Below are 72,089 nucleotides of genomic sequence, written 5' to 3'. Positions count from 1 at the left end.
GCAAAATGCGCATAGAAATAGGTGGATGGAAACATAGCTATTGTAAGATCTCAGCTGTCGTAATGTCAGACTGACAGTAAAAAAAAAAAGACAAATGTTACCTCTTACCTACGGAAAACCAGCAACAATCGCATGATTATATGCTGTCATGGCTTTGCAATCAAAGTCAATGGGACAAAAACAGCCCCAAACATAACCAAAGGCGAGTCAATTTGCCCAAACTGTAATGTTGAGTTTTTTCTTAAGATATGTGTCAAAATAAGATGACCAAAAATCATTTTAAGGCCAAATTATGACTCAAAATCACCCCAGAGTGGATGAAAACACCCCTAACAACACACAAGGATTAAATTCATCAAAAATCAATGTTTACATGGTAGACTCTTACTCAGAGTATTGTCTGAGTCGTATTAAAATAGGTGTCCATGTAAACGTACTCAGTGTGAGCCAGACTTTAGTTCTATAGGATTGTTGTAGTTCCAGTGACTGCAGAGAATCCGATAGTCAAATATAGCAGAGTAATGTGAAGCCTGTTTCGCAGCAGCTGTGAGTCCTGAGCCGTCTTTCACTACTGTAAACTAAGAGCTCTTATAGGAGAATGACTTCACTCCTCTATTATCTGCTCATCCTCCGTCTCTCTGTAAAATCAGCACTGATGGATATTTACAGAGGCTCAGACTTACATGTTTCGCCACGTCTCCACCAATCGCAGCGCTGGACTGCACATATTCAGACACAGAGCCGCTCAGCAGATGGTCAAACGCCTCCATGCTCTGGGATTCACCTTCAGGACAAACACAGGGAATAATGGGACACCAATTAACCGAATATTCAGTTCATTAAACACAGTATAGAGTTTGAAAGGCAAATAAAATAAATAAGATAAAATAATTAAATATAAAATACAAGTAAATAAAATAAAAATAAAATAAGATGAAATATAACAAAATAAAATAAAATCTAGAATAAAATTCTAATAAAATAAAATAAAAAGTAAAAATAAATAAATAAAAAATAAAATAAAAATAAAAATAAAATAAAATAAATTAAATAGAACTAAATAAAATAAAATATAGAATAAAATAAAAAATAAAATAAAAAAAATTATAAAAATAAAATAAAATAAAATAAAAAATAAAAATAAATAAATAAAATATAAAATGAAATGAAATAGAACTAAATAAAATAAAATAAAATATAGAATAAAATAAAAAATAAAATAAAATGAAAAAATTATAAAATCAAATCAAATCAAATAAAAAATAAATAAATAAAATATAAAATAAAACAAAATATATAATACAAGTAAATAAAAATCTAATATAAAAGAAATAAAAACAAAACAATAACAAAACCACCAAAAAAAAACAAGATTATTATTACATTACTATACATACATTACTTAAATTATAATCATAATATTACAATAAAATAAAAACTATTAACATCAAATGCATTTTATTATTATTCCAGTATGTAAATACATAATAAAATATTAGCAATAAAATGAAATATTGCTAATAATAAAAAGAATGGCTATCAATATCTAATCCATTAAAGATGTATTTTCCAATTCATTATTTTAATTAGTTCCTACAGAACCAATGAAAATGTTTGCAAAAGAAAATAAAAAAAACTATTGGTAATCTAAATGGTCGAAATCCTTATGAAGACAATGAAAATTGCAATTACAAATTAAAATACTCACTGAAATAAAATAAAATAAATTAAATAAAAGGTGATGTTAATATTGTCGTTCTTTCCTAGTAACTAATAATTGAAAATGACAATTTCTTTATTTATTTCCCAACCATTTAATCAGTTATACACAACCAATAACTGATGTAGAAGATTTTGGAAATAAAAATAATAATAATAATAACTTAAAAACATTAGTCAAACTAAATGTAGTCATTCACTAAAAAAAGACATCCTGAAGGAAAAACAGCACAAACAAACAAACTCAAGACTAGGGGAAGCAGAGGGTTGTAATTTAACAGCTGAAGAAAGATCCAGAAATCCCATTAACATCCATAATAACCATGATATATTTCCAGTGTTTGTATGCCAAAAATAATGCCACTCTGCTCCAATGAGAATCCTTTTCCCACAAAGAAAAACCCCCAAAAAGCCAGAGGTCTCCTCCTTAGATAATCCACACAGACGATACCCTGTGGACTAATCCAAACCCACCAGAACAGCACCACATGCTTTATAAGTAAAATATTATTATAGTGAAACAGATAGTTCCGGTTCTTGATTCTGATTGGTTGAGTCACACTCTAAGCTGTTGTATAATACTCTACAATCATACAGCTGTACTCACTCTCAGTTCTGAGCGAAACTAAACTGATATTTATGCTTCTTTCGCTTTATCAAACTTCAGAATAAATATGAAATAACTATTTTATAAAAGCAATAAGCCCCAGATGCCATGCTCTACACTGGTTTTAGAACAGAACAAAGGGCGGTAGGCACAGAATAAAGTAATTACAGTTAGTTTAAAGGTGCTGTATGTCAGTTTTTGACTCTTCAAAAGCATAAAAACACCATAATATGTTTGCAGAAATTTCAGAAACATGCTCAGGGAACATTTTGTTTATTTGAAAGACAATGCTGAAGTCAGATATTCTGCTTTGAACATGTGTTATGGGCCGGAACGCTCTGTTTTGGTCCCTTAAACCCGCCCAATGCCAGTTTAGCCAATTATATTTCAGCACCCCGGGTGGCCTTGCTGGAGAACAGCATATTTCATTCATTCAGAAAGGCTCTCAAAGCATGCGTCCGTGACCAAAACGCAACCTCCGGTGGACAGTAGCAGACTCCGAAATGAGACGCAGATTCAGTTCCACATGAGGTTATTAATTAGCAAATAATATAAATATTACGAGTGTAAACATTAGGTGAGCAAGTTACATTGTAACCCCTTGTCCTATTAACACGCTTCGTGACGATATACGCAGTGATGAGCAATTTGGCTGTTTGCACCAGACGAAACACGACAGAAATGTAAATACAGCCATTCAGAAGCACAGAATATGCACTCACTCATGAAATGGTAAGGTTTATAATCTATTAAATACATATTAAACCTCTTTAACGTGTTAAAATGTACATGCTGAATTACTGATATGTGTTGAGTCACAGAACTAAAGTTCAATTTGAAACGGTTTATTTTATTTTCCAGATCTGAGGTGAACTATCTGCTGCTGCTTTCAGTATATGGCAATAAATGTCATGTAAAATGCCATTCAAACTCACATTGTTAGCATTTACCACTGAAAAAAGCACATGAGGTTTACCTGAGATGACCACAGTTCATCTTGTTGTTCAGCTGTGAGAAATTGAAGCCGTTTCTAATATATCAATTCGAGATGTTGATTAGGACAAAATCTCCTTTTAATATGGAGAATATTCCCTCTATCGGGTGCCGTTGCTTTATTTAGAACACGACTTAAGTCAGACTCGCTCCTCAATCTGGCAACCTGCACTTGTGTTTGTTTTGATCCAGGAATGTAATATCTAGTTCAACCACTGGGTGTCAAACTTACATACTGCACCTTTAAAGCTTATGTAGCTGTTGGGGATGTTTTCATCCACTCCGGGGTGATTTTGAGTCTTAATTTTAGACAACTTTTTCTGCGTTTCAGCTAGCAGAATGATTTTTAGTCACAAATCCTATTTTGACACATATTTTGAGAAAATGCTTAGAATTAAAAAAAACAACAACAACTCAACAACACACAAATTTACCACCCTTTTGTTATGTTAAACTGCTGTAAAAATACATCAGATAATTTTTTTACATTTTTTTTTTTGCTCATTCCTGATCAAAACTACTAAATTGCTTAGGAAATTATAGGATTTTAACTCTTTAATTGCCAAATTTATAAATTATGCCACTGATTTGGAGAAAAACATAGAAAATCACATATTTTTAATATAAAAAATAATTGTGGACTGGATTCTTTTTTTTACTTCATGTCAAAGTCTTGGACATGTGAAACAACATAGCCTCTGGTGCATTGTTTTTGATTAATTTTCATTTTTTTCTCCCTAATTTACTGTTGATGGCTGTTTTTGCCCCATTGCCTTCCATTATAACCACATTGTTTTGATTACAAAGCCATGACAGCATATAATCATGCATTTTTGATTGTTGGTGGTTTTCCCCTGTCAGGAAGAGGTAAAATTTGGTCTTTTTACTGTTGATCATTAGTTGGCACCATTAACCCTTTAGATAGGCCTGTGGAAAGGAGCTAAGTTTCTGCATTTTATATGGAGTATAACAGCATGTGTATACGTGTCTGAGCGTGTGAGGTTGACCTTTACGCACTTACCTTGATATGTCTGAGAAAATAAAAAATGCATCTCAGCTCTCAGAACTACATAGAGTAAGGTTGGGTGATGTCGACCAATCTGGGATCGTACGATGTCTAATGTGAAACATCGTGATGGACGATGGCATCGTCGTCATAGGTGGCGGTGAATTATTTAAGAATAATTTATTCATTTATAAGGAACTTATTATTTGTAGCCTACCGTTTCAACTACCTGACCCGCATGGTCTTTGTTTTACCCATAACCAAATCATAAATAAATAAAGAAAAGTTACACACAAATTACCACCTGTCAATTCTTTTTGTTCATGAATAGGCAATTTTTTTTCTGGCATGAATAGGCAGAGTGATCTGTGTCGTTATAATGGCGTCGACAAACTTGATAAAAAAAGGTGCACAACCAACAGTATCTGAGGTTTAGCTAAAATTACCAAGTACAACCATAAAAGCGAAAGATTGAAGCAGTGTAGTGACGCTGTGACACGTTATCTGATAGATTCAAAAGACAGAAGAGTCGTTAGATGGAGACAAGATTAATTAAATATCATGGTTAACAACTATAGTGAGACGCCATCTAGCGGTACATCCTTGATGAACTGTCTAACAATGCTCTCTGGGTTTTGTGCTCAAAGCACCCGCTGACTGCCTGGAGCTCAGATGTGCGCATATGCAGGACCACACACGCATCATGTGACCACACACACTCTGTCATGCGCGGTCACATGATGTGCGTTTTTAGCGGTATAAGACGAAGACCTTTTCAGAAATGCTGGGTGAAACGCCAGTGTGGACGTGGATCGTTTTCATTCTACAAGGCCATTTTAAAACTAAGATGTATTAGTGTAAACAGGGCCTGAGTGTGTATTTTCTCAGCATTGTGATGTCTATCGGCAATGGACGATAGCATCGTCTATCGACCCAACCCTAACATGGAGTAAACAAAAACAAAGACTGTGTATTTATGCACCATCAATTGTGGTTATAATGGAAGTGAATGGGGCAAAAACAGCCACCAACAGTAAATTATGGAGGAAAAAATGAAAATCTAACAATTAAATCAAAGCCAATGCTGTTACCAATCGTTCACATGTCCAAAACTGTCATAAAAGGTAAAAAAAATGCAGTCCACAATAGGGGTTGGGTATCGTTTGATATTGTTCGATACCGGTGCTAAATCGATACTTTTAAAACGGTACCTGTGCCAAAATAGTGCCTGAACCGATACTTTTGAGCCACAAAATGATGGTGGATGACTCTAGAAAAATCTTTTACTTGACAAAATCTTTAAAAAAATCATTTTAATAGAACAATATAATTAAAGTTTAAAGTAAACATCAAGTCATATTTGATATATTTGAATTCCGTTAATATATTTCCTTTGATCATTTGTTGGTTAGCATGAATTTAAGGTTTGCATTACACCTTACAACTAGGGCGCAGGCAGGGGCCACTTGTACTTTTGGGAGCACATTTTAACATATATATATCACAAAATACTTAAAAAAATGATTCAAAGTCATTTTTTTCCTGCATCATTCTGCAGTCTTCATAAACAAGATAATTAAATAACTTCAACTCAAAATAATCTTCCTTGTTCATTATTTGGCAAGTAACTTTGTACTGGTGTAGGATAACACATTTCTATCATTCAGGTACATCAAGGCACATTGTTGCACCTGTAAACTTTAACAGACAGGCCTACAGTTGAAGTCAATTTATTTAGCCCTCCCATTCATTTAAAATAATGTTTCTGAACATTTTCACAGTGTTTCCTCAAAAATAAGTCCTATTTCTTATTGTTTATTTCGTGAATAAAAGCAGTTTTTAATTTAAATTAAGGTCAGTATTATTAGCCTCCTTTATATTTACTGTATATTTTTGATAAACACAACAAATCAGTTACAAAATATTTTGACTAATTATTTCAACTTTCGTAGTTAACTGATTAAGTCTTTAAATGACACTTTAATCTGAATAAAAGACTATAAAACACTTAAAGGGACTGTCTGAATACAGCTGTCTTGCAAAATCACTAGTAAAATGATCTGTCACCATGGGGAAGATAAAAAAGTAGAGATTAGAAATGAGTTAGTTAAACTATTATGTTTAAAATGTGCTGTAAATAAATCATGTGTTGAAGACGGAAATCAAAAATGAATGAAGGCAAAACTAAAGGAGTTGAATATGACTTACATGAGCGTGACTGATAACTACATTTGATCAATGTGTTACATCTGTTCTTTGGTACTTGCCGACTGTTTGTAAATTCAATACTGCATTTCCTAACGTAAAACTATGTACACTAGATTTCTGATTAATAATGGTCTCTGCATAGCCGAGCACTTCCTATATTAAAAGTGTTAAAATCGCTATTACCTGTGTCAATTTGGGCGTCAATCTCTGACGAATGGCGGGGAACTAAGCTAATGCGCGCAGCAGAGTGATGACAGAGAGAGCGAGAGCGCACGGGAGCGAGTGCCCGAGAGACACCTAGAGCGCCCAGAGAGAGGGCTCTGTCATATCTCCGCTGTCTGCCACCGATGGCTGATCTCGCTTCTCCGCGGCGTTTTGACACAAAAATACGCGTCCAAATTTAGGGGGGCCAAGCTTGTTGACACGGGGACTGGTGGAAGAGTGCTCTTTTAATGGAATTTGATACCGCACGTTAAATGGAAAGAAAAAAACCCTCCGCATTTCGCGACGCAAATGTGTCATTAAGCTTGACGTGTTTCCCCTTTTTTGTTTCAGGAGTTCACACTTAGCTGATAATCAATGAAGCGTATTTGGCATGCTGTCCCGGGAGAGAGCCCTGAGCTCGTAATATCCTCGAGCCCGGGGCTCCCTCCCATTAGAAGGGCGAGAGCGGAGTTCGAGCTCAGGTAGGTCTCGAGGACTTCCCTGCTTGTTGCCGTGTGAGAAGTGTAAACTAAAGTTGTTTGAGGTGATAATTTGGTTTAGTTGATTGGCTATAGTTTATGTTTTTGGATGGTGGGAGGAAACCAGGGGACCCGGGGGAAACCCACGCAAACACAGGGAGAACATGTAAACTCCGCACAGAAACACCAACCAGCCCAATAAGAGGTTAGACCAGCGGTGTTCTTGCTGTGAGGCAACAGTGCTAGCCACTGGGCCACCGTGTCACCCTATCAGAAAAGGGGGAGGAAGTAGGGGTGGAGGGGGGGGAAGCTTCAAGACGAAGAAAACTGGAGTGGTTATTTATAATGCTTCCGTAATCATCTAATGGGTCAGATTACAGAGCTAATGAGGAGCCAGCCGTGTTGATCATAAGCACGTGATCCTCTCGAAATTACTTTATAAATAAACCGCACAAAGTGTCTGCTTCACATTGTAGTGTCAGAATTATTGCTTGTAAGATACTCTTTAGAACTCTTAGTTTAAGCTAATTTGATGAACAAGCGTGTTGATCATGCGTGTTGATCTGAAGAGAGTCACTCTCGCTCACCGAATGCGCTGTACTGCGTGCGTTCCTTCCCTAAGCAACAAGAACAAACGCCTGACATCGCCTGTCTGTATTCCTCAAAGTTGTTTAGGATTAAATGTTTAGAGATGGTGTGACATCGCGTACCTATGTGTGTGTTTGATGCACCCCTTGATGCTTCTTACGTCCTTGTTGCAGCACCAGCGGCACCAAAATTAGGCACCGAAATTCATATGCTGATTTGATCCGGTACATACCGGTTACAAAGGTACCAGTGCTATAATGGCACCGGGTTTTGGTACCCAACCCTACACAATTACTTTTTATATTTAAAATACGCCATTTTTAGTGGGTTTTTTCACCAAATCAGTGACATCATTTATGAATTTGGCAATTAAAGAGTTAAAATCCTGTAATTTTGGTAACAATTTAGTAGTTTTGATCAGGACTGAGGTTGATTAGCAGATTTACACAAAAAAATATTGATCTGCTGCATTTTTACAGCAGTTTATGGATGTTTTAGTCCTGAACATTACAGGGTAACAAGGGTGGTAAAGTTGAACAGTGCACAAGGGCTAACTGTATAACACAACTCAGAGCAGCTTGAGCGCAGTGTTGCTGTACCTCCGTTGATGATGGCGCTGATGTCTCCGTTGATCAATCCTCCAGGACAGCTCTGCAGTTTGACAGCCACAGCCTCCAGACGCACCACTGCCCGCTCCAGACGACCAACCAGAGCCTCCATAACAAACACTCCTGCACAAACAAACGCTTAACGCTCAACAACCATCACGGCTTATGAAAGAGGTTGGATTTATGGTGACTTGATGACCCCAGTACCAGTCGGTTCAATAACACACATTCAGCTCCCTCTAACAGCAGGTATTCTAGATAAACATGACAACTTCCTGTTAACGAGAATATCTAATCAGCCAATCACATGGCAGTAACAATGATCTTTATTGATTGGTATTTACTGATTGATTAGTTGGTTGATTGAGGCTGACATTGATAGGTTGAAACTGACATTGATTAGTTGATGGAGAATGACATTAATTGACTGATTGATTGGTTAATTAACTGATTGATTTTGACTGAAAATGATTGATTGATTGATTGATTGATTGAGACTGACATTGATTGACTGGTTGGTTTATTGACAGATTGATTGTTTAATTAACTGATTGATTATGACTTAAAATGATTGATTGATTGAGTCTGACATTTATTGACTGATTGATTGGTTGATTGAGGCTGACATTGATTGATTGATTGATTGATTGAGACTGACATTAATTGGTTGGTTGATTGATTGGTTTATTGAGTAACTGATTGGTTAACTGACTAATTTATTGAGACTGACACTGATTGATTGGTTAATTGACTGATTATTTTATTGACTAATTGATTGGTTAACTAACTGATTGATTGAGACGGACAATGATTGATTGATTGATTAATTGACTGATTGATTGTGACTGAGATAGATAGATAGATAGATAGATAGATAGATAGATAGATAGATAGATAGATAGATAGATAGATAGATAGATTAATTGACTGATTGATTGATTGATTGATTGATTGATTGATTGATTGATTGATTGATTGATTGATTGATTGATTGATTGGTTATTGACTGATTGATTGTGACTGACATTGATTGGTTGATTGGTTAATTGACTGACTGACTTTTTGACTGATTGATTGGTTAACTAACTGATTGATTGAGACTGAAAATTATTGACAATGATTAATTGGTTGATTGGTAGGCTGATTGTTTGATTGACTGACTGACTGACTGACAGATTGATTGATTGATTGGTTGAGACCAATATTGACTGATTGATTGACGACTGATTGATTTGTTTACTGACTTTGTTTATTGACTGACTGATTGGTTGGTTAATTGACTGACTGGTTGAGACTGACATTGAATGATTGGTTGTTTGATTGAGACTGACATTGATTGATTGATTGATTGATTGATTGATTGATTGATTGATTGATTGATTGATTGGTTGATTGATTGATTGATTGATTGATTTGAGACTGGCATTGATTGATTGGTTTATTGACTAATCGAGACTGACAATTGAGACTGACATTGTTTGATTGACTGAGACTGATTAATTGAGAAGGACATTAACTGGTTAGTTAACTGACCGATTCATTGAGACATTGATTAATTGATTGATTCATTCATTGATTGATTGATTGATTGACTAAATGTTTGATTCATTGCCTGATACAGCTCCTGATAAACCTGCCAGGCTTTATTGTGCAATAACAACCGGCTGGATGTACATTATCTCAACAAATCTAAAAGTGGCTCAGTATAATTACAATATTAAATTGAGATTAAATTATCAGCTTCTATTGGCTTTCTGCAAATCTAAGACACACACACACACACACACTATGGCTGTCCTCTGGCAGTCCTCCACATGACCACTCCTCAAGACTCATCTGCTAACAGGAATGTAACAGTCAATTCAGTTACGACAGCGTCAAGAGGAGGCCACAAACCGTCTGTGCTGTCAACACTGTTACCAAACTATTTAATTCCATGACATGTTCATTCCCACAATAATAATAAGATTTACACCTGAATGCAGCACAATCTATCCAATACTGCTGAGATCTGAGTAGGTGGTGTGTAAAATACAGATTCTGCTCTATCTTGGTCTGTTTACAGTAATAAGTGGAATAATAAATATATGTAAACTGGATTAAAATGTTTTATCATTCATTTTTAAAGATGTGTGGTTTAGTTAGTGACTGTCAAAAAATATTTAGAAAATATCTAAACGTTCATTTAAGCTTAAAGAATTTGATTGCCACAGTAGAAACAATATATTTTATATTTAAATACATTAAATAATGCATTAAAACCTTGTCATTTTAATATTACGCAGCCAAATTGTTATCAAAATGTATATTATTTATACTATTTAGATTTTTTCTTATTTTATTCATTATTTTAGGCATTTAAAAGTGTGACGCTAACACAGAAAGACAATTTAGCAGCTTAGAATTCAGACTTCCCTAAAATTATTTGAATCATTAGAGAATTTACTTGCGCATATACAGAGAGAGTGAAGTCAAACTTAATAACCCTCCTCTGATTTTTTTTCAACTCCTTTTTTAAACAATACTGTTGATTACTAATTTATAATCACTAATTTCTTTTGTCTTTGCCATGATGACAGTACATAATATTTTACCAGTCATTTTGCAATCTATTAAAGTTCAGCTAAAAGTGAAACTTAAGCCCTAACTAGGTTAACTAGGCAAGTTAAGCAAGTCAGTGGTTTGTTCAATAAAAAATCTTAAGGGGCTAATAATAATAATAATAATAATATTTACCTTAAAATTGTTGTTAAAACATAAAAACAGCTTTTATTCTAGCCAAAATAAAAGAAAAAGAATAGGAAATACTATAAAAATGTCCTTGCTACTTTAAACAGCACTTATTTATATTAGAAAGAAATACGCAATAGCTAATATTTTGCCTGTAATATTTTGCCTTGTATGGGCTGTCCACTTTAACACAGTCCATACAACAGCACTGAAGAGCAAAGCACACTGGTTCATTCAGAAAGAGCACGGGCCACAAAAGAGCTGTATTTGCTGCATTTAACATGTACCCACTAAGAGAGCAGCTCTCTCTCTGCCACACGTCAGCAGTAATTAATAGTGACCCAGTGTGGAAACGCTCACGTCATCTTGTTATCTCTGTAGAGAATTCTCCAGGCCTTGCCAAATGCCTGACCGGGGCCTCAGAGAGCCTTCAGAGAGCCAGAAACAACGCCTCTAAAACTGAGGCTCTAAAACACTGACCAACAAAACTGCAGCATAATAGGAGATGATCTAATTTAACCAGTGACTAACTGACCTGAGAACAGTGCTGAGCACATCCACATTGGTGGATGGCATTGAAGTATTGATCTGGTCAAACGAGTCTACAGTTAATGATTCACTGATTCAAATTATCCAGTCAAATCTAATGTCCAGTTAAGGATTCAATGATTCGAATGATCTGATTAAAGCTAGCGTCCAGTTAATGATTCACTGATTCAAATTATCCAGTCAAAGCTAATGTCCAGTTAAGGATTCAATGATTCGAATGATCTGATTAAAGCTAGGGTCCAGTTAATGATTCACTGATTCAAATTATCCAGTCAAAGCTAATGTCCAGTTAAGGATTCAATGATTCGAATGATCTGATTAAAGCTAGGGTCCAGTTAATGATTCACTGATTCAAATTATCCAGTCAGAGCTAATGTCCAGTTGAAGATTCACTGATTCAAATGATCCAGTCAGAACAAGCGACCAGATAATGATTCACTGATTCAAATGATCCTGTCAGAGCTAGTCTCCAGTTAAAGATTCACATGATTCAGTAAGACTATATTAAGTCTATAGTTATCAATTTACTCATTAAAATTATCTAGTCAGAATGAGTATCCAGTTAATGATTCACAAATTCAAATGATCCAGTCAGAGCTGGTGTCCAGTTTAAGATTCACTGATTCGAATGATCTGATTAGAGCTAGTGTCCAGTTAATGATTCACTTATTCAAATTATTCAGTCAGAGTTAATGTCCAGTTAAAGATTCACTGATTCGAATTATCTGATTAGAGCTAGGGTCCAGTTAATGATTCACTGATCAAATTATCCAGTGAGAGCTAATGTCCAGTTGAAGATTCACTGATTCGAATGATCTGATTAGAGCTAGTATCCAGTTAATGATTTACTGATTCAAATGATCCAATCAGAGCTAGTGTCCAGTTTAAGATTCACTGATTCAAATGATCTGATTAGAGGTAGTGTCCAGTTAATGATTCACTGATTCAAATGATCCAGTCAGGGGTAGTGTCCAGTTAAAGATTCACTGATTCGAATGATCTGATTAGAGCTAGCGTCCAGTTAATGATTCACTGATTCAAATGATCCAGTCAGGGGTAGTGTCCAGTAAAAGATTCACTGATTCAAATGATCTGTTCAGAGCTGGTGTCTAGTAAATGATTCACTGATTCACATGATTCAGTCAGACCAAGTATCTAGATAACAAGTTATTGATTCAAATTATCTGGTCACAGTGAGTCTGCAGTTAATGATTCACCAATTCAAATAATCTGGCCAGACATAGTGTCCAGTTAATGATCCACTGATTCACATGATTCAGTCAGAGCAAGTGCCCAGTTAATGATTCCAATGATTTGATCAGAACAAATGTCCAATTAAAGATTCACAGATTCAAATGATTCGGTAAGAACAAGTGTTCAGTTAAAGATTCAAATGATTTAGTCAGAACAACTATTCAACTATTCACTGACTAAGTTGATTCAGTCAGAAAAAGTCTGCATGATTCACTGATTCAAATGATCTATTCAGAGTGAATCTGCAGTAAATGATTCACTGATTCAAATTATCTATTCAGAGTGAGTCTGCAGTTAATGATTCACCAATTCAAATGATCTACTCAGAGTGAATCTGCAGTTAATGATTCACTGATCCAAGTGATCTACTCAGAGTGAGTCTGCAGTTAACGATTCACTGATTCAAATGATCTGCTCAGATTGAGTCTGCAGTTAACGATTCACTGATGCAAATGATCTGCTCAGATTGAGTCTGCAGTTAATGATTCACTGATGCAAATGATCTGCTCAGAGTGAGTCTGCAGTTAATGATTCACCGATTCAAATGATCTGCTCAGAGTGAGGCTGTAGTTAATGATTCACTGATTTAAATGATCTGCTCAGAGTGAGTCTGCAGTTAATGATTCACTGATTCAAATGATCTGCTCAGAGTGAGGCTGCAGTTAACGATTCACTGATTCAAATGATCTGCTCAGAGTGAGTCTGCAGTTAATGATTCACTGATTCAAATGATCTGCTCAGAGTGAGTCTGCAGTTAACGATTCACTGATTTAAATGTTCTGCTCAGGGTGAGTCTGCAGTTAACGATTCACTGATTCAACTGATCTGCTCAGAGTGAGTCTGCAGTTAACGATTCACTGATTCAACTGATCTGCTCAGAGTGAGTCTGCAGTTAACGATTCACTGATTCAAATGATCTGCTCAGAGTGAGTCTGCAGTTAATGATTCACTGATTTAAATGATCTGCTCAGAGTGAGTCTGCAGTTAATGATTCACTGATTTAAATGATCTGCTCAGAGTGAGTCTGCAGTTAATGATTCACTGATTTAAATGATCTGCTCAGAGTGAGTCTGCAGTTAATGATTCACTGATTCAAATGATCTGCTCAGAGTGAGTCTGCAGTTAACGATTCACTGATTTAAATGATCCACTTAGAGTATCTGTTTGTATTGATATTTGTAAAGACAAATTGATTTTAATTATTTTTTTTCTATAATACCTGTTATTTTGTTTACAAATTTGAATAATTATTAATCAGTAGCAGGTATCAGTGTGACAAGATTTTGGTAATAATTGACAAATTCTTGCCAAACAGATTCATCAGTTAGTACTTGCTCAACCTTAAATACAACATTCAGCACAACATGATGCAAATACTAAAGGATTATTTGACTGATGCAGTTACTAGGCACTCTCATCTATTTCTGAAAGTCTATTCTCAGAGTCTAAATGCAGAGCAATGCTTCAGCCGGACACAGAGACAGACGGTGAGTCCATGTGCTAATAAAGAACACTTCACATGATATGCCTTCAATGTCAGTGTGACATGCTTTCATTAAGTCACTGGCTGAATTTCATGCAATATGGTCACGCCACTTCTCAAGGCTCGAATAATCTGGAGGATATTCTGAAATATGATTTGCTTTGTTCATCTACTACATCATTTGTTATTATTTTAACAAATGGTCACCAATAGGACAGTGAACATTATTTGTGAACACATTACGAGAACAATGGCTGTCGGACATAAATGTATTTTTACTATATAATCCAGAATGACCTATCATATTTAATTTTCCCAAATTTGTTTGAAATTACATTCATTCATTCATTTATTCATTCTTCTTCGGCTTAGTGCCTTAATTTATCAGGGCTCGCCACAGCAGAATGAACCACCAACTATTCCATCATATGTTTTACAAAGCGGATACTCTTCCAGCCGCAACCCAGTACTGGGAAAAATCCATACACACTCATTGACACACACACTCATACACTACGGCCAATTTAGTTCATCAATTCCCCTATAGCGCATGTGTTTGGACTGTGGGGGAAACCGGAGCACCCGGAGGAAACCCACGCCAACACGGAGAACATGCAAACTCCACATAGAAATGCTAACTGACCCAGCCAGGACTCAAACCAGTGACCTTCATGCTGTGAGGCGACAGTGCTAACCACTGAGCCACCATGTCACCCTATGCATATACATATAGTAGCCCCTCCCCTTTTTAAAAATACCCAATCGCATTTTGTTTTGAAAAGCTAATGAGAAACTTCTTGAAGTGGGCGGGGCATGTCAGACACTAGAGAGTATTTGATTGGTCCGATTTAAGATATCCTTAAGACTAAAAGCTAATTTATACTTCTGCGTCAAGCGCATGCATATGGCTTGGGGAAGCCTTAACGCGGACGCATAGCCCTCGCCATGGCTGACGCCAACGCTAACGCACACCTCTCTAATGGCCCGTTTCCACTGAGTGGTATGGTACAGTACGGTTCTGTGTGCTTTTATGGCCGTTTCCACTGTCAAAAGGTACCTAAAAGCGAACCGTACCGTACCACTTTTTGGGCACCCTTTGCAAAGGGTACCTAGCATGGCAAGGCGGAGCTAGACGTGCAGCTGAACGCTATTGGTTTACAGAGAAATGTCACTAGCACTTACACAAGCGAAGAATGAAAACAAAGAAACCGCCATTTTTAAATACACAGCCTTGACATTACATCATATACTATATATACATAATAACAAGCCATGGTCGAACAAGCTCAAACAAACCTTGTCGTTGTCTTGATGAACAGCCACAAAGCCAAGAAGAACAAAATCTGCCATATCCTGTTGTTGTTTTACGAGGCCGTCTAAAAGTGCGAACGGTTTCACTTTCTCCAGATAGCTCGCGATTGCTCTCGTGAATGTCTATAATTGAAATAAAGAACTTCTTGAGGTGATGATAACAACATGTGCGTAATTACTGAAGTGTTTCTGACATCTGATCCTTTCAGAAACGGACAAACACGCCGGACAAAAGCCCGAAGAAACGAAGGAGCAAATGATTCTTTCAGCAACCTGAATCATGAACAAACTGCCATGTTGAACTATTATCTTCACCTTTTGGACTGTTATGAACTCGCAATGACGTAATTACTCTCTAACAGAGACTACACGTGCTGCAGATTAAAGATGCAGATGAGAGGTTTACACTGACTGTGGGCTATATGTTGCGTGTTGTTTTTAAACCTAAAAAAGGACTAAATGTCTGCTGTGTGTAGTTTTTCTGTAATTAGTAACATATTAGAGACTGTAAGGGGCTGTATGTGTTTATATATGTTCATTTATTTAGTTATTTAATATAATTACAGACGTTACAGTAGGCTATTTCGCACAGTCATTGATCTGCAGTTATAATCAACTCATGTTCATAGCAAGGTTAGTAATGAACATTTATACACAAGTGTTTATGTGTATAAAGCATCCAGTGTTTCCTCTAGGACTTTTTCCAGCTGTAGCGCCAGACTCTGTTGGGCCTTTTACACAGATTTACCAACTACCTGTGGCGTTATTTCAATGACAAATGTCGTGAGCGCAGTATTACAAGATGAGATCGCATTTATGTAATACGAGCATACGAATCTCTGTGCTCGAGCGCCGATTTCCTCTGTTTGTGCGCAAAACTTCTTTCGCGCCCTCAAATATACGCTGCTCAAGGGCAGATTTTCTTGTGCGCTCTCAAAAAAACACTGCTGATTTAGTGCGATTATATAGTGAGAATGTGTCCAACGTTTATAAGATTTGCTTGGATTATTTGTGAATGTCTCCAATAGACCTACAGAGCGCCATTATTGCGTCGTTAAGTAAAGTGAAATGGTTATAAACTCCAGCAAGATAAAGTCATTGTATGCAGAACCATAGACCTTTATATATAAATAAAATCTAATTATGGAAACTGTGTTCATCTTAACTGAAAGCTACATCGTGTTTGCTAGCCTCACGCACCTGTCAGTCAATCAGCACGTCACCTTAAAGAGTTAAACAAATAACGCACAGCACTACTACGTCTACAGAAAAGTTTGCGCTGTTATAATTCACTTAGCTTTTAATACATTTTGGTGTAATTATAACCCGCTATTTAAAAAACGGCTGAATGTTTTGAATGAGAAGCTGTAATGTAGCCGTGGCGGGATGAATTTTGGTGTGGCGCCCCGTCATGGAAGAATGAATGTAGCGGAAACCATGGCATCTGTTTTATGAGAAGTGCTTCTCATATGATATGTGAGCGACCCATACAGCTTTATTTTGAGCGAGATTTCCTTGAGCGAGAATGACGTCGACTGAAACTTTGTTGTACAACCACGCCCACCAAAGGGGTATCCTTGGTACCCTTTAGGCCAGGGGTGTCCAAACTCGGTCCTGGAGGGCCGGTGTCCTGCAGATTTTAGCTCCAACTTGCCTCAACACACCTGCACGGATGTTTCTAGAAAGCCTAGTAAGTGCTTGATTAGCTAGCCCAGGTGTGTCTGATTGGGGTTGGAACTAAACTTTGCAGGACACCGGCCCTCCAGGACCGAGCTTGGACATGCCTGCTTCAGGCATTGGAAACGCAAGCCTGATAAAGGTAACCCGCACTGTACCAGTCAGTGGAAACGAGCCAAAAACTTTTACTACACGTCGCAACGACATGAAGCGCAAGCTCTGTGATTGGTCTGCTTGGTAGTGGTGATGAGTGTGGGCGGGGTCGAGAGCCGAGAGCCCGATGGAGCGAGTGGAGGAGCCCCAGATGCAAACTTTTGTTTTGTGTTTACCTTATGATTAAAGTTGTTGCAAATCCGCCAGTTCCTGTCTTTAAATAAGTGAGTTTCTATCTAAAAGTTTCTATCTTATACCGTTTTGCATCAGGTAGCAGTTTTGTTGTACTGCACCTTTAAGGCTAGTCCTCCCTGCCCACCATTTCTGCCCACAATCTCCTCCCTCAACTGCGTCAGACATCAGACAGATTTAAAGGAAGAAGATCTAATGTAGCGTTCGTGAGAAGTACTACAGTAAGAACTTTACCAATGAGTATTTGATGTAGAGTTGCTATAATGAGTCACACACAATATCGTTACAAAGTTCACGCACACACACAGATATACACACACGCACACACAGACAGCGCGCGTTTAGCTTTGCACTCTTTTTGCATGCAAATGTGACAGGATACAGGTTAATCTCCACTGCTGTATGGATATCTGTTATGTTAATGTACAAAATAAACCTGATTTAACGTCCACAAACCGGGATTGAAGCGTCTTCCTTTATAATTGTTCTGACATGCCGCTGTGCTGATGAAGTAAATCGCTGTAATTCATTACACACATGCTCTGTTTTAAAACATGTTAAACATGTGAAACTCACTCTTGATCACGTTTGATGATGATTGATGATCCCAGCAAACTGAACAGATCTTTTATTCCCGGCTGCTTTGCGCACGGTTGCTTTGGTCTTGTTGATATGATTATACACATGACTACCAGGACATGTTAATGCGCACCTGTCAATCAATTCGGTGGGCGGGGGGACCACACTCCTACATCAAGTTGCGTTCGGTCTGAAAACCGCTCCAATTGTTCCACCGTTTCTATGTTGTTAAATTGAAAAAAAAAGTACTGGGTGTGTTTATATCACCCCAATATGACAGTCTATACACTATACCTACACACGTCTGTCCAAACAGCTTGATAAGCAGATTTTTCACCATAGGTGCCCTTTAAATTGGCGTTCAAAAAAATCATAAAAACCTACTGCCAGCTAGCGTTTCAGAAGGGATATTGCAGAGTAACACAATCAGCATGCAGACGTATAAATGCACGACTACGTGCAAGGCAGGCGCCTTGGGTCACCGCGATCACTCGACGCAGAAGTATAAATCAGCCTTAACATACTGATATTAACATCTAAAAAATTTAAGACTTTAAATTGAAGATTACCAAAAAATTTCATCCAAGAATTTGATGTTCACCTAAAGAATAACAACGTGCGCTAGCAAATTAAACATTGTAAATCTGAAATTCGTACAGACTTTACAATAAAACATAAATATAGCATAAATTAACATAAGTAACAGCCGTGGTGTAAATTATAGCTAATACACAAGCATGCCTACTGATTTATTGAGGTAAAGTTGGTTTTATATTCGCACATTCATTTGGTGACAACTTGTGAGACGCTCACTGTACTGTTTACTATAGTACTTTGAATATTTGGTCTGATGAACTACTTGACTGTGAACAATGTGGTACTTTAACAATCATTTTCTGCTAATATAAATATAATATAATTTAGAATTTGCAAGGAATATTTATGTGACATTATAATATTAACGCGAATGTGTGAAAATAAAGGCAACTGTACCTCAATTACTGACTTTATTACTCTATGAAGTGATCTTCTAGTATGCTAGTCAGCATCAGTTGTGTGTGTGTAACAGAGCGAAAGTAAGTCTGTGTGTGTGTTCATCTCTGTCCCAGAGTCAGAAGGCGTCTGCACGAGCTGATATGACAACTGACAGATCATGTAATTAGCGAAAAGATAAGACACCCTCTGCCCTCTCACAGAAACACACCAACAAAACCCCCTAAAAGAGCTAGCCGCTAGTTGAAGCTCAATTAACTAGCGCCCGCGTCCCAGTCCAAAAAACACACGCACGCGCGCTTCAATGAGCGCCTCGCGACCCGCAAACGACCTGGAACAAAAGCATGACAGAGACAGAGTTGATCTTACCGAAATATTACCTCAGATGGTGCGGTCCGGGCTTTATTCTCACGTTTTCTTTATAAAAAGCGAGATGTGGATCGGATATTATGGAGGTCTGGCGCTGCGGCTCCTGCTGTCACTCAACTGAGTCCCGGCGGCCGCTTCCGGGAACTCCATATTTGGGAAGAAGGATGAATCAGAGAAGGTTACATCAAGATGCCTAGATAGAGAAGACAGACAGCTGGACTGATAGAGCAGACTTTATCCAATATTAATTTATTAATTTTATTCCAAAAACAGTTAACAATATAAAACTGCAACCACTTTGAAACTTTTAACATTAGAAAAAAATATTGAAAGGGTGTTACATTACATTCAAAGAAAAAAATGTAGTGAAAATAATTAATTAATTCAAATTAATCATTCATTTATTTATAATAATTAATTCTGATTATTAAGATGATGCCAACATACTGTTACAAATATACTTGGTTCAATTCAAGTTAATCTTAGTCTATGGTCTCCCACAAAAAACCTGACATATGGCAGAATATATATGCAAATTACATATATGACATACAAGATCATATTTGGATTTCGCATATTTAAATTACATGTCATATATGTAATTTGCATATATAATCTGCCATATATCAGCTTCTATGTGGGTGACTATAGACTTAGATTAACTTGAATTGAACCCACTATATTTGTATCAGTACGTTGGCATCATCTTATATCAGAATTCATTATTATAAATAAATTAATTAATAATTAATTAATCAATTCTGATGATGCCAAAGATGATGCCAGCATACTAATACAAGCATACTGAGTTCAATTCAAGTTAATCTTAGTCTATAGTATCCCATATGGAAGCTGTCAATGGCAGACTATATATGCAAATTATATAATAACATATATGACATACAACTTTATATTTGGATTTCACATATTTAAATTAAATGTCATATGTGCAATATTTCATATATATATATATATATATATATATATATATATATATATATATATATATATATATATATATATATATATATATGTATATATATATATATATATATATATATATATATATATATATATATATATATATATATATATATATATATATATATATATATATATATATATATATATATATTTTTTATCATTGGAATTACAAATATGTATACTTATATTCAAATATAATTATAATTTGATTTATGCATTCATATATGAACATATATGATTATATATTTACATATTTTTCACATATTAGTAATTAATAAATTAAAAAATATATCAAATAATACTAGGCCATTAGAATAAAGCTAAAAAAAAAGCTTATAATAAATTGATATAGTATTTGTAACTTATATAATAAAATTATACATTTTTAAAATAAAAAAAATGTAATACTTAAAACTTAAAAAATAAATAAATAAACAAATAATTAATTAATTAATAAAAGCATAGGAGGGGGTGACACGGTGGCTCAGTGGTTAGCACTGTTGCCTCACAGCAAGAAAGGTCGCTGGTTCAAGTCCCAGCTGGGTCAGTTGGCGTTTCTGTGTGGAGTGTGCATGTTCCCCCAGTTTTAGTGTGGGTTTCCTCCAGGTGCTTCAGTTTCCCCCACAGTCCAAACACATGTGCTATAGGGGAATTGATGAACTAAATTGGCTGTAGTGTATGAGTGTGTGTGTGTGAATGAGTGTGTATGGATGTTTCCCAGTACTGGGTTGCATCTGGAAGGGCATCCGCTGCGTAAAACATATGCTGGATAAGTTGGCGGTTCATTCTGCTGTGGCGAACCCTGATGAATAAAGGGACTAAGCTGAAGGAAAATGAATGAATGAATGAATGAATAAAAGCATGTCTTGATTTAATAAATTTATTACTTTTTTTAATAAAGCCAAAATAAATACACAAAAAAAAATTGCTGGGTTGTTTTAACCCAATGTTGGGTCAAATGGCTAAACCCAAATATTGCATTAAAAGTGCTATTTAAATTTAATTGGAAATAATCAACCCAATATTGGGTTTGTCCATATCTGACTCAAACTTAAGTTAAAACTCCTCTGCATTTTTGAATGTACACAGATCAAAATAATTGATGAACTTGTGCATAATTTAAGCGAGATTAAATAGAGAAAAGGCTGGGTTGTTTTAACCCAGCTCTGGCTGAAATATGGACAAACACAAACATTGGATTCATTCATTTATTCATTTCCTTCAGCTTAGTCCCTTATTTATCAAGGGTCACCACAGCGGAATGAACCACCAACTTATCCAGCATATGTTTTACACAGCGGATGCCCTTCCAGCCACAATCTAGCACTGGGAAACACCCATACACTCACACACATACACTAGCCTACCCAATTCCCCTATACCACATGTGTTTGGACTGTGGGGAAAATCGGAGCACCCGGAGGAAACCCACACCAACACGGGGAGAACATACAAACTCCACACAGAAATGCCAACTGACCCAGCCGGGACTCGAACCAGCGACCTTCTTACAGTAAGGCCACAGTGCTAACCACTGAGCCACCCTAACTTTATTTGAATAAAATTTGTAGGGTTCATCCATATTCGACTCAACATTGTGTTAAAACAACCCAGCACTTTTAGAGTGAACACTTTCTTCATTTAATCTTCCTTAAAATATGCACACATACAGCACGTAAATTGTTTTGATCTTTGCAGACTCTTAAAATGCAGAACTGTTTTAACTTCATTTTGGGTCAGATGTGGACAAATGTTGGGTTAATTTTTCCATTTACATTGCACTTCTCCTCACAATGGCTTTGTTTATCCATTTAAAGTTGCACTTTTATTTCATTCCCAACTAATTATCTCTACTCCACACTGATTACCGTCGATGCACTTGTGACCCTGATTAGATTATCCGCCTGTCAGCTGCTATCAGGACTCTTATTCTGCATGCTGTTTTCTTCATGAGCCTCCGCTATCAAGCATCGCTGGTGACGGTGTGATGGAAAGTTTCCACCGCTGCTGTGTCACTGAAACTCGGGTTACACGCCAGGCAGAAATAGACCATCCTCGTGCACAGATGTGGCCCTTTGGCATTTCTTATTGATAAGAAAAGCCCTGAATAATTCACTGAGGCCTTGAGGAGCTCCAGTACACAAGGTTTGGTATTAAAGAGCAAGTCATGTAGTATTTTAAAGTGTCCTAATAATGTATATGTGTCTCCCACAACAGGTTTAAATCATCTAAAGTCAGAAAGCAATGTAATGTTCTTAAGATATGCGGTTATTATTAGAAGTTTAATTTTAGAGTTTAAAGCAGTGGTGGGAAGAGGAATGAAAAATCATACTCAAGTAAAAGAACCATTACTTGCCTAAATATGAAGTGCAAGTAGAGTAAAAGTATCTGTTGTAAATATTACTCAACACTGTATAAAATGGCCGTGATTTCAATGGTAAAAAACTGTAAATATGCTACAGTACAAATCCATAACCTGTTTAACGGTATATTTCCTTAATATATACGGCGAATAACCCAGAAACCCAGAAATTTCCCAGAATCCCTGTATGGCACATTATTTTTGTGCTTGTTGTTGACATTACTGTGGATCTTTTTAGTTGTTTCCCCATCAGTGATGTACGTTAAAGATTTATGTTACATCTAATGTTGATAAACAGTGTTTACTTCATGACTTTAATTTTATGTGTGTTACCATACTGGTGTTTAGTAGCTGTGTGAATGACACTGAACACCTTTTACATATTAATGCACTTTTCTGCTTGTGGGTAAAGTTGATTGTGATGTGGATTGGTTAATTATGTAACTTCCTCATCACCACCTGCATATGGCTGTGCTAACGTGAGTAACAAAAGATGATGGTAATTCAAAATACAGTCAAATTACCTCTATAAATTTATAAAATACGGTAGTTTACCGTAAAAATGAGAAATGACATTTACAGTTTGTACCGTACTTAAATACTGGCAACCACAGCTTCAGTTTTTGTACGGTAAATTTTACGGATTTATTTTTTACAGTGAAAGTATGAGTAAAAAGAGTAGTGAGTATTACACTGTAAAAAGCTGAGGATTTACATCTATTTTGTGGATGTGTGTAAACGTAACATTCTGTAGTTCATTTAGTGATTGTCCAGCAGGCACACGTCATAAGACGTTAATATTAGGTTAGATTTACGTTGTGATGTCAGATGATTAAAATGTAAGTCTAGCCAGCGTCTAAGGACATACATATATTGATGTTCAATAACGACGTCAAATGACGTTGATATTAATACGTTGATGCATCAATATAACCAACGTCATATTGACTTCAAATACTGACTTCGTCAGGTATGGCAACCAAAATACAACGTCTGATTGACGTCATGGGGTAACGTCCACACAACGACAAGCTATATTCATATTTGGTTGATTTTAAATTGGACATTGACGTAGACCTGACATTGAGTTCTCGATTTTCATTTCCGCCACCACGACGGTGGGGTACAACGTCAATCTGACATCATGTTGATGTCTTGTGCCTGCTGGGTGTTTAAGGCCATTTCAGTCATCATACACTAAACATCCGTCATTTTCTTATAAAATAGCGACTGCAGGTTGAAAGAAGTAGTGGAGTAAAAGTACCGATACTGCACTAAAATGTACTGAAGAGAAAGTAAAAGTCCACATTTTTAAAACTACTCAGTAAATTATAATTCCTGAGAAAAACTACTCAATCACAGTAATTTGAGTATTTGTAATTAGTTACTTTACACCACTGATTTAACCTACTATAGGGCTTTAGTGGCCACATACGGGGACGGCACCTCAAGTGGGTATTTAAAACACTTTGAAAGTTTTATATGTTGTACCAGACACACAATGTCATCCTGCAACTGTTCTGCAGCATATGAAATGTCCCAAACACTATTTTTAACTGTCCAAAATGGGCAAGAAATGTTGTTTTTGCTCTCTGATCATCCAAACATGTTTAAAAATAGGTATGTGTTATTAATGCAATAAAAAACAGTCAGAAAAAAGTGCTTTATGGAAATTCGGACCACAAGTCCACATATATGGACATCATTTTCTCTAAAAGTACATCATATTAAAAGGTCAAACTTAGGTTTTTATTCTAATTAGATTCCAATAAGCCCAAATAGCAAAGAGAAATTAAAATGCATTTTAAAAAAACAGCTTGGGCCTTAAGAGTCTGTGTGAAATGAAAATTTACAATGGTTTATTTTTGCTAGCACACATTGTTACACTTTAGGTCAAATATTAATCTGTCAGAGCAAATCCAGCGAAACAAAACTATTCATCTAAGGTCAGAAAACATTGTAATTTTCTCAGAATATGTGTTTAATATTAGAATAATTTCAGAGTGATTGCGATATGTTTTGTTTGAAACAATTGTGTGTTTAAATTTAGTTTTTTACAATTATATTTTTAATTATAACTTTATTTGATAGGACAGTCGAGTTGAGACAGGAATACATGGGAGCAGATTGAAGGGGGAAGGTTCAGCAAAGGACCTCAAGCCAGTAATTAAACTCAGGTCACCATGAGCACCTCAGTGCTACATGTAGGCGCATTTTACCACTAGGCTATTGGCGTCGAAGAGTTTAACGTTTTTAAAGTTTAAATAAAATCAAAACTTACAACTATTATTATTATTTTTTGCTAGCACACGTTATTCTTTAGGTTAAATATTAACCTTTGCAAGTAAATCCACTTAAAAAAATGGATGTTTAGATAATCTTCAATCAAATCTGTGTTTGGATTGGAGCTGCTTCTTTGTTGATGTTAGTTTTGACCAGCCTGATCTCACGAGAAAACGTAAGTATTTTACGTTCTGTCAGTTTAGTGGCTAAATCGTACGAGTTCAGTCCTACGAAATTGTACAATTTTAAAAAGGAGGTGTGGCACCTAACCCCACCCCTAAACCCAACCATCACTGGGGGATGAGCAAATCGTACTAAATTGTACGAATTAGATTGGACGAATTCGTACGAATTAGCCACTAAATCAAAAAGTTATGAATTGCCGTAAGTTTGTGTTGGTTTTGACCAGAGATGCCCAAAGTAGGGCCCAAGGGCCAAACTTGGCCCACTGTAACCCTTGATTTGGCCCACCATCCTATCAGAGAAGAGAGTGAAAATGATGGAAAGGGTTGGGGCAAATGCCTTTATCAGAGATCGTCATTTCTAACTTTACGTGACCTTTTTTTATTTGTTTGTTTTATTGCTGAGCTACAAAACAGCAAACTAAAATTAAATGTTTAAACTATTCAATTAAATTCAGCTTTATTTGTGTAGCGCTTTTACAATGTAGATCGTGTCAAAGCAGCTTCACATAAAAGATTATAGTGAATTGAAACAGTGTAGTTCAGTTTTCAGTGTTGAAGTTCAGTTTAATTCAGTTCAGGTCAGTGTGGTTTAATATTCACTGCTGAGAGTTTAAACACTGAAGAGCAAATCCATCGATGCGCAGCTCTACAGATCCCGAACCATGCAAGCCAGTGGCGACAGTGGCGAAGAACAAACTTCACCAATTGGAGAATTAAAAAACCTCAAGAGAAACTGTATTATCATCAATAACGTTACTTGTTTAGCACAAAAGTTTGTAACAAACTAAATCTTACCTATGAATTGTTCTGCCTTCATGCTTTGTTTTCTTTGTTTGCTCGTTGCTTGACCCGTAAACATAGCTAAAGTCCAGCATCTTCACATTGGCTTTAGCCTTGACTCGTGTGATTGAATGACTTTTGTCCTGGGAGCACTTTACTATTATAAGGCCCGTATGCGCTATCTAGTGTATATATCTATAGTGTTAACGTAGATCGGTAAAGATTCGAAAATATAAGGACTCCTTATGGCGATCCAGAGTCGACTCTTTATTTTGAGAGACAATATCTTTATTTATCAAGCATTTTGCAGTGTTTACATCGAAGGACGGGTAAGTAACAAACAGAGCTTATTCAAAGTGAAGTTTCATAAACTAATTTCGAGAGGAGCACGTAATACGATTGAGCAATGACTGGTCGCTCATCTGCAATCATTAAGAATCCAATCAGAGTGATCCTAGTTTCCTATAAATGGATCATTTTCTCCCTACTGCTCTATCATCGTTTTGGAAGAATCCCCCCTTCCACCCCATCTCCTCCTTTTCGTCCCTTTTCTAAAGGGGAGCTCTCGAGACCTACCTGATCTCGGATCTCCTGATATGCTTATTGACCGGGCGGGAGCCCTGGGGTCAAATATCTCAGAGCTCAGGGTTCTCTTCCGGGACAGCATGCCAAACCTGCTTTAAACGCCAAACATATCTAAGTGGAAACTCCTAAATGTAGGATTGAGTCACAGGGAATTTCAGGATCAGAATTTAACCCTCTTTACTGTTGTTGCTGAAAGAGATACAGCTGATCGCTAATTAACGAAAATTATTTATAAATAATAATATTTTACTCGGGTGTCACGGTGGCGCAGTGGGTAGCACGGTCGCTTCACAGCAAGAAGGTTGCTAGTTCGAGTCCCGGCTGGGTCAGCTGGCATTTCTGTGTGGAGTTTGCATGTTCTCCTCGTGTTGGTGTGGGTTTCCTCCGGGTGCTCTGGTTTCCCCCACAGTCCAAACACATGCGCTATAGGGGAATTGATCAACTCAATTGGCCGTAGTGTGTAAGTGTGAATGCAAGAGTGTATGGGTGTTTCCCAGTGTTGGGTTGTGGTAGGAAGGGCATCCACTGCGTAAAACATATACTGGATGAGATTACGGTTGATTTCACTGTGGTGACCCTTGAGTAATAAAGGGACTAAGCCGAAAAGAAAATAAATGAATGAATGAATAAACAAATCACTCCTCATTCATTTTCCTTCAGCTTAGTCCCTTATTTTAAAATAAAATATAACAATATTATTATATTAATGTCTGTAAGTATTGCTTTACAGGGTCACAAAAATGTCCTATATTGATGTTAGTAACCACAGCTGTATCCATTCTAGACTTTACTTCGCTTTTACCTAAAGTGCTCTTATCTTGAACATTAGACGATTGGATACAACTAGGTCAAGATGGCGGCTCTCAGATCTGTGACACGGCGATTGACTAAAACATTGCTCAATCTACCTCCTGTGACATTTATAAGCAACACACTTACATAAAACCGCTTCCATCAGCTGACCAGTCATATTGAGTTATATTTAGTGATTCTGGCGACATGTTCACACAAACACATTCATGATTCAGGGGCTCTCTGAGATCATCCTGTTCTCTGCTAAACCACCTGTGGGATTTGTTTGAACTGATTGCTATGGGTCAAAACAGCATCATACACAAACAGTGAGAAGAGATGTAGAATTATGGTCAACCTACAGCACTTTTGTCATTGGCTTTCTTCATAAAAAGAGCCAAATTTAAGTTCATAATGTTAAAATGTTAGGTTTTTAAGGATCAGTAACATAATAATGTAATAGAGCTTTAAATTTACTACGGAAAAACATAGAAAGAGATTGACTATCATACAATTTCACCATGATTTAGCTACACAAGGACTAAATTCAGTCAAACAAATGATTATACAAGTATAAATACTTTTGTTTTTTTAAATATTTATTTATTTACTTAATTATAAAATTAAATATGTTATAAAATTTCACAGTTTAGCCCCAAAATGCTCATTGAGTGTCATCTGAAATCTTTGTTTTGTATTTATGATTGAAATCACTAGATTTTACCCATTTGTCAGCCAAAATGTTAAGAAAATACCATTAATCTATACACATATATACAATATATATATATATATATATATATATATATATATATATATATATATATATATATATATATATATATATATATATAGGGCAAATAAGTCCTACAATAATATAGGACAAATATAAGTCACTTTAAGTTGCTTCCTATGCAAATAAAATCACATTTGCAAATTTAACTTCATGCAGACACCAAATATATGGCATTTTACAGAATAAAGCAGATTTTAAATCCTCAAAATGGGTCTCAGAAATGTCCTATATTTACTTTTAACCTATGACAGGTGAGTTGAACTCATTATTTCTCAAACTAATCACCCTTACGCCACAAATATGTCTAAATCTCGTCAATATTTCTTCCAACCAATCAACATTACGCCATAAATACGTCTAGATCTCGACATTAACTTGTACTGAACCCAGAATACTCCTCTACCGGCTCCACTATTAAGCAGTGTTTGGACAGACAGTTAAATTTGTCACCTCACACACCAGCACAAACAAGGTCATAAATAAGCATCTCTGTGTGTGGTGTGGTGAAGTGACGGCCGGTGTGTGTTTACACTGAGAATATCTGCCTCTTTTTCACGACACCTTCATCCACGTGAAACGCACGACAGCTTGTTCTCCAGCCGCCTGTCTAAACAAAGAGCGTAAGAAACAAAACATGAGCACTTCAAGCTATTTAAACATTTTGCAATTCGCCTAATAACACGCACGAACTCAAATGACTCACCGAGAATGCGTGCAACTTTTGAAATACGTTATACAACGTACAAAAACATTCAATGACAGAAAATCAGGCAATGTGTGCAATGAGGAAAGCGATTGAGGTTTAAATATAGAACCTTTTATTTCCATTTAGAGTAAATAAGAGTGTTGAAAATCTGAAAATAAGGCTTGAATACCTACAGAACGTCTCGTTTTTAAATAATCGAGAACACTTTACATGCCCAAATCCAGTGACAATGAAAAATGTCCTTGTTTGCTTCTTAGTTTTGTGTTATTCGGTTTTTTTTCTTCTCATATTTTCCCTTGTAAGAAAGAGTTCAAGTATAAAAATTCTCAACAGTGTAAAATAGCCCATCTGATGCATATTTAAAGCAATAGAAGCACAGCATCCATCCTTGACATTGACAATACATTCTAGTGTATGAAGCAGCATGTCCCTTAGGTTTCGCCATGTCTTTTTTGTCTTTTTTTTCTCATTTAAACAGTTCTGGATATGACAAATGGAGATAACATGCCCGAAAATAAACAACAATAGGCCTGCAATAAAATTAAAGTCATACAATAGGCATTAAACTAGCTGATATTTAATGTCATGTTCTAAAAATTCCAATGTATAGAGAAAAAAATAATAATAATTGTACAGTGCACATACAGAATTGCATCTTAAATAAGTCCTACACCAACATTTGCTTTTTTTTTTTTGGTTGAGTATGTTAATACTACAACTAAGCCTACTCAATAACTTATAATAATAATTATAATAATAATATGCCATGAGATGAATACATTATATCCATACAGTACCGCTTCCAAGTCCGTCATGACCTCAGAGCGCAAAATAAATATCTTAAATAGCAGATCTCTTTAAATAGCATTACAAATGTAAGGCACACAAAGAAAGAACCCTGGGATCCTCTCGCTAAAGTAGTGCTGCTCTGTAAAGAGTTGCTCAATGAAATACATAGACCTTATTAAGTGTGCTGGTGCTCAGACATATTTGTTTTGGGGGTTTTTAGTGAACATATAAAGACCCATTTGTTGATATAGGGTGAAAAAGCTTGCTCTTATCACGTCTTGTTCCAGATAAAGATCCGTCGCTGATGTTGGGAAGATGCACAGGTTTGTTCGGACCCTCTTTCAGGAAGATAAAAACAGGGTTGTTGATAGACCCGCAGCAGGACCGCTTCCAAAATGGGATGACACTGCGACAGCTCAGCAAACGAGCACCAGAGCAATCCAATGTGTGTGTGTGCGTGCGTGTGTGTGTGTATAAATCAGTGCTTGTTCTTTCCAACACAGAAGTTGCTTCCTGATTCTAGTACTAGTTAATTGAGCAATGCCCCATGCTTATTTTCCCTATACTTAGTCATCTTTATGTGTGTGTGTGTGTGTGTGTGTATGCATCGCCCACAGACATTAACAATAACACTTAAATGTGTGTGTAACAGCGTACATGTTAGTTAGTCCGTGTGTGTTTTTGCAAGCATATAATACAATACATCTCAGTCTTTTTTTGTCTTTTCGAGAGTGCCTTTAAATTGTTCGATGCCCATTGTGGTGGGAGAGGGGGAGCGAAAGGGGAAAAAAGGGAAAGAAAGAAAGAACATCTCCTGTTCCTGCACTTTGTTTTGTCCCCGACGGCCTGTTTTCTTTGCATAGGGTCAGGAGGTCAACACAGGAGTCAGAGAAATAAGGGGACATTCAGCATCAGATTGATAAAAAGGTAGTTCACATAACACATAAAACATGCTAACACTGGATCTTCCTCCATTTCGCCACAGTTAGGTCTACTATCCCTGATTGGCAGAGTCTGTCGTTTATTATCATAATAATAATAATAGTAAGAATTCGCTGAAAATGCTCCATTTCCCTGATGATCAAAAGAAAAATGAGAAAAAGACAGAACAAAAAGGAGCCCTCAAAAAATTGAGAATAAATATAAAGGTACGGGGGCTCTAGAATCAAAACAAAGACACTTCCGAGTGTCCTTCGGGAAATAAACAGTCGCCTACATTTTAATGACAGCATCGGGACTTTTCTTAAAGGTTTCGTCTGTACCACAGTGATTAGTCGCTGCATACCTCCTCTTTTCGCAATAAATATCCTACTCTAATATTAATTATAGTAATAAAGATAACATAATAATAGTAAAAAGCTAGATTCCGTCCTTTTCTGCGATCTTTTTTCTCGTTTTTTTTTTTTTACTTTCGTTTTAAATCACAGCAAGTTGGAAAGCAATGGAGTTCCCATCTCACTAATAATCTCTACTATTTCTTCCTCCTCTTGCAATCAACCCACAACCAGCAACTATTTTCATCCTCTTCTTCTTCATCGTTTAGTAGCAGTCGCTGGGCTTCGGATGCCTGCGCGTCTCCCGTCCGCCTCTTTGGTTGCTATTGCATGCGTTCGGCTTGCAGTTGTTGCGGTTGGTATTGACCGAATGCTGCTGCAGCTGCGGCTGCTGATCCTGGAGCGGCGGTAGCTAGCGGTTGCTGCATTGCATATCCATAACCAGCGGTAGCTACGTATCCGGTCGCAGCAGGAGAAGCAGCATATGGATACTGCTCATAGGCTGCTGCGGCGGCGGCTGTAGCTGCGCTAGCGTACTGCGCGTAAGCCGCGCCGGTGTAGTCGATGTACGGCGAAGATGCGGTGGCGGAGGTTGCCGTTGGCTGGATGTGAGGAATGACCACACTTGGTTGCATGAAGGCCTGTGGGTATACGTAGTGAGTGGGGATCCTGTGAGGAACAAAAAAAAAATACAAATGATATGTTAGCATAGCTTACTGGCACACGGTCAAATACACTGTAAAAGATAACTGTTAATTAACAGTTTGCAAATGTTTGTGTTTTCCGTTCATTTGCGGTTGTGTATTGCATTATGGACACTTAATCTGTTGACTTTTGAGGTTAAACTCAACTCTACAGTTTAAAAAAGGGACTTTTAGAGACATTTTAGTGGTTTGGAATAGGATAATGCAGAAGAAATAAGAGAAAATGTACTGCCGGTTTATTACATGGTTTTGTAGCGTAATATTCAACATTGATCTAGAAGATATATGACTTTAAACTAATAAAAATGTTCATATAAGTCACTTTTTTGAAACTTTTCATGGCTAAAAGTTGTTAGAAGAAAGATTAAGTTCCCATAATACAACACAAAAGCATAAATAAAGGGGGAAAAATAAAATCATAAAATACGGAAGACATTTTTCCCCACAGTATACAAAAACCACAACCAAAGCATGGCCAAGCACCCCATTTCCACAATTCAATAACACAAAGAAAATGCCTGCTAGTGATTATTAGAGACATAAAGTTGCCAGAATAGACATCTCAATTGTAATTACAAGGGACAGTTCACACAAAGTTTTCTACTCATTTGTGTGCACATGATTTTTAATGCATATATTTAAAATGTATGCACATCTTAGTGTTTACATTAGGCACTTTTTTTACGCAATATTCCAAAATCCATATTAAAAAAATAGGTGGATGGAAATACAGCTAATAAAACAATGGTGCTTTTGTACCTCGGCTAATTTAGGCCTGTTATGTTTAAATAAATATGATATTAAAGGGATAGTTCATTCAAATTTTTTTACTCTGATGTGCTTTGTTTCTTTCTTCTGTTGAACACTAAAGATGATATTTTGTAGACAGCTAAAAATTTGACTTCCATAGTAAACAATGCAAGTCAAAGGTTACCAATTTTCTTCATAACTTCTTGTGTTCAACATAAGAAAGAAACACAAGCAGGTTTGGAATAAGGGTAATTATATAGACAGAATTTTCAGATTTGGGTGAACTACCCCTTTAAGAGTGGAGTTAGCCTATGAGTACGATCAATTACTGTTTTCAAACAGGTTTTGCAAACATTCCCCAATGTGTCATTGGGTGAACAAACAGAAGCTCCGCCCACAAACTCACACCATTGGTTGAGTCACTGCTGTCATGTCGGGTTGGTCGAGATTTTATTTCGTTTATACATGCGTTTAACAAAATAAAAACAAACAAATCACCTTTAATAATTCAAAAGCCAAAAGTTTGCAAAAGTTTGATTTCAAAAATAAAAACGTTATTTTATTGGGAAAATGATTTAACAATAACCTCAAGATAAACCTGTAGTAAAATGTGTTTAAGTGACTATATATGTCTGTTTAAAGTGGAATTCATTTAGGAAAAACTACATTACCCATGATGCTCTACAGAAAAATTCCACCAATCAGAACGTCAAAGAGATCAAATCTCATCCACACATATCTATAGCTCCGTCCACTTACAAGTTATAATGTAATCAAATTGAATTAGGATATATTGCTTTATCCCAGCAATAATTTGTGTTTAAAAGAAGATAAAAGACCTTTAAACATTGGCAGATTGTCAAAAACATGGCGAAATTTGAGCTAATGGAACAGCTCAAAACTAGACTAGTCATCAAATACACAGAAATTAATGTGAAGTATGATATTTATTCAATGACAAAAGTTAAATATCGGGCTATTGTTAGATTATAGTTTCACTTACAGCCCAAAGTTAAAATCGATTTAGCCAAGATGTTTAAACAGTCATTTTGAGTTTAATATAATGTGTGTGATTCATCTATCCGGTTTCTATATAACAAACCAACAACTTTATATATATTCCAATGACCACACTGTGATAAAAAATTAATCTTAATGAATGAGCCAAGTGAATCCAGCCGAACATTGTTCTAGTCAGCTATTGGTCAAACAATCGTATGCCCCTCTCCCGAATCGGTCGCATTGGCTGAGCCACTATTGCTATGTCAGGCTGGTCGGAATACTCAAACACAGTGAGCCATGTTTTGATAAGGCCACTGTCTGTGTCTAATTTCTAGCACAAATTTAGAATAATTTAGCCAAAAGGTCTCAAAATGACTTGGTGGGATCCATCAATACAGTTTCTTTATGAACAACCAACAACTTTATTCATTTCTGGGCTGTCTCAATAAATGAGGCAAGTTAAATCCAGCTGAACATTCTCCTAGTCAGCCATTGGTCAAACAATCACATGCCCCTCCCCCAAATGTGTCCCACTGGCTGAGCCACTGTTGCTATGTCAGGCTGGTCGGAATTCTCAAACTATGCTATGTTTTGATAAGGCCACTGACTGGGTTTATACATTTTAGGCAAATTAATCTACAAATATAGATTTAATGTCAAGCCTAACTTGGGGATATTGTTAGATTAGATTTTCACTTACAGCCCAAATTTAAATTCACTTTAGTCAAGATGTCTAAACATATTAAACCCAAAATTACTATGAGTGATTTATCTATACGGTGTCTATATAACCAACCAACAACTTTTTATATATTTCTGTGATTGTGCTGTAAGAGAAATTTACTTTAATCTCAATAAATGAGGCAAGTTAAATCCAGCTGAACATTCTCCTTGTCAGCCATTGGTCAAACAATCAGATGCCCCTCCCTCAAACATGGTCCATTGGCTAAGCCATTGTTGCCATGTCAGGCTGGCCGGAATTCTCAAACTATGCTATGTTTTGATAAGGCCACTGACTGAGTTTATACATTTTAGGTGAATCAATATACTAATCTTGATTTAATGTCAAGTCTAATTTGGGGATATAGTTAGATTAGATTTTCATTTACAGCCCAAATTTAAATTCATTGTAGTCAAGACGTCTAAACATAGTATATGAAATACAAAATTACTTGGTGGGATCCATACAGTTTCTATAGAAACACCCAACAATTTTTATACATTACTGTGAGTGGGCTAGCTCAATAAATGAGTCAAGTTAAATCCAGCCGAACATGCTCCTAGTCAGCCATTGGTCAAACAATCAGATGCCCCTCCCCCGAATGTGTCCCATTGGCTAAGCCACCGTTGCTATGTCAGGCTGGTCGAATTCTCAAACTATGCTGCTTTGTTAAGGCCACAGACTGTGTTTATACATTGAGTGAATCAATCTACAATTATCAGTTTAATGTCAAGTCTAATTTTGACTTTAGGATATATGGTAGGATATTTTGACATTAAGATATATTACTATATAAACAACCAACAATGTTTTATATATATATATATATATATATATATATATATATATATATATATATATATATATATATATATATATATATATATATATATATATATATATATATATATATATATATATATATATATATATATATATATATATATATATAAGTGATTGTGCTGTGAGCGAAAGTTACTTTAATCCCAATAAAGGTGCCAAGTTAAATTCAGCTGAACATTCTCCTAGTCAGCTATTGGTCAAACCATCAGATGCCCATCCCCCAAACATGTCCCATTGGCTAAGCCACTGTTGCTATGTCAGGCTGGTCGGAATTCTCAAACTATGCTATGTTTTGATAAGCCCACTGACTGGGTTTATACATTTTGGGCAAATTAATCTACAAATATTGGTTTAAATGTCTAATTTTGACATTAGAATATTCGGTTTCTATATTAAACAACCAACAACGTTTTATATATTTCTGTGATTGGGCTGTCTCAATAAACGAAGCAAGTTATATCCAGCTGAACATTCTCCTTGTCAGCTATTGGTCAAACAATCACATGCCCCTCCCCCGAATGTGTCCCATTGGCTGAGCCACTGTTGCTATGTCAGACTGGTTGGAATTCTCAAACTATGCTATGTTTTGATAAGGCCACTGACTGCGTTTACACATTTTAGGTGAGTCAATTTTCAAATATAGGTTTAATGTCAAGTCTAATTTCTCCAACATTTAACATTGAAATATATATAAATATATTAATTGCATCTATTAATACTTAATATAATAACGTATTCTCAGAATCATCAAGTGGTGTTGAAAGTCACATGCATGGGGTCCTGTGAACTGGGGGACAGCAGGACCCAGGAGATGAGCAGCGCATTGTGAAAATGTCAGGGCTACTTTGACAGCTGGACAGTTTTCAAAAAGCGACATTGCTGGCTGTTTCCCCCTCCGCATTTAGACAATGAGCCTCGGGCCGGACAGCACACACACAGGGCAGTTTTGATTAAATAAGCAATCAGGAACAATGAGAGCATTCTGCCTTTCATTACGTACCCCGTTGCACTTTCAGAGCGCTTTTCACTTTTACTGTCTGCCCTGGACAGACGGGTGAGAAAATGAGTTCAGGGATGGCAGAATACACTGTATGGCATTTAAAGGGACAGTTCACCCAAAATATTTATATTCGGTCATTTACTCATGCTGAACCTCCAAACTACCTGAGTTCTGGTGTTGATTAAAAGGAAAAAAATGTTTTATAGCAACCCTATTAGTAGCACACCATAATATCAATAAAACCTCCAAAATTATGTCATTTATTAATCTTTAACTTCCAAACTTCCTGAGTTCTGGTGTTGATTAAAAGGAAGAAATACTGAAGAATGTTGGTGAAAAAGCAGAGGAAAAAATAGTTTTATGGCAACCCTATTTGTAGCACACCATAATATCAATAAAACCTCCAAAATTATGTCATTTATTAATCTTTAACTTCCAAACTTCCTGAGTTTGTTTCTGCTGTTTGTTAAAGGAAGATATACTGACGAATGTTGCCAAAACAACAAAAAATTTTGTTCAATTCTAACCTGGCAACCCTATTTGTAGCGCACCATTCTATCAATAAAACCTGCAAAATAAGTCACTAACTTATCCTTAACTTCCAAACTTTATACTGTTGAAAAAAGGAAGATATACTGAAGAATGTTGCCTAAAACTGCTAAAAAAGTCTGCTAAATTACTAAATGTAAATGTAAAAACGTTTTGTTCTAACCTGGCAACCCTATTTCACACCATTATAAATCAATAAAACCTCCAAAAAAAATTGTCATTTGCTCATTCTTAACTTCCAAACTTGAGTTTCTTTTTGCTGTTGAACAAAAAAAAAAAAAAGATTAACTAATGTTGCCAAAAACAAAAAACAAACAAAAACTTAAATATGAATTGCTCCAACCTGGCAACCCTATTTGCAGCACACCATTAAATTAATAAAACTTCCAAAATTCAGTCATTTACTCGTCCTTAACATCCTAACTTGAGTTAGTTTCTTTTGTTTAACAAAAAGGAAGATATACTGAAGAATGTTGCCAAAACAACAACAACAAAAAAAAGAATTGTTTTAAATTTTAACCTGTTAACCCTATATGTAGCGCACCACTATAAATCAATAAAACCTCCAAAAGTCAGTCATTTACTCATCTTTAACTTCCAAACTTGAGTTTCTTTTTGCTGTTGAACAAAGGAAGATATACTGAAGAATGTTGCCGAAAAAAGATTTGTTCCAACCTGGCAACCCTATTTGTAGCGCACCATTATAAATCAATAAAACCTCAGAAATTCTGTCATTTACTTATCCTTAACTTCCAATCTTGAGTTTCTAGTTGCTGTTGAACAAAAAGGATGATATACTAAAGAGTGTTGACATAAAAATTGTTTTAACCTGGCAACCCTATTAGTAGCACACCATAATATCAATAAAACCTCCAAAATTACGTCATTTATTAACCTTTAATTTCCAAACTTCCTGAGATTGTTTCTGCCTGTGGTTAAAGGAGGATATATTGACAAATGTTGCCAAAACAACAACAAAAATATTTTTCTAATTCCAACCTGGCAACCTAAAAAGGAAAATACAGACCATTTCAATGAGGTGATGTCACTGGCCCATGAACATTTCCTGCTTGTTGTCAAACCATTTCATATTTGTAGCAAAAGTCAATTCAATCATAACTTAACATTTAAACCGCTGTCATTTTGGGATTCTAGGAAGCTGTAATGATTAAAATTGTGAAACAGGATATACGTTAGGACCATTGTTATTGTTTACATCCATCAAAATGGTGTATACTGAAGAATGTTGGCTAAAGAAAAAAAAAAAACTGTTCTAACCTGGCAACCCCATATGTAGCGCACAATTATTTCAATAAAACCTCCAAAATTCTGTCATTTACTCATGCTTAACTTCCAAACTTGAGTTTCTTTCTGCTGTTGAACATAGAGGAAGATATACTGAAGAGATTGTTACAAAAAAACAAAACTATTCATGGTTTATAGTATTTTTTGTTCCTAAATATCTGCTTTTTTTCCAACATTATTCAGAAAATCTTTAGTGTTCAACAGACGAACGAAATTTATACAAGTTTAGAATCACTTAAAAATAATCAACTATTTCCATATTTTGTGATTCAAGGGTGTTTTCTGTTTATTTATGGTTTTGAATTGCATTATGGGATGTTCATTTCTGCTCTGTGGACTTTTGATGATAAAAATTAAACTGTGCAGACTTTTATTGACATTTAAAGTCATTTGAAACAATAGACTGCATAAGAAATAATATATTATACATAGAATTAAGTCCATAGGAAAACAGAAAAAGCACTTTTAGTTAATTACCAGGTTTTTATACCACAATTTATACCAAAAAAAAGCACAAACCCAGACAATATATTACTTTAAAAGTATTAAAAATATCAATAATATTCACTTTTTTAAAATGTTTAACATCAAAAGTCATTGCAGGAAAGATCAAGGTGCAACAATGCAAATTCAAAAGCACAATAAATGGGGAAATCATCTAAAACCTACATTTATGGATAATTTAGGTTTATAAATGACACAGAAATAAATTTTTGGGTGAACTGTCCCTTTAAATCACCTAATAGGACTATATTTGACAAGACTTAGTATGATCACTAATGAATATATTGATGCATTTGAGACAATATGTGTTTATGACTTGTAAAAAAATGAGAGAATTGTTCTAACCTGGCAACCCTTTTTATAGCACACTATCATATCAAGCAAACCTCCAAAACCTCTGCCCCAAATTAAAGAAAATAAGCATAACACAGGCGGCAGTACAGTAGAGATGACCAACATCACTTCACAACAACCACTCACATAATGCAATTAAACATGAAGGATGAAACAAAACCTTCCTTTTTCTCACTCAGGTCAAAGGGCAAAGGTGCTCCTATGAAATCTTTCAGAGATGCCTTGCCATCCTGAGGTGACAGCAGGGATTGTGTTATTATTGGCGCTACCATACAACATAGCACAGTAAAAACACACTAGGCTTCAAACAGGGACAAAAAATAAATAAATAAATCACATTCATCCTGCAGAGGCACCACAAAACATCACCAAACACAGGTGATTATTGACCGGTTTGATTAATAAAGCACTTTTCTAAAGGTGCATTTAAGCACTAGTAAAACAACAATGTGCACCTTCTGTAAAGCTGCTTTGAAACAGCAATTAACGTAAAAAGAGCGCTGAATTGAACTGAACTATGGCCTTCTTTACATAAAAAAAGAAATATAATCTTCCAGTCCACATAGTCCGACATGAAGCTGGACTGTTATTATCAGCACATTAGGATTCATACCACTGAATACGCTTTCCAAGCAGTAGCGAGTGACAGAAACCTTGTGCAACCCCTTCTGCGTTAAATAAAGTGCAGCTGACTCCAGATCAGCCTGCTTGAATGTGACTGACGGCCGGGCCTGGACGCTATTTCCAGCTTCCTCCGTCATTCCACACTGGAGTGCTGTTTTATAAACGCACGACGCTTCACCTTTTACAGATTTATCTGTCTGGTGAGGACTTGAGGGAAATACCGAGCATCTAATCGTTGTGTTTAAAGACATAAGCCTAGAAGCCATGGTGAACTGAGAAATAAAAAAATTTAACCATTGAAAACGGTCATGTTCTGGTGATCGTTATTATTACAGGGTTAAAAAAATATGTATGAATATCTCAACTCTATCTGTAGCACATCATTATATGAATAAAACCTCTAAAATTCAGTCATTTTCTCATCTTTAACTTCCAAACTTGAGTTTCTTTTTGCTGTTGAACAAAAAGGAAGATATACTGAAGAATGTTGCCAAAATAATGCGCTAACCTGGCAACCCTATTTGTAGCACACCATTATATCAATAAAACCTCTAAAGTTCCAGTGTTGCCAGATGTTGGTGACTGTTTCCAGCCCAAAAGCTGACCAAAAAACGCTGAAAACCCAAAAAGCGCCCCCCCCCAACAATCAATAGACTATAACAGGGGTCGGGAACCTTTTTCAGCGATGAGCCATTTCTGATTTTATTTAGCAAATGTATTTTTGTAAAGAGCCATTTGGATGTGTATATACATCTCAAAATGCCTTTTTAAAATGCATTTGCTACTGTTTTACTATAAATTGCAAAAAATTATTAAAGTATTACTACTAATACTATATTATTATTATTTGTATAATAATACATCACTATAAATAATACAGGTTTAAACAAAACCTTAATTTATGTCCAGGCACAATAAAAAAAATAAAAAAATATGAAGCATCACATGTTGAGCAAGTCCATTAATGAAGAAATTTCATTCAATTTATAGTATTTTTATTTTAACCATCACCACAACGAAAAGTCCTTTTATTGTTAACCGAGTTCTTATTCATTGTGCTGTATAAAATGACAATTTAAAAGGGAATTGTAATAGCATTTTCGATAGGAAACTAATTTTTAATGATGGTTCTAGTTTTTTAAACTGTAAAATAATGCCATAAGCCATAGGTTTTCTTACCGCTGGACTATATCAACTTGGGGGGGGGGGGGGGGGGCATTTTTTGGGACATTAAAACAGGTGTATGATGTCTTTTATAAAGGGGCGGGAACAGGTTTTGGAATTTAAAGAGAGATAAAAAAAACAAGGTTTTGTTTGATGTTGCTGTCGTTTCTGAGGCACAGGCTGTAAATTCCTCACTGTTTTATAAAGGGGGCGGGGAATAACAGCTCATTTGGATTTAAAGAGACACAAAAACTGTGTGTGTATCCCCAATAATCACATCACAGGGTTACATGACTTATTAAAGGTTAAAAAATATATATAATTTTTTTTTCTGTACTTGAATATTGTTAGACTCCCCAGAAAACCATAACGTACTGTTTATTTATTAATTTATTTTTGCTTGTAATTTATTATACTTCATGCAGAAGCACTGCAAAGAAAAAGACTTGATCATCCCAGTCAATCTTTCCAAATAGAGCTATTCAAACCATATGCTGAAATTATATTTATACTGTCGCGGCAAAACATCGCAACGTCAGATTTTCCAATATCGTGCAGCCCTAATAACATCCCTTTAAGCTTTGTATCTAAATAAATAGACTTTTGAATCATACATTTAGAAGATTTCAGCTGTTCAACCCTTATATTAAGGTAATAAAAACTAGACTTAAGTTTTACAAACAAAATGCCAAGTGCATTGTCATCATCTCTTGGATAGGTTGTTTTTTTATGTGATATTTATGTGATAATGGCATATTTAAAGTGCACCCATAAAGGAAAATTATATCATTTTTACTCTTCATTCCCTTTCTTTCTTCTGAACACAACATACTAAACAATGTTAGAATAAGCAGCCCTTGACTTCCATAGCAAAACAAGAAAATATAATTGCTGCTTTTTCTGCCATTCTTCAGTAATTGTGTCCAACAGGGAAAATAAACTCAAACAGATTTGAAACGAGTGAAGAATAAGAGAATTTTTGGGGGGTGAACTGTCCCTTTAAATATGACATTATCACACATAGCACATTTCTGGGTAAACTGTGACTTTAAATATCCCATTATCCCACATAACCATTTTTTGAGGGGTAAACTGTTCCTTTAAATATCCCATTATCCCACATAACCATTTTTTGAGGGGTAAACTGTTCCTTTAAATATCCCATTATCCCACATAACCATTTTTTGGGGGTAAACTGTTCCTTTAAATATCCCATTATCCCACATAACCATTTTTTGGGGTGAACTGTTCCTTTAAATATCCCATTATTCCACATAACCATTTTTTTGGGGGTGAACTGTCCCTTTAAATATCCCATTATCCCACATAACCATTTTTGGGGGTGAACTGTTCCTTTAAATATCCCATTATTCCACATAACCATTTTTTTGGGGGTAAACTGTTCCTTTAAATATCCCATTATCCCACATAACCATTTTTTGGGGGTGAACTGTCCCTTTAAATATCCCATTATCCCACATAACCATTTTTTTGGGGGTAAACTGTTCCTTTAAATATCCCATTATTCCACATAACCATTTTTTTGGGGGTAAACTGTTCCTTTAAATATCCCATTATCCCACATAACCATTTTTTGAGGGGTGAACTGTTCCTTTAAATATCCCATTATTCCACATAACCATTTTTTTGGGGGTGAACTGTTCCTTTAAATATCCCATTATTCCACATAACCATTTTTGGGGGGTGAACTGTCCCTTTAAATATCCCATTATCCCACATAACCATTTTTGGGGGTGAACTGTCCCTTTAAATATCCCATTATCCCACATAACCATTTTTTGGGGGTGAACTGTCCCTTTAAATATCCCATTATCCCACATAACCATTTTTGGGGGGTGAACTGTCCCTTTAAATATCCCATTATCCCACATAACCATTTTTTGGGGGTGAACTGTCCCTTTAAATATCCCATTATCCCACATAACCATTTTTGGGGGGTGAACTGTCCCTTTAAATATCCCATTATCCCACATAACCATTTTTGGGGGGTGAACTGTCCCTTTAAATATCCCATTATCCCACATAACCATTTTTTGGGGGTGAACTGTCCCTTTAAATATCCCATTATCCCACATAACCATTTTTTGGGGGTGAACTATCCCTTTAAATATCCCATTATCCCACCTAACACATTTTTGGGTGAACTGCCCCTTTAATGCGGAGCTAATGAGAAACTCTACTGAAGAAATTTGCAGAATAAGCATGACTCTGCACATTTCAAACCTGACCCAGTCCCAATCTGACTGCATTTTGGTTGCATTTGGCTCCTAAAACAACCTTTAAGGTCATATTAAATAGGAGCTGCACAATATATTGTTTTAGTATCGATATAGCAATATATGCATCTGCAATAGTCACATCGCAAGATCTGCAATGTCGACTCAGGATTATAGTTGGCCATAACGGTCAACACTGGGATGTGAAAATTAGGCATTCAGCTAGTCAGAAATATGGAGACTAAAGAATAAAGTGTAATGATAAACAACAACATACAATAGAAATAAAAGCTTCAACTAAAATAAACAGCTCATCCTATTAAAATTAAATGCCCTAATGTATTAATATCAAATCAATTCATCAAATTTCATGCACTTTCTTATCATCATACAGTCGAAAAGGTTTCATTTGCATGCATTTTAAGGGCCTGTGACTGTAGCCCCTTTCACACATACAGATCTTTCCGGAAAATTACCGGCAATCTCCAGAAAGGTCTGTATGTGTGAACAGTCCCTTTTTGGAAATACCAGCAAATTCGTTGCGGCAATTTTCTGGAAAGAGATGTTGTAACTTTACCGGTGATTTGCCAAAATGCTGCTTTGTGTGAACACAGAAGGAAAATGGCCGGATGGAGCGCGTTCACATCTAGAACACGCTGACGTGAGACGTCTACTCCAGCCAATCAGAACACTCAGACGCATTTAGCTGCTAGATGTTAGTCAGATAACGTTTATATGTTCATCTTAATGCCAACTGTGTAAATAATGATGGATAAGATGCTTATAATAAGCTGTTGTTTAACTTCAAGCTCTGCTTCCTTCAGTTGCGTGACGCGGCGCGTGTGCACATGGAGCAGCAGGTGAGCGCCAGCGCACACATATTATGTACATCTCAACATGCGAAAGTGTTCCTCCATATGTTTTCATTGAAGTTGTTCACAATACTTATCTATTAACAGAGTTTGTAATGTAGTCAAGTGTTTAGAAATACAAGCGCAGCCGTTTAGAGCTCATTTCTGGTTAATGATGTCTGAATTTACCGATATTTTGGAATGAATGTATGAACGGTCTTTTCCAGAGAAATTCCGGAATGTCCGTGCCTGTGTGAACAGCGCTCTATGAATTTACCGATAAAGTCGCTCCGGTAATTTTCCGTATATTTACTGGTATGGCTGTGTGAAAAGGGCTTATGAGAGCATTTCAAGCGAATTTGTAGATTTAACGATGATTAATTTAATTATTTCTATATGATGAGGACTACACAGTGTCGTTTTACATGACTGATTACTTTATTAACCTGAAAACTATTAAACTCCTGAGAAAACTACACAGCACTGTTCTATTGTATGCGTCTATGCTTGTCAGCAGCGGCACAAGCTTAACTGGCGCTCTGGGGAGGGGTTATGAATCTCCCTTGCTCACATTGCCCATGCCTAAATCCCCCACTGATGCTTGTGATTTGATAGTTATACATTTAATGCAGATGCAGTCTACAAATAAAATCTTAATCTTCTAAAACGATTGATTCTTTCCAAATGGAGCGATTCAATTCACCTGGTGAAGTTGTCTTTATCAGGCAGTTTTCTGAAATATTTTAAAAGGGCAATTTCAGACACTGAGGGTGTACTCACACTAGGTACAGTTGCTCTGTACTGTGCCGAAGCGTGCTTGTCCACCCTCCCCCTCTTCCCCTCGGCCTGCACTCACACTGCATTTTGCCTTCCGAGCTGGAGCACGCTTGGGTCATCGATGATGCGACAGTTCAGTTTAACAGGAAGAGAAGTGCTCTCGCTCAGCACAGTGGACATTGCTTTAATTTGATGGTTTAGTATTATTGTTAGTCGTTTGGGACGCAGTGACACGCAGTCAAATACTTTACTGAACAGATCCACAACTTTTGATGCTCATAAATAATCATAAAAGACATCGTGTTGCAGGTATTAGGAGGTTTGCTGAAGGTGCAGCTGTCGTGCAGTAAGGGGTTTACGTCTTTTATAAACTGTGATAGTTTGTGCTTATTGAACCCGCAAGAATGATTAATAAATCCATATGAAACAGTTCCTTAAAAGTGATGTTGCGCCTTCAGTTTTGCCCCCCAAAATTCCCAATTCCCTTATTCAATAATAAGGGAATTAAATTGAAGTATTATGACGTATAAAACATAGTATCTCTGACAATTTACTTTACTTTGTATATTTGAGTTAGGAGTTAATACAGTATTGCAATACTACTTGGTATCGTGATACTTCAGCTGTTATAGTATCGAGGCCTGAACTGATGGTATCGTGACAACCCTAGTTTGATGACGTTTGTCTTGTTTTTGAATCTGTGACTATGCTGACATACAGGCATTTATAGCTCCGCCCTCTTTTGAAAAGAGCACAGTCTCATTTGAATTTAAAGCGACAGTCACCAAAACACCACAATTAGTATTAAAGCCTAAAAGGGTCAGTTTCAGAGAGTTAGAACGCATTATCTGTGATGTATTTTGAGCTGAAACTTCACTACACACACTCTAGAGACATCAGAGTCTTACTTTACATATTGTAAAAGGGGGCATAATAGGTCCTCTTTAACATTAAGTATACCTAATAAAAGGTTTGATGTAGGGTTGCGCGGTTTACCGGTACTTTGGTAGCACCTCGATACTATGGCTCCAAAACGGGTGGTGCCACTGTAGTTTGTAAACGGTAGTATCGTCATTGACAGTTCTACAATATGTTGCATGTTGAAAAGTTAAACATTTGTGCCAGCAAATAAATCACTAGACCACTTTAATTTCATTTTAACTATCTGCATACAGGTCATAGTTTGCTGCAGTCATGACAGATCATATGGTGTGATCAGTTATTTATTTATTTTATTATTAATATTACAATAACAACAAGAGTCACAGTATTACAAAGAGAAGCACAGAAAGTCTGTACAGATAGTACGTTTTCAATAATAAGGGAATTAAATTGAAGTATTATGACATATAAAATATAGTATCTCCGACAATTTGCTTTATTTTGTAGATTTGAGTTATGAGTCAATACAGTATTGCGATGCTACTTGGTATCGTGATCCTTCAGCTGTTATAGCATCGAGGCCTGAACTGATGGTATCGTGACAACCCTAGTTTGATGACGTTTGTCTTGTTTTTGAATATGTGACTATGCTGACATACAGGCATTTATAGCTCCGCCCTCTTTTGAAAAGAGCACAGTCTCATTTGAATTTAAAGCGACAGTCACCAAAACACCACAATTAGGATCAAAGCCTAAAAGGGTCGGTTTCAGAGAGTTAGAACGCATTATTTGTGTCGTATTTTGAGCTGAAACGTCACATACACACTATAGGGACATCAGAAAATAATTTTGCATATTGTAAAAAAGGGCATCATAGGTCACCTTTAATACCAAGTATACCTAATAATAAGTTTGATGCCTCCATTAATTTGGCACAGTGCCTCCAGACATATAAACACAGCTCAATATCAGTGCACAGTTGCCATCTCAGTGGCACATGTTGAGTTTATCTCCAAGCGAAATGTCAGGAGCGGCCCAGCCCCAGAGCGAGTGTGTGACAGCGAAACACACACACATACACAGAGAGAATTAAAGCTTCATGCGACTGCAATGTCAGCACTACAGCCTTTGTGTGAAACAATGGTGAAGCTTGTTTTGCTTTACGGGGTCATGTGACGAAGGCTCGCTCTGGGGGCTGCGGCATCCAGACATTTGTTTGTCACAGCAGAGACTCACAACACTGCAAATACATGCATGCATATCACACACACGCGCACACGCACGCTCACCCACACACTGAGGAATCCTCCACACACACACACTGAATAATGACACACTGATGGGCTGCTGTAGATTGTGGAGTCGCCTCTGGGGTCTGTTGTTGTTGTCTCTATATGCTATTGCTCAAAAGTGTATTGAAAGAAAATAGTATTATACATTATTACTAGGGAGTGCAACTGCTTTCACAATCAGAATCAAAATCAGAGTAGTAATTTCTGAAGGATCATGTTACATGATTGCTCACAGGTTAAAAGAAAAAAATACACATTTGAATAAAAAATATTCTTTATATTATAAGAAATTTATATTTTAAAAGTTAAATATTTTTACTTTTAACCTGTTTTTTTAAGCATTACTTGTCATTTATAAAATTATATATTTTATATAACAAACCATCTGCGGCGAGGATAAAGAACGAGCCTTCTCCATTCAGTCTCTTTACTTTCTCTTTACACCCTTCACCTTCGTGGAGTACGGAAACAGTGGAAACTCACTCCACTGAAGACATCCATTAGCCAACATATTTAATTTCCTTTTGTTAAGCTCAAAGATTTATTTCTAAATTCAGTTCTAATTTCCAGCAAAGGAATAAATGAACAATAATAATGAAGTGTGGTCAAAACACTGAGTTATATCCAAACACACGTCCTGTTCTTATGCCCCATATGGTGATGCAGACATCTCAAACTCAACAGATCTAAAAATATAAACTTGTTTTTAATAAAACAAATATAAATATGCAGATAATAAATAATATTATACAGATTGTCATGAATAAACTGAAAAAAGCCCTCTGAGATGAAGACATGCAGGCAGTGTTTTTTTATATTTATGTAGAAAATAATCATTTTTTTAATGTTTTAATGCTTTAATTTTTTCATCTGTAAAGATATTTGTGTATGGCTGTACATCCTGTGTGTATTAAGTAATGGGTAAGCGTTTGAACCTGCATAAGCGCATAACTAACACGCTCTGTGCTGGACTTTTGTTGAATCTATTCCACAAAGGATTAAGGCAGTTCTGAAGGCAAAAGGGGTCCAACCTGGTACTAGTAAGGTGTCCCTAATAAAGTGCCTGGTGAGAGTATACTTTAATTGAACTAGCGAACGAGCGAGAGAGAGCGAGCAAGCGAGATATTATTGTAAATTGAATCATTGTAAAAATACTGATTATTATTGCTATTACGGTTTTATCCTAAAAATGTTAAATGTACAGTTTATTCAGATCAATTCATTTTTTTATTGATATAAATGAATGTGATATATTGAATAATGTGATATATTGAATAATGTGATATATTGAACAATAATGTGATATACTGAATAATGTGATATATTGAACAATAATGTGATATACTGAATAATGTGATATATTGAACAATAATGTGATATATTGAACAATAATGTGATATACTGAACAATGTGATATACTGAACAATAATGTGATATATTGAATAATAATGTGATATATTGAACAATAATGTGATATACTGAACAATGTGATATACTGAATAATCATGTGATATATTGAACAATGTGATGTACTGAATAATGTGATATATTGAACAATAATGTGATATATTGAATAATATGATATATTGAACAATGTGATATACTGAACAATAATGTGATATATTGAACAATCATGTGATATATTGAACAATCATGTGATGTATTGAATAATATGATATATTGAATAATGTGATATACTGAACAATAATGTGATGTATTGAACAATAATGTGATGTATTGAACAATAATGCGATATATTGAACAATGATGTGATGTATTGAATAATATGATATATTGAATAATGTGATATACTGAATAATAATGTGATGTATTAAACAATAATGTGATATTGAACAATGATGTGATGTTTTGAATAATATGATATATTGAATAATAATGTGATGTATTGAACAATAATGTGATATATTGAACAATAATGTGATATACTGAACAATGTGATATACTGAATAATCATGTGATATATTGAACAATCATGTGATATATTGAACAATGATGTGATGTATTGAATAATATGATATATTGAATAATGTGATATAATGAATAATAATGTGATGTATTGAACAATAATGTGATGTATTGAACAATAATGTGATATATTGAATAATGTGATATACTGAACAATAATGTGATGTATTGAACAATAATGTGATGTATTGAATAATAATGTGATATATTGAATAATGTGATATACTGAACAATAATGTGATGTATTGAACAATAATGTGATGTATTGAACAATAATGTGATATATTGAACAATGATGTGATGTATTGAATAATATGATATATTGAATAATGTGATATACTGAATAATAATGTGATGTATTAAACAACAATGTGATATTGAACAATGATATGATATATTGAATAATGTGATATACTGAATAATAATGTGATGTATTGAACAATAATGTGATGTATTGAACAATAATGTGATGTATTGAACAATAATGTGATGTGTTGAACAATGTGATATACTGAATAATCATGTGATGTATTGAACAATAATGTGATGTATTGAACAATAATGTGATGTATTGAACAATAATGTGATGTACTGAACAATAATGTGATGTATTGAATAATATGATATATAGAATAATATGATATATTGAATAATAATGTGATATACTGAATAATAATGTGATATATCAAACAGTAATGTGATATACTGAACAGTAATGTGATATATTGAACAGTAATATTATTTACTGAATAATAATGTGATATACTGAACAATAATGTGATATATTGAATAATGTGATATATTGAATAATAATGTGATATATTGAATATTAATGTGATATACTGAACAATAATGTGATATATTGAACAATAATGTGATATACTGAACAATAATGTGATATACTGAACAATAATGTGATATATTGAATAATGTGATATATTGAATATTAATGTGATATATTGAACAATAATGTGATATATTGAATAATAAAAATGCCAATAAAGAAATTACTTAATTGAATTGATGCAACGCAGTGGCGCAGTAGGTAATGCTGTCACCTCACACCAAGAAGGTCGCTGGTTCGAGCCTCGGCTGGATCAGTTGGCATTTCTGTGTGGAGTTTGTATGTTCTTCCTGCGTTCGTGTGGGTTTCCTCCGGGTGCTCCGGATTCCCCCACAGTCCAAAGACATGCGGTACAGGTGATTTGGGTACAGGTAAATTGTTCATAGTGTGCGAGTGTGAATGAGTGTGTATGGATGTTTCCCAGAGATGGGTTGCAACTGGAAGGGCATCCGCTGCTTAAAATGTGCTGAATAAGTTGGCGGTTCATTCCGCTGTGGCGACCCCGGATTAATAAAAGGGACTAAGCTGAAAGAAAATGAATGAATTGAGAGAGAGAGAGAGAGAGAGAGAGAGAGAGAGAGAGAGAGAGAGAGAGAGAGAGAGAGAGAGAGAGAGAGAGAGAGAGAGAAACGGACACAATGGAGATGGAGGAGAACGGTAAAGTGTGAGTGTGTGTGTAAGAGAGTGTGTTTGAATGTGTGCGAGTGTGTGGCTATGAGAGAGGGAGAGTGAGTGTGTATGTGTGTGAGAAAGTGTGAGTGTGACAAGACTCCCAATCAGTGAGCAAAATAAAAACCGAAGCGTGCAAGTTTGTAGTCGGGTTTTGCGTGAAGAGGGATCAACAACGGCACACAAAACAAAACACAATTGCACTCACTCCAACAACAAGACACCAGAAAACACAACAAAAAGTGAGAAAATAAATCCAAACACAAGCTCCAGCAAAACAAACGTGAAGAAAATAAAACAAAAACACTCCGCTCCGTGGCAAAGTCATCACTCCTCAACAACACGGAAAAATCAGCACCCCAAAGAAACAAATAAATAAACACAAACCAGCCTTTTTTTCCATTAAATTAAAACAAAAAGCACACAGTTAAGCTATCAACACCACTTCATAACGGTAAAAAAGGCACACACAGCTCTATGTACTATTAAAAGTGAAAGTCCAAACCAAAACGAAACCAACATACATGCATATCTGTAATCACCATTTTTCGAGCTTGTTTGTGTGTGTTTGAGTCTACAGGTACTGTAGCTAAAGCTCGCACAGCTATTCCTCAAACCACCAGTTATCTTAACCCGAATCGAGCCTGTCGGACCAGAGAAACATAGACAACATTGAGTCAGGCTAAAGTGTCCAGTGGAAAAGATCTTCTTACTCACACACACACACACACATTTAAACACACACACATACAGTTTAGGGTAGGCCTGTCACAATAATCAATATCCCGACTTGGAGACGACTTCATTTTTACCATTGCAATCAATATATATTTACAAATTCACAAATATCGTTAAAACAATTCACATCCTACCTCACCGGTGTCAACGTTTATTTACCTAATAGGGGTACTGATACTTTAAAAACGTCCAATTCCCGCTTACATTTGATCACGCTCTTAAACATTGCTGATTGGCCATTGTGTTCACCAGTGCTCAACAGAAATGACTGTGATTGGCCGTGAAGGTCATCAGTTCACCAAACTCATCGCTGTTTACTAAGTGTAGATACACAGATACAGGGACACTATAAGCCGTTAAGATCAGTGGATTCATCAGCAGATCGCTCGTATGTCAGCTTATAGACAAACCAGCTGATCTTCACAGCTTTAAAACGCTACAGTGTCCCTGTATCTGTGGTTACACTTAGTAAACAGCGGTGAGTTTGGTGAACTGATGACCTTCACAGCCAATCACAGTCATTTCTGTTGAGCACGGATGAACACAATGGCCAATCAGCAGTGTTTAAGAACACGCTCAAATGGACGTTTTTAAAACTTCAGTATCGAATTCCAGTATCGTGACAACCCTATAGGACATTTAATAGTGTATATAATAAGACATTTACCTTTCAAACATCAAATTACAGAATCTAAATAATTGTATGAGTAAGTATTTTAAATTGTTTATGGCTATTTGCATTATTATGCCGTTTTAGAATCAGTTGTATAAATTGATCTCAAAATAACAATAATAATCGCCATCGCACAACTAAATTTTCTATCATGACAGGCCTAGTTGAGGGCAAAACTATTCACCCTCCTGCGAAATATTCATCCATTTCCAAATATTTTCCAAATGATGTTGAACAGATTCAGGAAATTTTCACAGTATTTCCTATAATATTTTTTCTTCTGGAGAAAGTTTTATTTGTTTTATTTCGGCTAGAATAAAAGCAGCTCTTAATTATTTTAAAAACAATTTAAAGGTCAATATTATTAGCCCCCTTAAGCAATATTTGTTTTCGATTGTCTACAGAACAAACCACTGTTATACAGTGACTTGCCTAATTACCCTAACTTTAACCTAATTAACCTAGTTAAGCCTTTAAATATCACTTTAAGCTGCATTAGTATAGTGGTCCCTCGCTTTAAGCTTTTTCAGTGCAATTTGACATGCTTTTTTTTGTTGTTTTACAGCGCATTGTCTTCTGCGTCCTGGCTGTAGACCATTGTCAATCAATCTTCTAAGTGTCTCCTGTACAGTACAGAATGCGTTCAACTTGCCAAACTAATATAAATCTTCGATCACTAGCAGTGCGAGTTTCAACAAGGATGCAAAAAGGGTTGTGACTATCCACAGCAAGACCATCGTAAATGGGGTCGCACACCAGATGCGCTGCACTGAGAGGCACCAAGCATTTTAGAACTGTAAACATAGGTTTATATCAGGGAATGCACGTCGGTGCTGCAAGTAGGCATCTGTCTGCAGTGCCCAGCTACGACTCAGGACACTGTTCATATTTCTGCCGCACCACAGAGCGCCATCTGAATAGTTTCATTTTAAATCACATGTAAATGTGCACATCTGGTGTGTGTTACTTCCACTGTCATGTGCGCGGCGCATTCGCTGTGCGACCCCCTTAAGGATGGAGTCTGCTTTAGCTATGTGGATCAGTGACTGCAGGATAAAGAACATTACGCTTGATGCCAACATTATCCACACAAAAGCTAAAAAGCTTTATGAACCTTTTACTGACAGCGATGAATGTTTGACAGCAGGTTTTGATCTTTGGTTTCATTCTGTAGTACTGGACTTAATTTTTCTACGAAGGTTTGAGCTTTGAGAGTGTTTAAACAACAGAGAAAAGTGTGAAAATGTTACTGCCCGTCTGAGAAAAGTGTATAAAAGGAGTAGTGAGGGGTTTAACGCCTTAAAACATCTATAATAATAATAGTAACTGTAAAAAATAAAGTGGACTACTTCGCAGACTTCGCCAATTGCGGGTTATTTTTTAGAAAGTAACTCCCGCGATTAAAGAGGGACCACTGTGGTATGTTGTAAAATATCTAGTCAAATATTATGTGCTGTCATCATGCCAAAGATGATATTAGAAATGAGTTATTAAAACTATTATGTTTAGAAATGTGTAGGAATAAAAAATCTTTCCGTCAAAACGAAATGAGGAGAATAAATATAGAGGGGGGCTAATAATTCTGACTTCAACTGTATATAGTTAATCCTATCATATAAGAGTATTAAGAATCAGAGACTACCATTGAACGTCATTTCTTCCATGTGTAAAAATACAGATATTTACACGTCAAGGATTTCGGGATTTCATACTCTGCTCTTAAAACTACCACTGAACACAAATAGTAGGTTTTTTTTAGGTTATTAACGTTACTGTAACTCACCCATATGGTCTCTGGATGAAAGCAGGGTGAATCTGAGGGACGCCGAAGGTAAAACCTGCATTAAAACAAACAAATAAAACAAGATGCATTAAAAATGATGGGATGGGTGTTTGCATCACATTTAATTTGACTATGGTGATTTTATTAGTGCAAGGCAAACATTAATTGCAATTAATCCCATCCAAAATAAAAGTTTGTTTTGATATAATATATCTGCATGTGTGTGTGTGTGTTTGATATATTTATTGTGCATATGTGATACAAACACATACATGCATAAGACCAAATCTACACAAAACTGTCACAGATATAAAAACGCATATATCATTTGCATCATATCTCGAATATATGCATGCATGTACTTATGTATACAAAATAAATATGCACAGCGCACACACATTATAGAACAACCGTTTATTTTGGATGCGATTAATCAAGATTCATTCATTCCTTCATTTTCTTTTCGGCTTAGTCCCTTTATTAATCAGGGGTCGCCACAGCGGAATGAACTGTCAACTTATCCAGCATATGTTTTACACAGCAGATGCCCTTCCAGCTGCAACCCAGTACTGGGAAACACCCACACACACTCATACACTATGGCCAATTTAGTTCATTAATTCCCCTATAGTGCATGTGTTTGGACTGTGGGGGAAACTCGAGCACCCGGAGGAAACCCAGGCCAATATTTGGTCCTTAAGACAAATTTATTAGCCCTTGTGTGAAAATATTTTTAAAATTGTGCAGCTGCTTAACAAAACAAAACATCGTTTTCTATTATATTCTTTTAGTTTGGCTGTAAATAAAAAAAAAATCATGCAAAGACTAAATAAATTAGTTATTAATACTACTATGCTTAAAATGGGTCATATAAAATGTTAAATGTGTTATATATACACACATTTTTAAAATAAAACTTTCCATGCATGTTAAATGAAACCTTTTGATGCTTGAAACACATTTCATTTGAATATAGTATGAATAAACTAATCAACCGTGCTATTTTGCTCATTTAAAATCTAGCCATTGATGATAATGTTATTGCTTTAATCCTTATGCAGTTGTTGCAATTATTAAAAAGTAGTTTTATGTAATTTTTGTCTGCTGGAGTTTTATTTTTAGGGAGTGAGGGCTCATTAAGGACTTTGGATGCTAAAAAGTCCCTTCAGGATTTTGCAAGTCCAATAAGTCCCCCCCCCCAAAAAAATAAATAAATGAATAAATTTAGGAAGTATGAAAGCATGCACATCATTTAAATAATGTCGCATTTTAGAGTAATGATTACGACAAGCATTAAATATATGTTTTTCTTTCATAGCGAACACCGAGTGTTGTGCATGAGATTAAATGTTTACTGTGTCAGTATAACTACTCTAGCCTATATAATGTTGAATATAATGCAAGAGGGAATCTGATAATGACAAGTGTCTGATTTTACCTGTAGAAGAAAATGGTCTATTGTCAATGACAGATTGCAAGCACATGTCTCAAACATAATAATTCAACATCAGAATTATGAATAGTTGTATTCTGATGTCGTCACTTTACTCTGCATTAATGACCAGGGCATATTTAAAGTCTGTTCAAGTCCACCATTCAAAGTCTACTCAAACTTTAGCATTTTAACCAACAGTAGACCTACACATATTATTATTATTATTATTATTATTATTATTATTATTATTATTATTTTTGTTGTTGTTTTACCGTGTTTTAGAAATAACAATAATAATAGCCTACTTATATTAACCTTTATTTTACATCTATAGAATCATGACAAAATCGTTATCTTTATTTTAAGTAAAAAAAAAAAAATTCAATAAATAAATTAAGAACAATAAATAAAAAATAAATTAATTAATTTAAAAAATAATAATAATAAATCGTGATTCTCATTTTTGCCAGAATCGTGCAGCTCTAATATATATATATATATATATATATATATATATATATATATATATATATATATATATATATATATATTTTAATATATATATACACATGCTGGATAAGTTGGCGGTTCATTCCGCTGTGGCGACCCCGGATTAATAAAGAGACTAAGCCGAAAAGAAAATAAATGAATGAATTATACACACACACACGCACGCGCGCACACACACACACACACACACACACGCGCGCGCGCAAACGCACGCGCACGCACACGCACACGCACGCACACACGCACACACACACACGCACACGCACGCGCGCACACGCACGCACACGCACGCACACACACGCACGCACGCACACGCACGAAGTCAGAATTATTAAACCCCCTTTTGAATTGTTTTTCTTTTTAAATATTTCCCAAATGATGTTGAACAGAGCAAGGAAATTTTCACAGAATGTCTGATAATATTTTTTCTCCTGGAGAAAGTCTTATTTGTTTTAGGGTCAATTTTAGGGTCAATATTATTAGCCCCTTTAAGCTATATATTTTTTGATGGTCTACAGAACAAACCACTGTTATAAATGAACTTGCCTAATTACCCTAACTTTAACCCAATTAACCTAGTTAAGCCTTTATATGTCACTTTAAGCTGAATACTCGTATCTTGAACAATAGCTAATCAAATATTATGTGCTGTCATCATATTAGAAATGCCTGACTGTTTGATATAATCCTCACCTGGCTGCATGACCCGTGGCTTGGCTCCGAGATAAGCCAGGTTAACATTAGCCTTCCTGCCGTCGATGATGGGGTTTGGGTCTTTACAGGCTCTGTCTGCAGCAGAGCGGTCCGCCATCGTCACCTATGGAAAAACACAGCAAATAAAGCAATGCAGTGCATGAGGAAGTCTCAATAAAGCAAGAAAAACTAACTGAGTGTTATTGGTGAAGATTTCAGAGTCATTTAAAGGGATAGTTCACTATTTACTCATTGGCCTTATTCTACATGTATGAGCGGGTGGAGTCATTGGCTCTCATTCACTTCCATTGTAATGTAATGTGTATTTATATAGTGCACTTATGTATGGCCATACACCCAAAGCGCTTCACAGTCATGAGGGGGGTCTCTTCACACCACCAGTGTGCAGCATCCACTTGGATGATGCGACGGCAGTCACAGGACAACGGCGCCAATGTGCTCGCTCACCACACACCAGCAATAGAGGGAGTGGAGAGATGGTGATAAAGCCAAATGGGTGGCCATGATTGGGAGGCCATGATAGCAGCTGATGGAGAGATTTAGCCAGGACACTGGGGTTAAACACCTTCTCTTTACAAGCCATGGGATTTTTAATGACCACAGAGAGTCAAGACCTCAGTTTAACGCTTATCCAAAAGACAGCGCACACTGACAGTATAGCGTCCCCTTCACTGTACTGGGGCATTAGGACTCACACAGATCACAGGTTGAGCACCCCCTGCTGGCCATTTCATACAGCAGCCTAGTTTTCCCATGTGGTCTCCCATCCAGGTACTGGCCAGGCTCAGTCCTGCTTAGCTTCAGTGAGTAACCGCTCTTGGGCTGCAGGGCGATGTGGCTGTGATTGATTGATTGATTGATTGATTTCTGGACGATAAAAACAGCTCGTCATGATGCTTGATGTTGCACCTGTTTTTTTTATGACTGTGATAAATAATATTATAATAATCTCCTTATCTACAGTCATGAACACACTAGTTTGTTTGCTTGATCGTTTTCTACCGTTTATTATTCCTAGTCATTTCTCCTGTAGGAAACTGAATCGGAAGGTCTAAAACAAATCGTAAAAACGAGCGCACTTCTGCATTGCAGAATAACTCATTTAACGAGATAATTTACTTGTATAATTACAAACTATGCTCTAAAAAAAAAAATGTTAGGTTGTTTTAACCCAGTGGTTGGGTCAAATATGGACAAACAAAATGATAGCTTAATTTTTAGATTTAGTTTTTTTTAAATTGTAACATTTTTTAATAGTTTTTTTATTAGATTTTTTCATTGTTGGGTCAATTATTGACCCAGCACTGGGTACAACAACCCAGCATTTTTTAGAGTGTATACGTTTCTGTTACAACACAAAAGAAGATATTTTAAAGAATGCTACACTAACAAAATGGCATGTTTAGTAACCCAACGTTGGGTCAAATATGGACAAACACAATGATGGCTTCATTTTTTGATTTTTTTTTTTTATTATTGTAAAATTTTTGAATAGTTTTTTTAAATTAGATTTTTTCATTGTTGGGTCAATTATTGACCCAGCACTGGGTTACAACACCACAGCATTTTTTAGAGTCTATTTGTTTCTGTTATGACACAAAAGATGATATTTTAAAGAATGCTACACTAACAAAAATGACGTGTTTAGTAACCCAACGTTGGGTCAAATATGGACAAACACAATGATGGCTTAATTTTTAGATTTTTTTTTTATTGTAAAATTTTTCATTTATTAATTTTCCTTCTGCCTAGCCCCTTTATTCATCAGGGATCAACTTATCCAGGATATGTTTTACACAGAGGATGTCCTTCCAGCTGCAATGCAGTACTGGGAAACACCAATACACACACACGCACGCACGCACGCACGCACGCACGCACGCACACACGCTAATTTAGTTCATCCAATTGCCCTATAGCGCATTTGTTTGGACCATGGGGGGGAACCGGAGCACCCGGAGGAAATCCACACCAACACGGGGAGAACATGCAAACTCCACACAGAAACGCAAACTAACCCAGCCGGGACTCAAACCAGTGACCTTCTTGCTGTGAGGCGACAGCGCTAACCACTGAGCCACCGTGTCACCCCCGTAAAATTGTTTAGTATAAAATAGTTTTGATTAGTTTCATCAACAGTTGGGTTTATCCATGATTGACCAAGCTTTGGGTTACAACAACCCAGCATTTTTATAATGTACGAGTTTCATTTTTCTGGTGAACACTATACGACATATTTTGAAGAATGTTACACTCTAAAAACAATGCTGTGTTTTTGTAACCCAATGTTGGGTCAGATATGGACAAACCCAACGATGGGTTAATTTTTTATATTTTTTTAGATTGTAAAATTTTTTAACTACAGTTTTGATTCGATTTTTCAACAGTTGGGTTTGTCCATTATTGACCCAGCTTTGGTTTACAACACCCCAGCATTTTTTATAATGCATGAGTTTCTTTTTTCCTGTTGAACACTATAGGACATATTTTGAAAAAAAAAAAAGCTGAATTGTTTTAACCCAATTTTTGGGTCAAAAATGGACAAACCAAATGATGGGTTAAATTTTCATTTTGTAATTGTAAAATTTTTTACTTATAAATTTATTTTTATTACATTTTTCAACAGAAGGTTTTGTCCATTATTGACCCAGCATTGGGTTACAACAACCCAGCATTTTGTTTTGAGAGTACAAGTTTCTTTGATTCTGTTACAACACAATAGAAGATATTTTAAAGAATGTTACACTTTAAACACAATGCTAGGTTGTTGCAACCCAACACTGAGTCAAATATGGACAAACCCAACTGTTGGGTTAAAAAGCGTAATTGAAATTTAATTAAAAAAATTAACCCAATGTTGAGTTTGTCCATATTTGAGTGTGGAAACCAGAAGCCATTGACATCCGTAGCAAGAAAAACAAAGCCCACTTTGATGGTTAACATTTTTCTAAATATCTTCCTTTGAAACTCAGCTTTCTATCATATGATAGGCAGGTAAATGATGATTAATTCTTGGATAACCAATCATCTCGCATGACCTCTATCCCAAATAAGACATTAAACCCTAAATAGTGTGCATTAGGTGGCGTTTAAGAAGTGAAAAATCATTAAACACAGAGGTCAGTCCAGCTTTATTTTGGATATCTGCATGATGTTGTGAAATCCACTCGGGTGTCTTTAACTTCTGCTGTCAAAACTTTACAAGTCGGCTTGTTTACTCAGCCTCTGAAGGACTCTTATCAGGGAGCTTCTAGTCAAACTCCACAGCTGAGCCAACAAGCGTCAGTTTTAGTCTTCAGTGCAGTGCTATAAGATCAGTAATGTTCTTAATAGCAACATGCAGATTTCATTTCAATTGTGTTTTAGACTTGAATCAAAAACGTATCATTCACACGCTGATCTAAACTTGATATTCAGTCTTCTGTGAAAGAGTTAAGAGTCTCTGTTCACTTGAATACCGCAGTGTTTTATTAAAGTACACACTTAAACATCTGTCAGTATATATGAAGTAAACACTCTAAAACAATGCTGGGTTGTGTCAAACCAACATTGGGTCAAATATAGAAACCCCAAGCTTAGTTTAATTAATTATTTATTCAATTTAAATACATTTTTTAACTCAAATGTAGAATTTGGCTATATTTAACCTGCTGTTGGATTAATACACAATGTTTTGTTAGAGTGAAATGACTTCAGATATTAACAAAAACATAGGTGAGTGCATGTAAGACTCATTTTTATTTCTTCCTTTTGTAAAATTAGTTACAATTAATAATACGAAACCATAAAAAATAATAAACAATACTAATTTATTACGTTATTTTGCTTCTCAAGTAAATTAATCTTGATTTTAAAATGCTTAAATGTATGCTATTGGGGAAAAAAAGACAAGTTTTGAAATGCACGAGGATTAAATCAATAACAAAGACAAAATCTAACACAATACTGGGTTGTGTCGATCCAATGTAGGGAGAAACCCAATGCTGGGTTATTATTTGTTTTAATTCAATGTTAATTAAATGTTTTTAAACCCAAATTTTTGATTTTTCGAGTTAAACGACGTCAGATATTCTCATTTTCTGAAAAACATAAGTGAGTTTATGCTTCAAACAGGACTCAATTTTATTTCATCCTTTTTTAATGTCAGTTTTTTATAAAACAATGCTTATTTTTAAGTCAAGTCATTTTACGTCTCAAGTAAATTTTGAATTTATTTCAATTTGGATTTTTATAGTGAAATTAGTTCAGATATTCTTGTTTTCTGAAAAATATAAGTGAGTTTATGCTTAAAGCAAGACTAATTTGATCTTTTGCTTTCGTAAAATCAGTTGATCATACAACAGTACTTATTTTAAGTCATTTTACGTCTTCAATTTGGATTTATAAAGTGAAATTACTTCAGATATTTTGTTTTTTTTGACAAATATAAAGTGACAAATATAAAGTATACGCGAGTTTATGCTTAAACCAAGCTTAATTTTTTATTCCAAATCAGTTTTTCATAAAGCAATACTTATTTCTCAAGTTATTTTAAGTCATCAAGTCATTTTGCGTCTCAAGTAAACGTTGGATTTTTTTTTTAAATTTGGCTTTTTAGAGTTAAATTACTTCAGATAGTCTCATTTTCTGAAAAATAGATGCGAGTTTATACTGAAAACAAGCTTAATTTTTATTTAAAATCAATTCTTTATAAAGCAATACTTATTTCTTAAGACATTTTAAGTCATTTTGTGTCTCAAGTAAATGTTGGATTTTTTTATTTGGCTTTTTAGAGTGAAATGACTTCAGATGTTCTTGTTTTCAGACAAATATAAGTGAGTTTATGCTTAAAACAAGACTATTTTGTATTTTTTTTCCTAAAGTAAAATCAGTTTACCATTCAACAATACATATTTTAAGTCATTTTGCTTCTCAAGTAAATGTTGGATTTATTTTTCAATTTGATGTTCTTGTTTTCTGAAAAATATAAGTGAGTTTATGCTGAAAACAAGACTAATTTTTTATTAAAATCAGTTCATCATGAAGCAATAATTATTTCTTAAGTCACTTTAAGTCATTTAGTTGTTTAGCTTTTCAAGTAAATGTTGGATTTTGTTATTTGGCTTTTTACAGTTAAATTACTTCAGATATTCTCATTTTCTGAAAAATATATGCAAATTTTTTGCTGAAAACAAGCTTCTTTTTAATTAAAATCAGTTTTTATGAAGCAATACTTATTTCTTAAGACATTTTAAGTCATTTTGTATCTCAAGTAAATGTTGGATTTGTTATTTAGCTTTTTAGACTGAAATTAGTTAAGATATTCTTGTTTTCTGACAAATATAAGTGAGTTTATGCTTAAAACAAGACTAATTTTATCTTATTCCTTTCGTAAAATCAGTTTATCATACAACAATACTTATTTTAAGTCATTTTGCTTCTCAAGTAAATGTTGGATTTTTTTATTTGGCTTTTTAGACTGAAATGACTAGATATTCTTGTTTTATGACAAATATTAGTGATAACACTTAACTTGCTTAACACAAGACAATTTTTATTTATTCCTTTTGTAAAATCAGTTTACCATAAAAATGACTTAAAATAAGTAATTTGGCTTCAAGTAAATGTTGGATTTATTTTTCAGATTATTTTTCAGACTTTTTAGATTGAAATTACTTCAGATATTCTTGTTTTCTAAAAAAAGCAAGCTTCATTTTTATTTATTCCTTTGGTAAAATCAGTTGACCATACAACAATACTTATTTTAAGTCATTTTGCTTCTCAAGTAAATGTTGGACTTTTTTCAATTTGGCTTTTTAGAGTGAAATTACTTCAGATTTCCTGTTTTCTGACAAATATAAAGTATAAGTGAGTTTATGCTTAAAATAAGCTTCATTTTTATTTCAAATCAGTTTTTTATTAAACAATACTTATTTCTTAAGTCATTTTAAGTCAAGTAAATGTTGGATTCTTTTTTAAATTTGGCTTTTTACAGTTAAATTACTTCAGATGCTCTCGTTTTCTGAAAAATATATGCAAATTTTTTGCTGAAAACAAGCTTTATTTTTAATTAAAATCAGTTTTTTATAAAGCAATACTTATTTCTCAAGTCATTTTAAGTCATTTTGTGTCTCAAGTAAATGTTGGATTTTGTTATTTGGCTTTTTAGACTGAAATTAGTTCAGATATTCTTGTCTTCTGACAAATATAAGTGAGTTTATGCTTAAAACAAGACTATTTTTATTTATTGCTTTGGTAAAATCAGTTTACCATTCAACAATACTTATTTTAAGTCATTTTGCTTCTCAAGTAAATGGGAAGTAAATTTTTTTAGTTTTGATGTTCTTGTTTTCTGAAATATATAAGTGAGTTTATGCTGAAAACAAGACTAACTATCTTTTTCCTTTCGTAAAATCAGTTTATCATACAACAGTACTTATTTTAAGTCATTTTGCGTCTTCAATTTGGATTTTTAGAGTGAAATGACTTCCAATATTTTGGTTTTCTGACAAAAATAATGTGACAAATATAAAGTACAAGTGATTTTTGCTTAAAACAAGCTTCATTTTTATTTCAAATCAGCTTTTCATAAAGCAATACTTTTTTCTCAAGTTATTTTAAGTCATTTTGCGTCTCAAGTAAATGTTGGATTTTTTTTAAATTTGGCTTTTTAGAGTTAAATTACTTCAAATATTCTCGTTTTCTGAAAAATATTTGCAAGTTTATGCTGAAAACAAGTTTCTTTTAATTAAAATCAGTTCTTTATAAAGCAATACTTATTTCTTAAGTCATTTTGCTTCAAGTAAATATTGGATTGTTTTATTTGGCTATTTAAGAGTAAATTTACCTCAGAAATTCTTGTTTTCTGCCAAACATAAAGCGCTTATGCTTAAAAAAAAGCTTAATTTTTAATTAAAATCATGAAGAAACACTTATTTATCAAGTCATTTAGCTTCTCGGGTAAATCTATCTTGCTTCTAGAATGTTTAAATGTGTGTTATTGGGGGAAAAGACAAGTTATGAAGTACATGAGGATTAAAAAAACTTTCACTTTAGTTTGAGCTCTGCTTTTTACAGCATAGGTTTCAATATTGCTCAGAAATAAGCAAATAACGCACGTAACCTAAAGTACAACAGTTTAAAACTAATGAAGAAGTAAACAGAGAGACGAGCACGCGCGCACACACACTGCGTTTGCTTATAAAACACTGGAGTTGCCATTTAAATGTGTTGTGTCACGCTGTCACACAGACTTCTCAAAGTTTACATAACTCCACAAGAGGGATACTTACAAATCCATAACCCCTGGACTTTCCAGTCTGTCTGTCGGTAATCACCACAGCTTCTTCAATCTCGCCAAACACTTCAAAATATTTCCTCAGGCTGGAATCCGTCGTATGATACGGAAGACCGCCGACGAATATCTTGGTGTAAGTGGTGTCCTTTTGCGTGGTATGCATCCTCACAAAATGCTCAAGTGCAAAAACAAATAGTAATAAAAATGATAGTGCAATTTAGGCTTGACAGTGACCGCACCACTCGTTTAAAATACTCTAAAATATGGGTTTAATGTCAGAGGTAGATTAATGTGGTGAATAAAGTGGAGCGGATTGAGCCAAGGATCATCAGGTGGGTCGAGCTCCTCTTTCCAGACTGACGTGACTTCTAAAAAGTGCGTGTGACCCATTCCTAAAAGCGGCCGGTGAAGCCACGCCCAGCGGAGGGGGCGTGGTCGGAGCGCGCTGGCCACGCCCATCACACGCGCTCAACAACAGCTGGACGGCGCACAACGGGCATCTGAGAGCCTTTGTTCGGGGACTGGAGACATTTCATACAGTTGTTCTTTCAGTGTGTGTGTGTGTGTGTGTGTGTGCGTGCGCCACAATGTCGGCTGTTTTCTGACTGTAACCCTTATGGAAAGCAAAGTTAATTTGTAATATTAATGGTTTCAAAAGTAGTTTAAACAACGTCACACACACATACACAGAAAATGACAAAGACTTTGTAGAATACAAAGAATTATATTCGTTTTAAGATATTTCCGGTGACGCAATGGCGCAGTAGGTAGAGAAGAAGGTCGCTGGTTCGAGCCTCGGCTGGGTCAGTTGGCGTTTCTGTGTGGAGTTTGCGTGTTCGTTGTTGTGGGTTTCCTCCGGGTGCTCCGGTTTCCCCGACAGTCCAAAGACATGTGGTACAGGTGAATTGGGTAGGCTAAATTGTCCGTAGTGTATGAGTGTGCATGGATGTTTCCCAGAGATGGGTTGCAGCTGGAAGGGCATCTGCTGCATAAAACATATGCTGGATAAGTTGATGGTTCATTCCGCTGTGGCGATCCCAGATTAATAAAAGAACTAAGCTGAAAAGAAAATGAATGATATTTCCCAAGTGATATTTAACAGAGCAAAGACATTTTGCCTAATTAACCCTACTTTAACCTAATTAACCTATTAAATTGCACTTTAAGCTGAATGCTAGCAATATTAATAGTCAACAATTATGTTTCATTGTGGTAAAAACTAAGGAAATTAGCTATTAAACATGAGTTATTAAAACTATTATGTTCAAAATGCTTTAAAAACTCTCAGATAAACAGCACTTGGGAAATATTACTATTGAAGAATAATATAAATTTAACAGGAGGGCCAATAATCTTGTCTTAACCGTATCTTGCTCTACACACTGATGTCTGTATTAGTCCGTAATGTCAAAAGGACATTTCTGTATTCATTTTTCAAAGGGATTTGACCTGTTTTAGGCTTATGGGAGACGCCAGTAAACCTTGGCAGACAATCCTTAGCATTTTTCGGTTTTAATATAGACCTTAATGTAAAAATGCTATATTAAAGTCCACTTTAATGTACACTACCTGACTGAAGTCTTGTTGTTGATTCCAGTTGTAAGAGCAATGAATAATAACTTGACTTCTAGTTGATCATTTGAAGTGTCAGAAGGTTAATTTCTCTGATGAATCATCTGTTGAACTGCATCCCAATCATCACCAATACTGCAGAAGACCTACTGGAACCAGCATAGACCCAAGATTCTCATAGAAATCAGTCAAGTTTGGTGAAGGAAAAATCATGGTTTGGGGTTACATTCAGTATGGGGGCGAGCGAGAGATCTGCAGAGTGGATGATCAACATCAACAGCCTGAGGTATCAAGACATTTGTGCTGCCCATTACATTACAAACCACAGGAGAGGACAAATTCTTCAGCAGGATAGCGCTCCTTCTCATACTTCAGCCTACACATCAAAGCTCCTGAAGGTCAAGGTGCTCCAGGATTGGCCAGCCCAGTCACCAGACATGAACATTATTGAGCATATCTGGGGTAAGATGAAGGAGGAGGCGTTGAAGATGAACACAAAGAGTCTTGATGAACTCTGGGAGTCCTGCAAGAAGGCTTTCTTTGCCATTCCAGATGACTTTATTAATCAGTGATTTGAGTCATTGCAGAGATGTATGGATGCAGTCCTCCAAGCTCATGATGGAGTCAGACACAATATTCATTCTGTTTCCACTGCAACATGAGCACATATTCTATACTGGACATTATTGAAGGTTCAGTGACCAGACTTTAGTCTAAGCAAAGGCAGACCTTACTGTCCTAATGAAATCATTCATAATCAAGACATGATCATATTTTATTGTGCTCAAATAAGCCTCATCTAGAGGCCTTTGCCTTTCATATAAGACACTTCTGATACCAGATGATCAACTATATGTGACAAGACTTTTGTCAGGTATACTGTAGTGTAGCATTAAATGTAAAGGATTTAATGTAAGAATGCTATAACAGATGCTATAAATTTAAGTATAAATTTCTTCCAGTGAAAAAACATTGTTAACAATTAAAACAAATGGTGCACACACACACACACACACACACACACACACACTAATAATAGAGGTGGTTCACCACTGATAAGCACAGAAGCAAAGCACGTGTTATCAGGCAGATCAGGTCCGTTGGGAGACTGGGCAGGTGGTGTGTGTGAAGAGGTAAAAGAGTTCCTCAGGTGACAGTAAAAGCCAGTGCAACACACAGGAGAAACAGACGCTGTTAAACGCTGCTTCATTGAAACTCAACACAGAGCGAGTGTCTGGACATGTTTCAGTGCGTCTGTCAAAGCTCTGCAGCAGCGCTGTAACTTTAATTTATCATAGTCATCATTATTATCAAAACCATTACACTCTTTAATATGCTCTATTTGCAAGAAGTCATTTAGTATATTTACTTTAATGTGGTGGCTCAGTGGTTAGCACTGTCGCCTCACAGCAAGAAGGTCGCTGGTTTGAGTCCCGGCTGGGTCAGTTGTTATTTCTGTGTGGAGTTTGCATGTTCTCCCAGTGTTGGTTTCCTCCGGGTGCTCTTGTTTCCCCCACAGTCCAAACACATGCGCTATAGGAGAACTGATTTAACTAAATTGGCCGTAGAGTATAAGTGTGTATGGGTGTTTCCCAGTACTGGGTTGCTGCTGGAAGGGCATCCGCTGTGTAAAACATTTGCTGGATGTTGGATTTGTCCATATTTGACCCAACATTGTGTTCATACAACCCAGCATTTTTTAGAATGTAATTTATTCATATATTGATTGATTGATTTTTGCATGTATTGGATTATTTATTTATTTGATTATTTATATATTTATTTGATTATTTATTTATTTATTTGATAATTTATTTATTTATTTGATTATTTATTTATTCATTTGATTATTTATATATTTATATGATTATTTATATATTTATTTGATTATTTATTTATTTGATTATTTATTTATTTACCTGATTATTTATATATTTATTTGATTATTTATTTATTCATTTATTTGATTATTTATATATTTATTTGATTATTTATTTATTCATTTATTTGATTATTTATTTATTTATTTGATTATTTATTTATTCATTTATTTGATTATTTATATATTTATTTGATTATTTATTTATTCATTTATTTGATTATTTATTTATTTATTTGATTATTTATTTATTCATTTATTTGATTATTTATTTATTTATTTGATTATTTATTTATTTATTTGATATTTATATATTTATTTGATTATTTATTTATTTATTTGAATATTTATATATTTATTTGATTATTTATTGATATATTTATTTGATTATTTATTTATATATTTATTTGATTATTTATTTATTTGATTATTTATTTATTTATTTATATATTTATTTGATTATTTATTTATTTATTTGATTATTTATTTATTTATTTGATTATTTATTTATTCATTTGATTATTTATATATTTATTTGATTATTTATTTATTTACTTCATTATTTATATATTTATTTCACTATTTATATATTTATTTCATTATTTTTATATTTATTTGATCATTTATATATTTATTTCATTATTTATTTATTTGATCATTCATATATTTATTTCATTATTTATATATTTAATTGATTATTTATATATTTATTTGATTATTTATATTTTTATTTAATTATTTATATATTTTTTTGATTATTTATATATTTATTTCATTATTTATATATTTATTTGATCATTTATATATTTATTTCATTATTTATTTATTTGATCATTCATATATTTATTTCATTATTTATATATTTAATTGATTATTTATATATTTATTTGATTATTTATATTTTTATTTAATTATTTATATATTTTTTGATTATTTATATATTTATTTCATTATTTATATATTTATTTCATTATTTATATATTTATTTCATTATTTATATATTTATTTCATTATTTATATATTTATTTCATTATTTATATGTTTATTTGAGTATTTTTATATTTATTTCATTGTTTATATATTTGATTATTTATATGTTTATTTCATTATTTGTATATTTATTTGATCATTTATATGTTTATTTCATTATTTATATATTTATTTGATCATTTATATGTTTATTTCATTATTTATATATTTATTTGATCATTTGTTTATTTCATTATTTATATATTTATTTAATTATTTTTATATTTATTTGATCATTTATTTATTTAATTATTTTTATATTTATTTGATCATTTATTTATTTAATTATTTTTATATTTATTTGATCATTTATATATTTATTTGATTATTTATATATTTGATTATTTATATATTTGATTATTTATATATTTATTTGATTATTTATATATTTATTTGATTATTTATATATTTATTTTAATATTTATATGTTTATTTCATTATTTATATATTTATTTAATTATTTTTATATTTATTTGATCATTTATTTATTTCATTATTTATATATTTATTTGATTATTTATGTATTTATTTCATTATTTATATATTTATTTCATTATTTATGTATTTATTTGATTATTTATTTATTTGATCATTTATTTATTTGATTATTTCCGTATTTATTTATTTGTTTGTTTTATTTATGTATCCATTTGCAGTACTTTAGTAGTTTATCAATAAAATACACTTATTTTGTATATCAAAGTTTTAGGTTATATTTTAAACTATTTTAATATCTGTGTCAAAGATGAGATTTTGCTGTCCACATTTAAATAAATATGCAAATTATTTACTGTAAATAAAAAGTATATTATATGCAAGTAAAGTGTGAGCCTTAATATGTAAAATAATTATAAATATAAAAAATAATTTTACAGTATTACAATAAAACATACTTATTCTGATCTATACCTATTAGATAAAAAAGAAGATATTGTTATTAAGATATTGTCAGAATAAATATTCCCTCTAATCTCTATAATAAATCATAAATAATTATATATATTTAAAAAATTACCTAAAATGTTTGAAATACTTTTAGATAAACGTACACTGGAATAAATTATTGATTGGATTCACTAAGAAAAGAGGTTACAAACAATTTCTATGGGCTGAATTTAAACAAACAAACTACCCTGAACATTACTACACTTTAAATTCAGCCCAAATAAATTGTTTGCAACCACTTAAATCCAATGCATCATTTTTTGCAGTGTTAAACATCTCATTCCTCAGCGCACTATAGTGTCAATATATCTCAACATCAAACAAAATCCCATTAATAATTGATTAACAGTGTATAGCATTCTAGCGTTTCTCTGACATCTGTGCAAGGCGCATCTTTACAACAAGTATAACAGCAGACCATCGCCATCTCCTCCAGGACAAAAACAGCAGCCTATTTTCGAGGTCTCCGTATAATTGAGAGCAATGTGATACCTGGGCAGGTGAATTATTGAACAGCCTTCTCATTTAAAGCACACAGCATCCAGAGCACTCGGCTGATGGACTTTTTGTGGAAGCTCGAAACCCGAGATCTAGTTTGTGTGGCGTGAGTCGGCAAGCCATGTGGAGATCCTGACGCCCGCGGATGGATAATTGAGGCTTTATATAAAAAAAAATGTCATGCGGGAACTCGATCCACGGCATCCATGAGCTGCTAATTTATTGATGGAGAGTTCATTAAGCTGCTTTGTGTTTCAGCACATGTAGAAAAGCAGCAGATCGTCTTTCAGGACATGCTCTACATTTACCTGTCTTGATCTTTTACAGCCTTTTAGATGGAGACTGAGTGCATGAACGCACACTGTGAGAAATTATATGACAGAACGTTATGGCAACAAATGTTTTAATGTTACGTGAACTCATTTTATATCAAGTTTAATCAAAGAAGTGCCCTTTAAGGCAAGTCATTTCACTCGGCGGCCATCTTTGAATCGCCTTTCAGCCATTCTGTTTGAATGAGGAAACATCAAGTTCTCCATAATTGTTTGCCAAGCTTATGATTAAATGTCATATTAGGAATCACCAGTGGTGGAAAGAGTACTGAAAAATCATACTCAAGTTAAAGTATCATTACTTGCCTAAATATGTAGTGCAAGAAATACTATCTGTTGTAAATATTACTCAAAGTATGAGTAAAAAGTAGCCCTTTCAAAAGTACTCAAGAGTAGTGAGTATTACGCTGTAAAAAGCTGATGCATTTACATGTCATTCGTGGATGTGTGTAAACGTAACATTCTGTAGTGCATTTAGTATTGCCCAGCAGGCACACAACGTCATAAGACGTTAATATTAGGTTAGATTTACGTTGTGATGTCAGGTGACCAAAATTCAATGTCTAGCCAGCATCTAAGGACAACATTAGTTTGATGTCTAATAACAGCATCAAATGACGTTGATATTTGGTTGATTTTAGGTTGTTAGAAAGTAACCAAAATCCAACATCGTGCCAACATCTTAACCCTACTAAAAAAAGACTGCTTAAACTAGCTGAGGCTGGTTAGCTGGTTTTAGATGGTCGACCAGCCTGGTTTTAGAGGGGTTTGGGCCATTTCCAGCCTGGTCTTAGCTGGTCAGGCTGGGAGATGACCAGCTAAAACTAGCTTGACCAGTCTAGACAGGCTGGGAGCCCAGCCAAAACCAGCTGTGTCCAGCTTAAACCAGGCTGGTCAAGCTGCTTTTAGCTGGATTTAGCTGGTCATTTTTTCAGCCTGACCAGCTAAGACCAGGCTGGAAATGGCTGGAAACCAGCCTGGAAATAGCCAAAACCCTCTAAAACCAGGCTGGTCAACCAGCTAAAACCAGCAAACCAGCAAACCAGCCTAGGCTGTCATACTGACGTCAAACACTAACATTTATTTGTCAGGTATGGCAATCAAAATCCAACGTCTTATAGACGTCATATTGGTAACGTCAACACAATGTCAGGCTGTAACATCATTAGACGTTGATATTTAGTTGATTTTAGGTTAGACGTTGGACATTGACGGCGGCCTGACGTTGGGTTCTGACGTCAACCTGATTTTCATTTCCAAACAAAATGCAACGTCCCCACGATGTTGGGAAACAACATCAATCTGACATCATGTTGGCGTCCTGTGTCTGCTGGGTGTTTAAGGCCATTTAGGTCATCATACAGTAAACATCCGTCATCTTCTCATCAGTGACATGTCTCCAAACAGTCTCTGGGTCAGTGTGTGTAAAGATTTTAGACATCTTCCTAGACACTTTTAACGCTTCCAAACAGTTTGCTGCAATTATAAATCACCCATGTCTTGAGGTAGTTCAGTATGATGTGATTTACCTTCTATGTGTGATTTGATTGGACAGGAATCACAGGACTGATTTTTCTAACACACATAGACAGGAAAAAATTAAGTAGTGACTGCAGGTTGTAGGAAAGTAGTGGAGTAAAAGTACCAATACTGCACTAAAATGTACTCAAGAGAAAGTAAAAGTCCACATTTTTAAAACTACTCAGTAAATTACAATTTCTGAGAAAAACATCTCAATCACAGTAGTTTGAGTATTTGTAATTTGTTACTTTACACCACTGGGAATCACCAATAAAATTAAACAACAGCTATCTCTAGTTTAATTTCTGAACATTCGAATCAAACACAATCTGCAGAAACTCACTTCTGGTCCAAGCCCCTCCTCTGGAGAATCCTCAGTCTATAGTGATCACTGATTGGCTCCTGTACTAGAAGGCGGGGCTTCATTCGCCATAATCAATCTTTGGTTTAACCAAATATTTTCAGTCAGTTTGACTAATGTGAGTTGAGATGACTAGAAAAGTTCATTCATTTATTTTTCTTCAGCTTAGTCCCTTATTGATCATGGTGTGCCACAGTGGAATGAACCGCCAACTTTTCTGGCATATGTTTTATGCAGCGGATACCCTTCCAGCTGCAACATGGCTGTAGTGTATGAGTGTGTGTGTGTGTGTGTGTGTGTGAATAAGTGTGTATGGGTGTTTCCCAATATTGGGTTGCAGCTGGAAGGGTATCCGCTGTGTAAAACATATGCTGGAATAGTTGGCGGTTCATTCCGCTGTGGCGACCCCTGATTAGTAAAGAGACTAAGCTGAAAAGAAAATGAATGAATGAATGAAATTGGCTGTAGTGTATGCGTGTGTGTAATTGTGAGAGTGTTTGGGTGTTTCCCAGTACTAGGTTGCAGCT

The 72,089-nt window shown here is 35.0% G+C and overlaps 2 protein-coding genes across 4 annotated transcripts in view; both read right to left on the bottom strand.

Moving 5' to 3' along the window:
* cap2 (cyclase associated actin cytoskeleton regulatory protein 2) overlaps positions 1-19,842 on the bottom strand; it is a 74,834-nt gene extending 54,992 nt beyond the window's left edge. The window contains exons 1-3 of one of the 3 annotated variants that reach the window (XM_056479450.1): positions 19,703-19,842; positions 8,404-8,535; positions 684-784 (exon numbers count right to left, since the gene is read on the bottom strand). In XM_056479450.1, the coding sequence (XP_056335425.1) occupies positions 684-784; positions 8,404-8,524 (222 nt within the window). In that variant the 5' untranslated portion in view covers positions 8,525-8,535; positions 19,703-19,842. The remainder of the gene's footprint in view (positions 1-683; positions 785-8,403; positions 8,536-19,702) is intronic. The other 2 variants (XM_056479449.1, XM_056479451.1) reach the window with 2 other exon arrangements.
* A 9,422-nt stretch (positions 19,843-29,264) lies between these two features.
* On the bottom strand, positions 29,265-63,781 carry rbm24a (RNA binding motif protein 24a). Its single transcript, XM_056479481.1, has 4 exons — positions 63,421-63,781; positions 56,129-56,252; positions 53,491-53,545; positions 29,265-31,907 (listed from the first exon to the last, which is right to left on the bottom strand). Exons 1-4 carry the CDS (start codon positions 63,586-63,588, stop codon positions 31,562-31,564), a joined length of 693 nt encoding a protein of 230 aa, XP_056335456.1. The 5' UTR covers positions 63,589-63,781; the 3' UTR covers positions 29,265-31,561.
* Positions 63,782-72,089: the final 8,308 nt, after the last annotated feature.

Source organism: Danio aesculapii, chromosome 19, assembly GCF_903798145.1.
Source record: "Danio aesculapii chromosome 19, fDanAes4.1, whole genome shotgun sequence".
In the NCBI taxonomy this organism is placed as follows: Eukaryota; Metazoa; Chordata; class Actinopteri; order Cypriniformes; family Danionidae; genus Danio; species Danio aesculapii.
Note: the sequence above shows the minus strand (reverse complement) of the source record. Positions and strands in the feature narration are given on the sequence as shown.

What these genes read in the sequence shown, in the direction of transcription:
- rbm24a (XM_056479481.1), bottom strand. Translation starts at nt 63,588, where the DNA reads ATGCATACCACGCAAAAGGACACCACTTACACCAAGATATTCGTCGGC. An exon ending in AGTCCAGGGGTTATGGATTT is followed by an intron (nt 56,253 to 63,420) that starts GTAAGTATCCCT and finishes GTTTTTCCATAG; the next exon opens with GTGACGATGGCGGACCGCTC. An exon ending in TTCATCCAGAGACCATATGG is followed by an intron (nt 31,908 to 53,490) that starts GTGAGTTACAGT and finishes TGTTCCTCACAG; the next exon opens with GATCCCCACTCACTACGTAT.